Source organism: Pongo pygmaeus, chromosome 12, assembly GCF_028885625.2.
Source record: "Pongo pygmaeus isolate AG05252 chromosome 12, NHGRI_mPonPyg2-v2.0_pri, whole genome shotgun sequence".
In the NCBI taxonomy this organism is placed as follows: domain Eukaryota; kingdom Metazoa; phylum Chordata; class Mammalia; order Primates; family Hominidae; genus Pongo; species Pongo pygmaeus.
In genome coordinates, this window is record NC_072385.2 from 102,082,621 (window position 1) to 102,154,709 (window position 72,089).

Consider the following 72,089-nt stretch of genomic DNA (forward strand, 5'->3'; position numbering starts at 1 on the left):
ACCACACCTCCAGTTCCAGGTGCCTCAGCACAGAGAAACTCCATATGTTTGGGAGAAAATAGGGAAAAGAACAAGAGTCTCTGCTTGGTAATCCAGATAATTCTTTTGGGTCTTATCTAAGACACCAAGGCAGTACTTCTACAAGTCTGCAAAAACCACAGCATTATTGGGTTTGAGGCCCAAGTCCCTTGGAATACCTGGAAAACCTTCCCAAAATGGGACAGGCACAAACAAGCCCAGACTGTGACGACTACAATAAATACCTAACTCTTCAATGCCCAGACACTGAAGAACATCTACAAGCACCAGCGCTTTCCAAGAAAACATGACCTCACCAAATTAACTAAATAAGACACCACAGCCCAATCCTGGAGAAACAGATATGTGACCTTTCAGACAGAGAATTCAAAATAGCTGTTTTGAGGAAGCACAATGAAATTCAAGAGAAAACAGAAAATGAATCCAGAATTCTATTAGTTAAATTTAATAAAGAGATTGAAGCAAAAAGAAGCAGAAATTCTAGAGTTGAAAAATGCAACTGACATGCTGAAGAAGCCATCAGAGTCTCAATAGTAGAACTGAGAATTCGCTTGAAAAGAGGTGATCTGAGTCAGAAGAGACAGAAAAAAGAATAAGAAACAATGAAGCATGCCTACAAGATCTAGAAAGTAGCCTCAAAAGGGATACTCTAAGAGATATTGGCCTTAAAGAGGTGGTAGAGAAGGAGAAAGGAGTAGGAAGTTTATTCAAAGGGATAATATCAGAGAACTTCCCAAACCTAGAAAAGATATCAACATTCAAGTATAAGAAGGTTATAGAACAGCAAGCAGATATAACCCAAAGAAGACTACCTCAGGCATGAAATAATCAGACTCCCAAAGGTCAAGGATAAAGAAAGGATCCTAAAATCAGCAAGAGAAAGGAAACAAATAACATACAATTGAGCTCCAATACATCTGGCAGCAGACTTTTCAATGGAAACCTTACAGGTCAGGAGAGAATGGTATGACACTTTTAAAGTGCTAAAGGAAAAAACCTTTTACCCTAGAATAGTATACCTGGTGAAAATATTCTTCAAACATGAAGGAGAAATAAACACTTTCCCAGAGAAACAAAAGCTGAGGGATTTCATCAACACCAGACCTGTTCTACAAGAAATGCTAAAAAGAGCTCTTCAATTTGAAAAAAAAAAAGTTAATGAGCAAGAAGAAATCATCAGAAGCTACAAAACTCACTGGTAATAGTAAACACACAGAAAAACACAGAATAGTATGAATAGCGTAACACTGTAATTGTAGTGTATAAAGTACTCTTTTTTTTCTTTTGGGACAGAGTCTTGCTCTGTCACCCAGGCTGGAGTACAGTGGTGCAATCTCGGCTCACTGCAAGCTCTGCCTCCTGGGTTCACGCCATTCTCCTGCCTCAACCTCCCGAGTAGCTGGGACTACAGGTGCCTGCCACCATGCCCAGCTAATTTTTTGTATTTTTTAGTAGAGACAGGGTGTCACCATGTTAGCCAGGATGGTCTTGATCTCCTGACCTTGTGATCTGCCTGCCTCAGCCTCCCAAAGTGCTGGGATTACAGGCATGAGCCACCGCGCCTGGCCATAAAGTACTCTTAGGTAGAAATGCTAAATGATGAACCAGTCAAAAATAATAACTACAGCTTTTCAAGACACAGACAGTACAATAAGATATAATGAAAAGCAACAGAAAGTTAAAAAGCTGGGGGATGAAGTGAAAAGTGTAGAATTTTTATTAGTTTTCTTTTTGCATGTTTATGCAATTAGTGTTGTCTTCAGTTTAAAATAATGGGTTATAAGATAGTATTTGCAAGCCTCATGGTAACCTCAAATCAAAAAACACACAATGGATACATAAAAAATAAAAAGCAAGAAATTAAATCATAGCACCAGAGAAAATCACCTTCACTAAAAAAGGACAAGAAGGAAGGAAAAAGGGAAGAGAAGACCACAAAACAAACAGAAAACAGCAAAATGGCCAGAGTAAGTCCTTACTTATCTATAATAACATTGTAAATGAACTAAACTCTCCAGTCAAAAGACAGAGAGTGGCTGAATGGATCAGAAAATAAGAACGAATTATCTGTTGCCTATAAGAAACACACTTCACCTATAAAGATACACATAGACTGAAAATCAAGGATGGGAAAAGATATTCCATGCAAATTGAAGCCAAAAAAGACCAGGAGTAGCTACATTTATACCAGACAAAACTGATTTCAAGACAAAAACTATAAAAAGACATGAAGTCCTTGCCCATGCCTATGTCCTGAATGGTATTGCCTAGGTTTTCTTCTAGGGTTTTTAATGGTTTTAGGTCTAACATTTATGTCTTTAGTCCATCTTGAATTAATTTTTGTATAAGGTGTAAGGAAGGGATCCAGTTTCAGCTTTCTACATATGGCTAGCCAGTTTTCCCAGCACCATTTATTAAATAGGGAATCCTTTCCCCATTGCTTGTTTTTCTCAGGTTTGTCAAAGATCAGATAGTTGTAGATATGTGGCATTATTTCTGAGGGCTCTGTTCTGTTCCATTGGTGTATATCTCTGTTTTGGTACCAGTACCATGCTGTTTTGGTTACTGTAGCCTTGTAGTATAGTTTGAAGTCAGGTAGCATGATGCCTCCAGCTTTGTTCTTTTGGCTTAGGATTGACTTGGCAATGAGGGCTCTTTTTTGGTTCCATGTGAACTTAAAGTAGTTTTTTCCAATTCTGTGAAGAAAGTCATTGGTAGCTTGATGGGGATGGCATTGAATCTATAAATTACCTTGGGCAGTATGGCCATTTCACCATATTGATTCTTCCTACCCGTGATCATGGAATGTTCTTCCATTTGTTTGTATCCTCTTTCATTTCACTGAGCAGTGGTTTGTAGTTCTCCTTGAAGAGGTCCTTCACATCCTTTGTAAGTTGGATTCCTAGGTATTTTATTCTCTTTGAAGCAATTGTGAATGGGAATTCACTCATGATTTGGCTCTCTGTTTGTCTGTTACTGGTGTATAAGAATGCTTGTCATTTTTGCACGTTGATTTTGTATACTGAGACTTTGCTGAAGTTGCTTATCAGCTTAAGGAGATTTTTGGCTGAGACAATGGGGTTTTCTAGATATACAATCATGTCATCTGCAAACAGAGACAATTTGATCAAAAGCAATGGCAACAAAAGCCAAAATTGACAAATGGGATCTAATTAAACTAAAGAGCTTCTGCACAGCAAAATAAACTACCATCAGAGTGAACAGGCAACCTACAGAATCGGAGAAAATTTTTGCAATCTACTCATCTGACAGAGCTAATATCCAGAATTTACAATGAACTAAAACAAATTTACAAGAAAAAAACAACCCCATCAAAAAGTGGGCAAAGGATATAAACAGACGCTTCTCAAAAGAAGACATTTATGCAGCCAAAAGACACTTGAAAAAATGCTCATCATCACTGGCCATCAGAGAAATGCAAATCAAAACCACAATGAGATACCATCTCACACCAGTTAGAATGGCAATCACTAAAAAGTCAGGAAACAACAGGTGCTGGAGAGGATGTGGAGAAACAGGAACACTTTTACACTGTTGGTGGGACTGTAAACTAGTTCAACCCTTGTGGAAGTCAGTGTGGCGATTCCTCAGGGATCTAGAACTAGAAATACCATTTGACCCAGCCATCCTATTACTGGGTATATACCCAAAGGATTATAAATCATGCTGCTATAAAGACACATGCACACGTATGTTTATTGCAGCACTATTCACAATAGCAAAGACTTGGAACCAACCCAAATGTCCAACAATGATAGACTGGATTAAGAAAATGTGGCACATATACACCATGGAATACTATGCAGCCATAAAAAATGATGAGTTCATGTCCTTTGTAGGGATATGGATGAAGCTGGAAACCATCATTCTCAGCAAACTATCGCAAGGACAGAAAACCAAACACTGCATGTTCTCACTCATAGGTGGGAATTGAACAATGAGAACACATGGACACAGGAAGGGAAACATCACACACTGGGGCCTATTGTGAGGTGGGGGGAGGAGGGAGGGATAGCATTAGTAGATATACCTAATGTTAAATGACGAGTTAATGGGTGCAGCACACCAACATGGCATATGTATACACATGTAACAAACCTGCATGTTGTACACATGTACCCTCAAACAAAATATAATTAAAAAAAAGAAGAGACAAAGAAGGTCATTATATGATGATAAAGGGGTCAATTCAGCAAGAGGGTATAATGATTATAAATCTATATGCATTCAATAGTAGAGCACCCAAATATATAAAGCAAATATTAATTAATAGAGCTAAAGAGGGAGATTGACCTCAATACAATAATATCTAGAGACTTCAGCACCTCACTTTCAGCATTGGACAGATCTCCCAGATGGAAAATTAACAAAGAAACTTTGGACTTAATCTACACTATGGAACAAATGGATCTAATAGATATTTACAGAACATTTCATCCAATGGCTGCAGAATACACATTCTTCTCCTCAGCACATAAATCATTCTGAAGGACAGGCGATATGTTAGGTTACAAAACAAATCTTAAAACATTTTAAAAAATTGAAATAATATCAAGAATCTTCTCTGACCACAATGAAATAAAACTAAGAATAATGAGAGGAACTTTGTAAAACTATACAATGACTTCGGCGGACATGGCTCCCAGCGTGCCAGTGGCAGAACCCAAGTACCCTAAAGGCATCCAGGCCGTGCTGCTGGGGCCTCCTGGGGACGGTAAAGGCACCCAGGCACCCAGATTGGCTGAAAACTTCTGTGTCTGCCATTCGGCTACTGGGGACATGCTGAGGGCCATGGTGGCTTCTGGCTCAGAGCTAGGAAAAAAGCTGAAGGCAACCATGGATGCTGGGAAACTGGTGAGTGATGAAATGGTAGTGGAGCTCATTGAGAGGAATTTGGAGACCCCCTTGTGCAAAAATGGTTTTCTTCTGGATGGCTTCCCTCGGACTGTGAGGCAGGCAGAAATGCTCGATGACCTCATGGAGAAGAGGAAAGAGAAGCTTGATTCTGTGATTGAATTCAGCATCCCAGACTCTGCTGATCCGAAGAATCACAGGAAGGCTGATTCACCCCAAGAGTGGCGGTTCCTACCACGAGGAGTTCAATCCTCCAAAAGAGCCCATGAAAGATGACATCACCAGGGTACCCTTGATTCGTCGATCAGATGATAATGAAAAGGCCTTGAAAATCCACCTGCAAGCCTACCACACTCAAACTACCCCACTCATAGAGTACTACAGGAAACGGGGGATCCACTCTGCCATTGATGCATCCCAGACCCCTGATGTCGTGTTCGCAAGCATCCTAGCAGCCTTCTCCAAAGCCACATCCTAGCATCAGAAGGCTAGGTGAGACTGCACCACTGCTCATCACCCCGTGGCGTGATCCCTGCTCTTAGGTGCTGGGCAGAAGGGAAGGGAGGTCAGGGTGAGGATGGTGAGGGAGGGCTGGTGAGGGGCTCAGAGGAATACTTGGAACAACAGCAGTGTTATTGTAGGTGGCAGTTTCTTTTATACATAAGCGGGAGTTTTTAAAGTAAGGGAAAAATTAATTTTTTAAAAAACACCATGCTTGGAGGGTGGGGGTAGAAATAGAGAGATACAATATTATTTCTAAGGAATTGGGTTTTCATTTACTCTGGACTGGTGAAAATATTTTTTTAAAGCCAGTGCTCCGAGACCTCAGCTTTTATCTCAGAACCCCATGGGTTCCAGACCAAGAGTACAGGAAATCAAATTGTTGTCCTGTCTGTCTATAGCTTGGAACAGGGAGGCTTTGATTACTGACCCTGGTTCCACATACTGTAAGATCAAAAAACCATCTCCACATTTGAAAGAGATGTAAGGTGTATTCATAGGGATGGTGGCTCAACAAATCGAGCAAACTGGAATCAAGGGGAGGGGGAAGGGAATGAAATGGAAAGGGAGGCTGAATCCCTTCCCTTGACTTACCACTAATTTACTAGGCTACCTACTCTTGTGAGTAACCTCTCACAGCTACCCAGCACATGCCACAATCCTATGCTCTTGCCTTCTTTTATCTGCAGTGTGTGAAGGGACTCTTTTAAGTAAATGAGCAAGTGTCCTAAGCTATGTCATCCAAAGATTGTCCTTTCCATTCTCAAATCCTGTAACTGGGATCACTCAACAGCACTGTGATGTATTATTTTCAATGAGGTGCCTTTCTTAACTGACCAAATGCTGCCTTGTTGGGCCCCTCAATCAATAAAATACATTAAAATTTGAAAACAAAACAAAACAAAACTATACAAAGACATGGAAATTCAGCAATATGCTCCCGAATGACCAGTGGGTCAATGAAGAAATTAAGAAGGAAATTGAAAAATTTCTTGGAATAAATGATAATGGAAGCATACCAAAACCTCTGGGATACAGTGAAAGCAGTATGAAGAAGGAAATTTATAGCTATAAGTGACCACATCAAAAAAGAAGAAAGACTTCAGATAAATAATCTAATGATTCATTTTAAGGAATAGAAAAGCAAGAGCAAACAAAATCAAAATTAGTAGAAGAAAACAAATAACAAAAGTTGAAGCAGGTTGTTGGCAAAGCCCGAGTCCTGTCCTCTTGCTCTCTTCCCCAGACAGCATGAGCTTCATCACTCGCTCCACCTTCTCCACCAACTACCGGTCCCTAGGCTCTGTTCTGGCGCCCAGCTACGGCGCCTGGCAGGTCAGCAGCGCGGCCAGAGTCTATGCACGTGCCGGGGGCTCTCGTTCCCGGATCTCTATGTCCCGCTCCACCAGCTTCCGGGGCGGCATGGTGTTCCAGGGGCCTGGGCACGGGGATGGCCAGGGGTCTGGCAGGAATGGGAGGCATCCAGAACGAGAAGGAGACCATGCAAAGCCTGAACGACCGCCTGCCCTCCTACCTGGACAGAGTGAGGAGCCTGGAGAATGAGAACTGGAGGCTGGAGAGCAAAATCCGGGAGCACCTGGAGAAGAAGGGATCCCCGGTCAGAGACTGGAGCCATTACTTCAAGACTATGGAGGACCTGAGGACTCAGATCTTCGCAAATACTGTGGATAATGCCCACATCGTTCTGCAGATTGACAATGCCCATCTTGCTGCTGATGATTTTAGAGTCAACTATGAGACAGAGCTGGCCATGTGCCAGTCTGTAGAGAATGACATCCATGGGCTCTGCGAGGTCATTGATGACACCAATGTCACTCAGTTGCAGCTGGAGACAGAGATCCAGGCTTTCAAGGAGGAGCTGCTCTTCATGAAGAAGAACCACAAAGAGGAAGTAAAACGCCTACAAGCCCAGATTGCCAGCTCTGGGTTGACTGTGGAGGTAAATGCCCCCACATCTCAGGACTTCGCCAAGATCATCGCAAACATCCGGGTCCAATATGTCGAGCTGGCTCAGAAGAACAGAGAGGAGCTGGACAAGCACTGGTCTCAGCAGATTGAGGAGAGCACCACAGTGATCACCACGCAGTCCGCCAAGGTTGGAGCTGCTAAGACGACGCTCACAGAGCTGAGACATACAGTCCAGTTCTTGGAGATCGACCTGGACTCCATGAGAAATCTGAAGGCCAGTTTGGAGAACAGCCTGAGGGAGGTAGTGGCCCGCTATGCCCTGCAGATGGAGCAGCTCAATGGGATCCTGCTGCACCTGGAGTCAGAGCTGGCACAGACCCGGGCAGACGGACAGTGCCAGGCCCAGGAGTACGAGGCCCTGCTGAACATCAAGGTCAAGCTGGAGGCTGAGATCGCCACCTACCGCCGCCTGCTGGAAGATGGCAAGGACTTCAATCTTGGTGATACCCTGGACTGCAGCAACTCCATGCAAACCATCCAAAAGACCACCACCCGCCAGATAGACCTGTGGAGAGTGGATGGCAAAGTGGTGTCTGAGACCAATGACACCAAAATTCTGAGGCATTAAGCCAGCAGAAGCAGGGCACCCTTTGGGGAACCCGAAGCCAATAAAAAGTTCAGAGGTTAAAAAATAAAATAAAAAAATGTTGAAGCAGAAATAAATGAACTTGAAATGAGGAAAACAATGCAAAAGACCAATGAAACAAAAAGTTGGTTTTTTTCAAAAGATAAACAAAATTGACAAACATTTAGCCAGAGTAAGAGAAAAATGGAGAGGACTCAAATACATAAAAACAGAGATGAAAAAGGAGACATTACAACTGATACCACAGAAATTCAAAGGATTATTAGTGGCTAATATGAGCAACTACATGGCCATATATTGGAAAGTCTAGAGGAAATGGATAAATTCCTCAACACAGACAACCTACCAAAATTGAACCATGAAGAAATCTAAAATCTGAACAGACCAATAACAAGTAACAAGATTAAAGCTGTAATAAAATGTCTCCCAGCAAAGAAAAGCCTGGAATCCAATGGCTTCACTGCTGAATTTTAGCAAACATTTGAAAAAGAACTAATATCAATCCTACTCAAACTATTTTGAAAAATAGAGGAGGAGGGAATACTTCCAAACTCATTCTATGAGGCAAGAATACACCAGGCAATACTATGCAGCCATAAAAAGGAATAAGATTATGTTATTTGCAGAACATGTATGGAGTTGAAAGACATTATCCTCATCAAACTAATGCAGGAACAAAAAACCAAACATCGCGTGTTCTCAGTTATAAGTGGGAGCTGAATGATGAGACCACATGGACACATAAGGGAAAACAACACATACTGGGGCCTGTTGGTTGGGGGGTGGGCATTGTGGGGAGGGAGAATCTGGAAGAATAGCTAATGGCCGCTGGGCTTACTACCTAGGTGATGGAATGATCTGTGCAGCAAACCACCGTGGCACACATTTACCTGTGTAACAAACCTGCACATGTACCTTTAAAATAAAAGTTGAAGAAAAAAAAATTCTCCTAGCAAAGAAAAGCATGGGCCCAATGACTTTAACTCTGAATTCTACCAAACATTTAAAGAAGAACTAATACCAGTTCTACTCAAACTGTTCCAAAAGACAGAAAAAAGGGATTACTCTCAAACTCATTCTATGAGGCCAGTATTATCCTGCTACCAAAACCAGACAAAGACACATCAAAAAAGGAAAACTACAGGCCAAGTTATCTGATGAATACTGATGCAAAAATCCTCAACAAAATACTAGCAAACTGAATTCAACAATACATTAAAAAGACCAATCATCATGACCAAGTGGGATTTATCCCAGGGATGAAAGTATGGTTCAACACAAGCAAATTAATCAATGTGATACATCATATCCACAGAATGAAGGACAAAAACCATATGATCATTTCAATTGATGCTGAAAAAGCATTACAATCCAACATCCCTTCATGATAAAAACTCTCAAAAAACTGGGTATAGAAGGAATATACCTCAACATAATAAATAAATAAGACCATGGCCAGCATCATACTGAATGGGGAAACATGGAAAGCCTTTCCTCTTAGATGTGGAACATGACAAGTTTGCCCACTTTCATCCCTAGTCTTCAACATAGTACTGGAAATCTTAGCCAGAGCAATTAGACAAGAGAAAGAAATAAAGGGTATCCAAATTGGAATGGAAGAAGCCAAATTATCCTTGTTTGCAGATGATATAATCTTATATTTGGAAAAACTTAAATACTCCACAAAAAAACCCTATTAGAACTGATAAACAAATTCAGTAAAGTTGCAGGATACAAAATTAACATACAGCATAAATTTATACAAAATTCAGTAGCACTTCTATATGCCAATAGCAAACAATCTGAAAAAGAAATCAAGAAAGTAATCCCATTTACAATAGCTATGAATAAAATTAAATACTTAGGAATGAACTTAACCAAATAAGGGAAAGATCTCTACAGTTAAAACTATATAACACTCGCCAGGCATGGTGGCTCATTCCTGTAATCGCAGCACTTTGGGATGTTGAGACAGGTGGATCACCTGAAGTCAGGAGTTCGAGACCACCCTGGCTAACATGGTGAAACCCTGTCTCTACTAAAAATACAAAAATTAGCCAGACGTGGTGGTGCCTGCCTGTAGTCCCAGCTACTGGGGAGGTTGAGGCAGGAGAATTGCTTGAACCTGGGAGGTGGAAGTTGCAGTGAGCCAAGATTGTACCACTGCACTCCAGCCTGGGTGACAGAGTGAGACTCCATCTCAAAAAACAAAAACAAAAACTATATAACACTGATGAAATAAATTGAAGAGGACACAGAAAAAGGGAAAGATATTCCATGTTCATGGATTGGAAGAATCAATATTGTTAAAATGTCCATACTAGCCAAAGCAGTCTGCAGACTCAATGCACTCCCTATCAAAAGCCCAGTGACATTCTTCACAGAAATAGAATAAACAGTCCTAACCTTTACATGGAATTGCAGAAGTCCTAGAATAGCCAAAACTATCCTGAGCAAAATGAATGAAACTGGAGGAATCACATTACCTGACTTCAAATTATATTCTAAAACTACAGTCACAAAAACAACATGGTACTGGCATAAAAATAGACACATAAACCAATGGAACAGAATAGACAACCCAGAAACTAATTCATACACCTACAATGAACTCATTTTTGACACAGTTGTCAAGAACATAGATTAGGGAAAAGACAGTGATATAGTTTGGATATGTGTCCCAGCCCAAATGTCATGTTGAATTGTAGTCTGTAGTATTGGAGGTAGGACCTGGTGGGATTGATTGGATCATGGGTTGGATTTCTTATGAATGATTTAGCACCATCCTCTTGGTGCTTTCCTCACAATAGTGAATTCTCATGAGATCTGGCTGTTTGAAAGTGTATGGCACCTTGCTCTCCTCTTGCTCCAGCTCTGCCCATGTCATGTGCATGCTGTTCCCTACATTCTGCCACAGACTGTAAGTTTCATAAGACCTTCCTAGAAGTTGAGCAGATGCCAGCATCATGCTTCCTGTACGGCATGCAGAACCATAAGCTAATAAAACCTTTTTGCTTTATACATTACTCAGTCTCAGGTATTTCTTTACAGCAATGTGAAAATGGACTAATACAGAAAATTTGTACCTAGGAGTGGGTCATTGCTCTAAAGATACCTGAAAATGTGGAAGCAGCTTTGGAATTGGGTAACAGGCAGAAGTTGCAAGGCAGGCTGTGGAGCAACCACTTGCTAGAAAGATTTGCATAACTAAAGAGAAGTCAAGTGCTGATAGCCAAGACAATGGGGAAAAGGCCTCAAAAGCATTTCAGAGACCTTTGAGGCAGCCCCTCCCATCACAGTCCCTGAGGCCTAGGAGTAAAGAATGTTTTTGTGGGCCAGGCCAAAGCCCCAGTACTCTGTGCAGCCTCGGGACACTGCTCCCCCACATCCCAGCCACTTCTGCTCCATCCATGGCTCAAAGGGGCTCAGGTACAGCTTGAGCTGCTGCTTCAGAGGATACAAGCCATAAGCCTTGGTGGCTTCTATGTAGTGTTAAGCCTACAGGTGCACAGAGTGCAACAGTTGAGGCTTAGGAGCCTCCACCTAGATTTCAGAGGATGTATGGAAAAGCCTGTGTGTCTAGGCAGAAGCCTACCGCAGGGATGGAGCCCTCATGGAGAACCTCTACTAGGGCAGTGTGGAGGTGAATTGTGGGGGTTGGAGACCCCCCACAGAGTCCCCACTGGGGACTGCTTAGTGGAGCAATGAGAAGAGGGCTGCTGTCCCACAGACCTCATAGTGGTAGATCCCCTGACAGTGTGCCTGGAAAAGCCCACAGACACTTAGTGCCAGCTCATGAGAGTAGCTGTGGGGGTTGAACCCTCCAAAGCCACAGGGGCAGAGCTGCCTAAGGCCTTGGGAACTCACTCCCTGAACCACCGTGACCTGGATGTGGGACATGGAGTCAAAGGAGATTATTTGGGAGCTTTAAGATTCAGTGACTGTCCTGCTGGGTTTTGAACTTGTGTGACGCCTGTAGTATCTTTCTTTTGGTTGATTTCTCCCTTTTGGAGCAGGAATGTTTACCTAATGCCTATACTCTCATTGTACCTTGGGATTTGATTTTACAGGCTCATAGGTGGAAGGAGATGAATATTAGATGAGACTTGGGACTTGAACTTCAGAGTTAATGCTGGAATGAGCTAAGACTTTGGGAGGACTATTGGGAAAGCATGATTGTGTTTTGAAATGTGAGAAAGAGATGAGATTTGAGAGGGGTCAAGGGTGGAATGATACAGTCTAGATCTGTGTCCTTGTCCAAATTTCTTGTTGAATTGTAATCCCCCGTATTGAAGGTGGGGCCTAGTGAGAGTAATTGGATCATGCGGGCCGATTTCTCATGAATGGTTTAGCACCATCCTCCAGGTGCCATTCTGGTGATAGTGAGTGACTTTCTGTGAAATCTGGCTGTTTAAAAGTGTGTGGCACCTTGCCATATGTATCTTGCTCCTGCTCTGGCCATGTGATGTGCCTGCTCCCTATTCATCTTCTGCCATGATTGTAAGATTCCTGAGGTCTCCCCCATAGCCAAGCAGATTCCAGCATCATGCTTGCTTCCTGTACAGCCTGCTGATCATGACCAGAGTTTTTCTTTATAAGTTGCCCAGTCTGAGGTGTGTCTTTTTTTTTTTTTTTTTTTTTTTTTTTTGAGATGGAGTCTTGCTCTGTCACCCAGGCTGGAGTGCAGTGGCGTGATCTTGGCTTACTGCAAGCTCTGCCTCCCAGGTTCACACCATTCTCCTGCTTCAGCCTCCCAAGTAGCTGGGACTACAGACACATGCCACCACACCCAGTGAATTTTTTGTATTTTTAGTAGAGACGGGGTTTTACCATGTTAGCCAGGATGGTCTCGATCTCCTGACCTCATGATGCACCTGCCTTGGCCTCCCAAAGTGCTGGGATTACAGGCATGAGCCATCGCGCCTGGCCTTTCTTTCTTTCTTTTTTTTTCTTTTGAGACTGAGTCTTGCTCTGTCACCAGGCTGGAGTGCGGTGATGTGATCTTGGCTCACTGCAACCTCTGCTTCCTGGGTTCAAGTGATTCTCCTGCATCAGCCTCCCAAGTAGCTGGGACTACAGGCGCATACCACCATGCCCAGCTAATTTTTGTATTTTTAGTAGAGACGGGGTTTCACCATGTTGGCCAGGATGGTCTTGATCTCCTGACCTCATGATCCACCCGCCTCAGCCTCCCGAAATGCTGGGATTACAGGCATGAGCCACTGCGCCTGGCCTCAGATGTGTCTTTATAGCAATGCAAGAATGGGCTAATACAGACAGTCTCTTCAATAAACGGTGCTGGGAAAACTGGACATAGATATGCAGAAGAATAAAACTTGACTCCTATCTCTTGCCTTATAAAAAAATCAAATCAAAATGGATTGAAGACAAAAATCTAAGTCTTTAAAGTATGAAACTACTACAAGAAAATATTGGGGAAACTCTCCAGGACATTGGTCTGGGCAAAAATTGCTTGATTAGTACCCCACAAATACAGGCCACCAAAGCAAAAATGAAGAAATGGGATCACATCAAGTTAAAAAGCTTCTGCACAGCAAAGGAGACAATCAACAAAGTGAAGAGATAACCCACAGAATGGGAGAAAATATCTGCAAACCACGCATCTGACAAAGGATTAATAAACAGAATATATAAGGAACTCAAACAACTATACAAAAAATCTAATAATTTGATTTAAAAAATGGACAAAATATTTAAATAGACCCATCTCAAAAGAAGACATACAAATGGCAAGAGGCATGTGAAAAGGTGCTCAATGTCATTGATCACCAGAGATTTGCAAATCAAAACTGCCATGAGATATCATCTTGCCCCAGTTAATACTATTTTCCCCAATAGTCAGGCAATAACAAATGCTGGCAAGGATGTGGAGAAAAGGGAACTTTTGGTTCATGTTTATGTTCAACATACACTGTTGGTGGGAATGTAAATTAGTATAACCACTATGTAGATCAGTTTGGAGGTTCCACAAATAACCAGAAATAGAGCTACCATGTGATCCAACAATTCCACTGCTGGTTCTATACCCAAAAGAATGGGAGTCAGTCTATCAAAGAGATAGCTGCACACCCATGTTTGTTGCAGCACTGTTCACAATAGCCAAGATTTGGAAGTAACCTAAGTGTCCATCAAGAGATGAATTTCAGTAAAGAAAATGTGGTACTTATGCCCAATGGAATATTATTCAGTGATAAAAAATAAGTTTCTCATTTGCAACAACATGGATGGAACTTGAGGTCATTATGTTAAGTGAAACAAACCAAACACAGAAAGACAAATATCACATGTTCTCACTTATTTGTGGGATTTAAAAATTGAAACTATTGAACTTGTGGAGATAGAGAATAGAAGGATAGTTACCAGAGGCTAGGAGGGAAGCAAGTGGGCAAGGAGGGAGGTGGGGATGGTTAATGGGTATGAAAAAAATAAAAAGAATGAATAAGACCTACTATCTAATAGTCCTCCAATATATTTATTTACCCAATAGAAAAAGAAATATATGTTCACATATAGATTTGTACACTAATGTTCATATAGCTTCATTTGCAATAGTCCCAAACTATAAGCAACCCAAATTTCTATCAACAGGTGGGTGGGTAAACAAATTGTGGTGTACCATGCACGGCATATAATGCATGGTATACAATGCAATACTACTCAACAACAAAGAAGAATGCACCGTGGATACATTCAACAACAAGGACAAATCTAATTATGCTTTATGAGTTAAAGAAGCTAATCTAAAAAGAGTATATACTGTATGATTTCATTCATGTGAAACTATAAAATGTAAACAAATCTATATTGACAAAAATTAAATCAATTTCTTTGGGTATGGGAGGGTCAACTAAGGGAGGGTCTGTGGTGAAGAGTGAGAAAGGAAGGGATTATGAAAAAGCATGAGGAAATTTTGGGCAGTGAGCATATATTTACTATCTTCATCATGATGATTTCATGGGTGTATACATATGTCAAAATGTATCAAACTGTACATTTAAATATATGCAGTTAATTTTATATCAAACATAGCTCAATAAAACATTATTTTAAAGATGTGGTTTCAACATCTTTTGAGTAAGATGTTATTCAACTGGAAATGTTCACCTTGAGGTTGGAAAAGTGGGTCTGGAACTTGGGGGAGAAGCTGGCAGAAAATGTTTTAGGAGTAAGCTGTCCCTCCCTTTCCCTCTCTCTCTGTCTGTCTTGCTCATTCTCTTTGCTTTTTTCCTTCCTTCATTTCTCTACCACAACAATCTGTTCTGGTGATACTATTTACATAGAGTTGATAATGGAAGGCGTGTGAAGGGCTGATTGCATTAAATAGGTATAAAGAACAGTTATTGAGGAAAGAAATGTGGAAACATTTAGGGGATTTGAAGAATAAGAGAAACGAGAAGTAATCAGAAGAATGGTCAGCACATAGGAAAATAATTAGTAGAAGGGAATGTCATGGAATCCAAGGAAGAAGGAAGTTTTAAAAATAGTGGGTGATTATTAGTGTCACATGTTATAGGGTTTCATTTAGCTTCTTTAATGAACTTAACTATAAAATCCAATTATTTAGAGCACTCCATTCCCACCCACCATTGTAGTTAACTGAGGTGTTATAACATAACCGTACATATGTGTTTAAGCCTCTTCACAGAAATAATTCCCTCTGCTAATAGGCTTATTCACTGGCAAAGATATCAAAGTACAAAGAAAAATAATTTAGGGTTTTAAAATAAGCTTTGATTATATATATATATATACATATATTCTTTTTTAGATGGAGTTTCACTCTTCTTGCCCAGGCTGGAGTGCAATGGTGTGATCTTGGCTCACTGCAACCTCCACCTCCTGGATTCAAGCGATTCTCCTGCCTCAGCCTCCCAAGTAGCTGGGAATACAGGCATGAACCACCACGCCCTGCTAATTTTGTATTTTTAGTACAGATGGGGTTTCTCCACGTTGGTCAGCCTGGTCTTGAACTCCCAACCTCAGGTTATCCACCCACCTCGGCCTCCCAAACTGCTGGGATTACAGACAGAAGCCACCATGCCTGGCCTGATTGTTCATATGTTTTTACACACAGATAGCAAATCACAGACACTTCTAGAGGTATTTAGCAGAATCCTACCATGGATTCAAGTCAATATGCTTAGGTCAGCTTTGCTTTTCTAAAACCGAATTAATCTTAGCAAAACTTTTATGTTGAGTGCTGAGTTGCTTGCATGTAGCTTATGTCCTAATTATTAGATCAAACATTTTTGTTGCGAGCATATCAGCATACCACCTCAGTTCTAGGGCTTTCTGACTTGTAAATTGTTTGTTTGCTTTTTCTTTCAACTACTTATATGTTTGTTTTAATGGGGGAAAACATTGGGCAACTCTGTTTTGCAAAAATATAGAGTCAGTCATCAAAAATTTTAGAACGATTGGCTGCCAATTAAAATAAAGTTGGTTACCGTTGCCAGGAATAATACAACAAACAATAGGAAACTATCTAGATGATGAATTTCAAATTCTAAGAAGATTAATTAACATGTTGATCTATCTAACTCATAGTATTTTGAAAGCACTTGTTGATTACTAAAAGATGAGGATGGATGGACAGCAATGTGTTTTTGCTCAGTGCTGTCTATTTCTGTGAATGATGATCTGTCTTTTCAGGGCTTAAGAACATCTCCAGTGGGTGGCTGAGATTATTGCAAAAAACCTTTGGCAGTTAGTAAAACTAGAACACAACTAGGAATATTTTTAGGGTGTGTGTGTGTGATCTGGGTATAATCTCACAAATTAATGGAACTTCAATGATTATAAACTGAAATTAAGTAATTAACATGTATATGCTGTGTTGGGGGGCACTAAGGGAAAACAGATACTTGTCCTAGAAAAACATTTCTTAGAATAAATTTCCTGTGAGGTAAGTGTGTCTCGGGTTTAAATTTTGAAGCATAAAGTTCTTTTTAATTGGAAAAAAAAAAAAGAGAACATCTCCAGTGACATAGGAATAAACCAACCAACCACAGGAACTAAGCTAGTTAATGTGCTTGTTTCTGGTGGAGCAATATGTTGTTAAAAAAAATTAAAACCTTAGCTGAGCACAGTGGCTCATGCCTGTAATCCCAGCACTTTTGGAGGCCAAGGCACGTGGATCACGAAGTCAAGAGATCGAGACCATCCTGGCCAACATGGTGAAACCTTGTCTCTACTAAAAATACAAAAATTAGCTGGGCGTGGTGGTGCGTGCCTGTACTCCCAAGCTACTCAGAAGGCTGAGGCAGAAGAATTGCCTGAATCCAGGAGGCAGAGGTTGCAGTGAGCTGAGATTGCGCCATTGTACTCCAGCTTGGGTGACAGAGTGAGACTCCGTCTAAAAAAAAAAAAAGTAAATAAAATAAATAAAAAGCTCAAAACTAAACCTCCATTAAAGTAATACCCTTAGCAAATAGGATTCCTTTTACATGTAATAATTCAGTTCACTCAACAAGGCAAATGCTATTGGCTTGAAACCTGCATCTTCTGTTTTCGTAACTCAGACTGCATGAAATTCTGAGAACCTTTAAAGATGTGTAGTAATTCATCCCCTGCTGTTTGGCATAAAGTGGGTGAAAAATTGGAAATAATTTTTGTGGTGAAAAATAATGGAACAAAGATAGAAATAATAAATTATATAGAAGCATATATTACCTCTTTAAATGGGTGTCCTGGCTGCAGACCCTTTGAGATTCTTTCAGCCTTTCCTGCTGCCTACCTGAGAAGGCCTAATGATCATTTCTAAGGACTGCTCAGTTTTTGGATTCATATATGGATGCAGCAAGGAGAAATTAGTTCATTATTTCAGATAAGCACCAGGCACTTGTGGGAAAAGCCCAATAGGGTTAGAATTTCCACTTTCTTGAATTATTTACATTACTTGTGGTAATAAAGAAATGATTATTGAAATCTAAAGACTTCAGAAAAGATTTACATTAAGGCTAATTAAAGTGTTGATATGGACAGGAGGCAGGGAAATACTGGGTAGAAGAAGGTGGGGTCCCTGGAGAGGGCTTCATCCTCAGGCCTGGACCCATGGCCCTAAATGAGAACATGCATTCCTGTTTTCCTGACCAAATGTTGCCTTTTCCAAAATGACCCTGGCCCACCAAGCCCCCCATCCTGTACTCATAAAAGGCCCAAGCTCCACTGGCAGAGGAGCAGAGTGGCATGGCAGAGAAGGAGAGAAGAGAAGAAGCATCTGAACGTTGAGAGGAGTTCAGTTGGAGATGGTTGGGAGGCACTGACCCTGGCTCCTGTGCCTGCTCACCTGTGTGCTCCCCCTCCCGCAAGGGAACGGGAAGACTATCTTCTTACTCCATCCACTTTCTAGCTCCCCATCCTGCTGAGAGCCACTTCCATTGCTCAATAAAATCTTCTGCATACACCATCCTTTGATCCGTTCGTATGACCTGATTATTCCTGGATGCCAGACAAGAATTCGGGATGCATTGGGTGTGGGAACCCAAAAAGGCTGTCACACTGATTCTTCACTGAACTGTTTAGCACTTAAGCCATCCATGGATGGGAAAGCTAAAAGAGCATTGTTTGTAACACATGCTTTCTGGGGCTCCAGAAGTTGCGGGCAACTCCTAGATGCTGCTGTGGGCTGGCTGGTGGCCAAAGGCACTTGCCCTGGCTCCTGCACCTGCTCACCTGTGTGACCCCTTTTCCACAAGGGGTTTGAGGGTGGTAGCTGAGTAAATGAGCCACACCACTGTTGCAAGTCCCAGGAAGGGGTCAAGGGATCTCTCCCATCTCAGCGTTTCATCCAAAGTCTTTAAAAAGAAGTGGGTTGTTAGGTAGCGTGATGCCTCCAGCTTTGTTCTTTTGGCTTAGGATTGACTTAGTGATGCGGGCTCTTTTTTGGTTCCATATGAACTTTAAAGTAGTTTTTTCCAATTCTGTGAAGAAAGTCATTGGTAGCTTGATGGGGATGGCATTGAATCTATAAATTACCTTGGGCAGTATGGCCATTTTCATGATATTGATTCTTCCTAGCCATGAGCATGGAATGTTCTTCCATTTGTTTGTATCCTCTTTTATTTCATTGAGCAGTGGTTTGTAGTTCTCCTTGAAGAGGTCCTTCACGTCCCTTGTAAGTTGGATTCCTAGGTATTTTATTCTCTTTGAAGCAATTGTGAATGAGAGTTCACTCATGATTTGGCTCTCTGTTTGTCTGTTATTGGTGTATAAGAATGCTTGTGATTTTTGTACATTGATTTTGTCTCCTGAGACTTTGCTGAAGTTGCCTATCAGCTTAAGGAGATTTTTGGCTGAGACAATGGGGTTTTCTAGATATACAATCATGTCATCTGCAAAGAGGGACAATTTGACTTCCTCTTTTCCTAATTGAATACCCTTTATTTCCTTCTCCTGCCTAATTGCCCTGGGCAGAACTTCCAACTCTATGTTGAATAGGAGTGGTGAGAGAGGGCATCCCTGTCTTGTGCCAGTTTTCAAAGGGAATGCTTCCAGTTTTTGCCCATTCAGTAAGATATTGGCTGTGGGTTTGTCATAAATAGCTCTTATTATTTTGAGATACGTCCCATCAATACCTAATTTATTGAGAGTTTTTAGCATGAAGGGTTGTTGAATTTTGTCAAAGGCCTTTTCTGCATCTCTTGAGATAATCATGTGGTTTTTGTCTTTGGTTCTGTTTATATGCTGGATTACATTTACTGATTTGCATATATTGAACCAGGCTTGCATCCCAGGGATGAAGCCCACTTGATCATGGTGGATAAGCTTTTTGATGTGCTGCTGGATTCTGTTTGCCAGTATTTTATTGAGGATTTTTGCATCAATGTTCATCAAGGATATTGGTCTAAAATTCTCTTTTTTGGTTGTGTCTCTGCCCAGCTTTGGTATCAGGATGATTCTGGCCTCATAAAATGAGTTAGGGAGGATTCCCTCTTTTTCTATTGATTGGAATAGTTTCACAAGGAATGGTACCAGTTCCTCCTTGTACCTCTGGTAGAATTCGGCTGTGAATCCGTCTGGTCCTGGACTCTTTTTGGTTGTAAGCTATTGATTATTGCCACAATTTCAGAGCCTGTTATTGGTCTATTCAGAGAGTCAACTTCTTCCTGGTTTAGTCTTGGGAGGGTGTATGTGTCAAGGAATTTATCTATTTCTTGTAGATTTTCTAGTTTATTTGCATAGAGGTGTTTGTAGTATTCTCTGATGGTAGTTTGTATTTCTGTGGGATCGATGGTGATATCCCCTTTATCATTTTTTTATTGCGTCTATTTGATTCTTCTCTCTTTTCTTCTTCATTAGTCTTGCTAGCGGTCTATCAATTTTGTTGATCCTTTCAAAAACCCAGCTCCTGGATTCATTAATTTTTTGAAGGGTTTTTTGTGTCTCTATTTCCTTCAGTTCTGCTCTGATTTTAGTTATTTCTTGCCTTCTGCTAGCTTTTGAATGTGTTTGCTCTTGCTTTTCTAGTTCTTTTAATTGTGATGTTAGGGTGTCAATTTTGGATCTTTCCTGCTTTCTCTTGTGGGCATTTAGTGCTATAAATTTCCCTCTACACACTGCTTTGAATATGTCCCAGAGATTCTGGTATGTTGTGTCTTTGTTGTCGTTGGTTTCAAAGAACATCTTTATTTCTGCCTTCATTTCGTTATGTACCCAGTAGTCATTCAGGAGCAGGTTGTTCAGTTTCCATGTAGTTGAGTGGTTTTGAGTGAGTTTCTTAATCCTGAGTTCTAGTTTGATTGCACTGTGGTCTGAGAGACATTTTGTTATAATTTCTGTTCTTTTACATTTGCTGAAGAGAGCTTTACTTCCAACTATGTGGTCAATTTTGGAATAGGTGTGGTGTGGTGCTGAAAAAAATGTATATTGTGTTGATTTGGGGTGGAGAGTTCTGTAGATGTCTGTTAGGTCTGCTTGGTGCAGAGCTGAGTTCAATTCCTGGGTATCCTTGTTAATTTTCTGTCATCGCCAAGTCAATCCTAAGCCAAAAGAACAAAGCTGGAGGCATCACACTACCTGACTTCAAACTATACTACAAGGCTACAGTAACCAAAACAGCATGGTACTGGTACCAAAACAGAGATATAGATCAATGGAACAGAACAGAGCCCTCAGAAATAATGCCACATATCTACAACTATCTGATCTTTGACAAATCTGAGAAAAACAAGCAATGGAGAAGGGATTCCCTATTTAATAAATGGTGCTGGCAAAACTGGCTAGCCATATGTAGAAAGCTGAAACTGGATCCCTTCTTTACACCTTATACAAAAATTAATTCAAGATGGATTAAAGACTTAAACATTAGATCTAAAACCATAAAAACCCTAGAAGAAAACCTAGGCATTACCATTCAGGACATAGGCATGGGCAAGGACTTCATGTCTAAAACACCAAAAGCAATGGGAACAAAAGCCAAAATTGACAAATGGGATATAACTAAACTAAAGAGCTTCTGCACAGCAAAAGAAACTATCATCAGAGTGAACAGGCAACCTACAAAATGGGAGAAAATTTTCTCAACCTACTCATCTGACAAAGGGCTAATATCCAGAATCTACAATGAACTCCAACAAATTTACAAGAAAAAAACAAACAACCCCATCAAAAAGTGGGCGAGGGACATGAACAGACACTTCTCAAAAGAAGACATTTATGCAGCCAAAAAACACATGAAAAAATGTTCACCATCACTGGCCATCAGAGAAATGCACATCAAAACCACAATGAGATACCATCTCACACCAGTTAGAATGGCAATCATTAAAAAGTCAGGAAACAACAGGTGCTGGAGAGGATGTGGAGAAGTAGGAACACTTTTACACTGTTGGTGGGACTGTAAACTAGTTCAACCATTGTGGAAGTCAGTGTGGCGATTCCTCAAGGATCTAGAACTAGAAATACCATTTGACCCAGCCATCCCATTACTGGGTATATACCCAAAGGACTATAAATCATGCTGCTATAAAGACACATGCACATGTATGTTTATTGGGGCACTATTCACAATAGCAAAGACTTGGAACCAACCCAAATGTCCAACAATGATAGACTGGATTAAGAAAATGTGGCACATATACACCATGGAATACTATGCAGCTATAAAAAATGATGAGTTCATGTCCTTTGTAGGGACATGGATGAAATTGGAAATCATCATTCTCAGTAAACTATCGCAAGGACAAAAAACCGAACACCGCATGTTCTCACTCATAGGTGGGAATTGAACAATGAGAACACATGGACACAGGAAAGGGAACATCACACTCTGGGACTGTTGTGGGGTGGGGGGAGTGGAGAGGGATAGCTTTAGGAGATATACCTAATGCTAAATGATGAGTGAATGGGTGCAGCACACCAGCATGGCACATGTATACATATGTAACTAACCTGCACATTGTGCACATGTACCCTAAAACTTAAGGTATAATAAAAAAAAGTGGGTTGGATTTTATATCTATGACTTAATAGTATTTAGGGGAGAATAAGAACCCGCTGAATATAACTGACCAAACAAAACCCCAAACTCACAAAAATGAAAACACTCTATATACCAAATACAGAATTCTATGTTAACTGGTTTTGTAAGATGTCAGAAAGACCTGAACACAGGTTCTGACATCAGAATTTCTGTTCTGATTCAGTTGTTTAACTTTGGATAGCTTGATAGCCTCTCAGAGCCTCTGCTCCTCACTAAAAGAGGAAGTATAATATTTTACCAATAGAGATGTGGTGAAGAGTGAGAGAAGTGATCTCTGGGAGAGTGCCTGGGCCAGATGATTCATAAATGATTATTTAGGGCCCTCTCCTTTACCTTGAAGAATAGCCAGGGTTGACAGTTTAGGATGCAGACACATAATTTGTTTCAGTGCTTAAGCCAAGTCCCATCTCCCCTTTGCTCCTTCTGCTCCTGTACCCTCTCCTGCAGTGTGAATGAGAGAAGTTCTCTTCTTTTGATATACAGGTTTGGATAGAGGTAGCCAGGAGAGTGACCTGTCTGTCTTCTTTCTTGCTGTCCTGTGTCCTTGGTCTTGTTTACAGAAGGCTGTAGCTTCAGTGCTCTGGCCAAGCCAGGCTCTAGTGTTGAGTCATCATGACTGAGATAACATGGGGTGAGTTGACAAGCTATGTGGGGTGCCCAGAGCTGGTGTTTTCAAATTCTTTTGAACTGCTTTAGAGAGGGCACCAGCCTTGGTTTAGGCAAACTTCCTCCCCATGACAGTCAGACTTCTCCTCTAACCTTCTAGATGTGCTACGCTCTGTCAGGGCAAGGAGTGTGGTCTGGATGTCTGATTCTAAGAGGAAGTGCTTCTGTTCTTGCTTTCAGTTCTGATTCTGTCTTTAAACTTCAGGTTTTCTTTTTCCAGGGGGATTTAAATTATGTTACAAGCTTGCTGTAGGCCAAATGCTTTATATCCATTAACCCGCTTAATTCTTACAATGGCCCTGCAAGATCTCATTTTACGGATGAGAAGATTGAGACTTTAATAGCTATTAGGACTCGTGCAAAGCAACATAGTGACAGTACTATTGAAGCCCAGATACGTTTTACTTGAAAGCTATTAAATATTTTCTCTCTCAACTGTGTTTACCTTCTTCCCCCTTAATGCCACAGCCTTGCAGGAGAGGTATCCTGGCCTGGGGCAAGTACTAATTTAAAGGATTAATTTGCCCAGTAAATCCCAAGATGGGTTCTCTTTCTCTAATGGCCTCATGCCTAAGATGTCATTATAAAAACTTTGCCAGCTGGGAAAAGATGCAAAGGACTCCATAGCATCAATGAGTACAGCATGCACTCATAAAACTGGTGCTTTAAAAACAGCTACATTTTACTGAGAGAATTAAATAACCAAAAATCAAGGCTAAGTCTTGCAATTAAACAAATGGAGCTGCATTAATTATCTATGAACCGTATTCTGACGAGGTCTTCGGTTCTAAGATTTTGAAGGAAGCAAGAAGAGTACAGTATTCAGTGTTCTATGAGACAGATGATCCAGTCTTCTCAAGTTAGAAGGTCTTTTTGGGAAAAGTTATGATAACTGAATTATTTTATGGTTTTGCTATTTAAAAAACTCTTTTAAGCCTACAGAGCAGAACAAGCTGGCTCATCTCTGAGCACCAGGGCTAGATCAAAAGTGCATCAACTTTTTTGAAACCAAAACAAAAACAAACATAAATGATATTTCTTCTAAAACTGAAAAATAAAAATTAATGGGGAATAGTCTGGAAGATGGAGTAAAAAGAAGGACAATTGGATTTTTTTTTTTTTTTTTTTGAAACAGAGTTTCACTTTGTTGCCCAGGCTGGAGTGCAGTGGCACGATCTCAGCTCACTGCAACCTCTGCCTCCTGGATTCAAGCAATTCTCATGCCTCAGGCTCCTGGTTAGCTGGGATTACAGGCGCCTGCCACCATGCCTGGCTGTTTTTTTTTTGTTTGTTTTTTTGTTTTTTTGCATTTTAGTAGAGATGGGGTTTCACCATGTTGGCCAGGTTGGTCTTGAACTCCTGAGCTCAGGCAATCTGCCCATCTCGGCCTCCCAAAGTGCTAGGATTACAGGTGTGAGCCACTGCACCCAGCCAGTTTTTTTAAGAATTGAACTTTCATTCAGAATTTGAACTCAGTGTTAATTGAATCTGTTTGAATTTTCATTCAAATGTAAAGGTCTGGTCCCAGGACTAGAAGAGTTACTGTAACATTCTATGAAAGACTCTCTTCTGTTATTCACACTTAAGTTTAGCAATTGGTGCAACAGTATTCTCTTGATAGTCTGAATGGATGTAGAAGCGTGCATGGACAGACAGTGAGTATAAACTGTTAGCCTCACCCAGAAATAAGCTTAGAACTCACTGCAACAAATACAAATCTTATCTAACAAAGCATCTGGGGCTTAAGGTGGCTTTTTAATTTCAAGGAGTATTCAACATGGCATACTTCTATTGTCTTAGAATTTATTTATTCTTTTAGCTGTTTAAAACATTGAACAGATGAGAACACTGAGGCCCAATATGACAACACAAACTCCTCTAGTTGGCTAACTTTAGCTGTGGGTTTAATCTGTGACTGTCAAGTAACTTGATTCTGTAGCAGCTGCAGAACAACCAACATAGGCTTTGGAGTCAGGTTCTATTTATATTTGTGGCCTTTGGAAATGCATTCATAATTCTTAAAATTTATTGTACATACAAATAACATGGGGATCTTGTTGAATGCAGATTCTAATTCAGGAGGTCCAGGATGAGGCCTGAGATTCTGTATTTCTAACAAGTTCTCAGATAATGCTGATGCTGGGGGCATCTAGGACCACACTTTGAGTATCAGAAAATTATCCAAACCTTAATTTTCTCATCTGTAAAACAGGGACAGTGATGACTACCTGGGAAGATTATTGGCAGCATTAAATGAGTCTATGAGGTGAAGCATCTGACATATAGGAGGATTGCCACAAATATAAATGTGCCTACTCTTCCCTTTCACCTATTTTGTTTCTACTTAGCTCAACAGTTTGTTCAACTCTTTATGAAAGTTTTCTCAGCCCATTTTCACTGGGGTCATTTCCATATTTGTGTGGCATAATCAGGTTCATGGCAGAAAGGCATGTATGGTTCACTAAGAGCTCATCTTTGTCCTCTTTCCTGAAATCAGTGTTTTATGTTAAATCCAATGTTATATGGAAAATCTAAGCCAAATGTGAATGTTCAAAATTGAGTTGATGTGCAAGTTGCTCAAAATAGCTTTAAACCTTTACTTAACCATTAACAAAAAATTATTATTTGGGATCACAAAACAAAACCCAATTGTATTCTTATAAGAAACACTTTTATTTATTTATTTATTTATTATTTTTTGAGACAGTCTTGCTCTGTCGTCCAGGCTGGAGTACAGTGGCGCAGTCTTGGCTCACTGCAACCTTACCTCCTGGGATCAGGTGATTCTCCTGCCTCAGCCTCCTGAGTTGCTGGGATTACAGGCACGTGCCACCAGGCCCAGTACAACACACACAAAAAAATACAATAACTTTTGTATTTTTAGTAGAGATGGGGTTTTGCCATGTTGGCCAGGCTGGTCTTGAACTTCTGGGCTCTAGTGATCTGCCTGCCTGGGCCTCCCAAAATGTTGGGATTACAGGCGTGAGCCACCACGCCCAACCTAATTTTTGTATTATTAGTAGATATGGGGTTTTGCCTTGTTGGCCAGGCTGGTCTCAAACTCCTGGCCTCAAGTAATCTGCCTATCTTGGCCTCTCAATGTACTGGGATTATGGGCATGAGCCACCACGCCCCGCCAAAAAACACTTTTAAAATAAATGGTTTCAAAATGGTTAGAAATAAAAGAATGTGCAAAAGCATACCAGGCAATTCAAACATAAGCCAAATGAGGATTCTAATCTTAATATCAGACCTGTTAGAAATCAATTCACAAACTGTTCCATAAAGTAAATGAGAAAGAAACACTTCCTAGCCCATCCTCTGAGGCCAGTATTATCCTGATACCCAAGCCAAAGATATCACAAGAGAAGAAAACTACAGGTCAGTATCCATTAGGAATGTAGATGCAAACATCACCCTCAACAAAATACTAGCAAACAAAAGAGAATTCTACACCATAATCAATAGGGATTTATCCCATGAATGCAAGATTGGCTTAACGTTTGAAAATCAATTAATGTCATATACCACATTAATAGAAAAAAAGGACAAAATCACATGATCATTTCAATAGATGCAGAAAGAGCATTCAATAAAATCCAGTACCTTTCAAGATAAAAATACTACAGATAGAAGGGAAATTCTTCCAACTTGTCAAAGGGCATCTATGAAAGACCTATAGTTAATGCTACATTTAATAGTGAAAGAGTGCTTACTTTCCCTCTAAGATCAGGAACAAAACAAAGATGTCCACTCTCATGACTTCTATTTAACTTTGTAGTAGAGGTTCTAGCCAAGGTTAATTAGGCAAAAAAAAAAAAAAAAAAAAAAGAAAAGAAAAGCATACCAGCACGGCACATGTATACATATGTAACTAACCTGCACATTGTGCACATGTACCCTAAAACTTAAAGTATAATAATAATAATAATAAAAAGAAAAGAAATAAAATACATCTGGACTGGAAAGGAAGGAGTAAAACTATCTCTAGTTTTACTTTACAAAAGTAATGACATTGCAAATGTCATGATCATGTCTATAGAAAATCTAAAATAATCCACTAAAGACCTATTAGGACCAATAAATAATTTCAGCAACATTGCAGGATGCAAGATCAATATAATAAATCAATTGCATTTCAATACATTAGCAACAAACAATCTGAAAATGAAATTCAAGAACAATTTCTTTTATATGGCATCAAAAAGGATAAAATACTTAGGAATAATTTTAACAAGAAGTGTAAGACTTGTTTACTAAAAACTACAAAACATTGTTGAAAGAAATGAAAGATCTGAATAAATGGAAAGACATTCTATGTTCATGGATTGGGAGACAATATATTAAAATATCAGTACTCCCTAAGTTGATCTATGAATTAAATGCAACCTCTATCAAAATCCCAGAAATTGACAAGCTTATCTTTAAATTCATGTGGAAATGCAAGGAACGTAGAATAGCCAAAACAATCTTGAGAAGAATGATACAATTGGAGTACTCACACTTGCAATTTCAAAACTTACTACAAAGCTGTAGTAATTAAGACAGTACTGCCATAAAAATAGACATGAAGATCAATGAAATAGAATTTAGAATTGACCATAACTTTTTTTTAACTTATGTGACACTGAGAATTTTGTTAGCAATGAATGTGACACTGAGAATTTTGTTAGTAATGGCATTTTTGTATTTGACACTAGAAAACTTAAAGACAATAATATGCCCCATCCCACCCCTATATATATCAGGCTTTTTGGTGTGAAGTTAACACATATTTTTTTATTATTATTATTATTATTTTACTTTAAGTTCTAGGGTACATGTGCACAACGTGCAGGTTTGTTATATATATATACATCTGCCATGTTGGTGTGCTGCACCCGTTAACTCATCATTTACATTAGGTATATCTCCTAATGCTATCCCTCCCTGCTCCACCCACCCCCTGGCAGGCCCCAGTGTGTGATGTTCCCCACCCTGTGTCCAGGTGTTCTCATTGTTCAATTCCCACCTATGAGTGAGAACATGTGGTGTTTGGTTTTCTGTCCTTGCGATAGTTTGCTGAGAATGATGGTTTCCAGCTTCATCTATGTCCCTATAAAGGACATGAACTCATCCTTTTTTATGGCTGCATAGTATTCCATGGTGTATATGTGCCACATTTTCTTAATCCTATCACTGATGGACATTTGGGTTGGTTCCAAGTCTTTGCTATTGTGAATAGTGCCTCAATAAACATACATGTGCATGTGTCTTTATAACAGAATGATTTATAATCCTTTGGGTAGATGCCTAGTAATGGGATGGCTGGGTAGAATTGGCCCTAACTTTTATGCTCAATTGACCTTTGAAAAAGAGACCAAGACAATTCAACTGGGGGAAATAATAGTTCTTCAACTAATGGTGTTGGGGAAACTGGATATCCACAGGCAAAAGATTTAGATGCTAAAAAAAATAAAGCCAGTAAATGCTAAAATAAAAAGTTGAGGAAAGTCCTTTGTAACTTTGGAGTGGAGAATGACTTTTTATTATGACTAGAAACCTAGAAGCCATAAAAGATTGATAAATTCAATTATTTTTGAAAATGCAAGCAAATCCCACCACAAGTAAGGCTTAGAGACAAATGATACTTGGGAAAAATTGTTGCAAGTCATATCAGAAAGGATTAATTTTCCTAAATATATAAAGAGCTCCTGAAAATTTCACTTCTAATAAACACTTAATACAAGTTTACTTGTACCCACGTGAAATGGCATAGGAACAAAGGATTGGAAATAAATTATCAAATGGAATGTATTTTGGCAGCTACAAAAAAGAATAGCAAGACTCTACATGGATATGGAAATGTCACTAAGTTACATTGTTAATTGAGAAAAAGAGTGCATAAATAACATTTGTCTATTTGTATAAAATGGAAGAAAAATAAGATTGTATATTTGCATTTGCTTTTTTATGCAGAAGGATACACAGGAAATTAATAATAGTGGCTTACCTGTAACGGTGAGGACTGTATGGTACAAGTGGATAGATGGGAAATGGGGTAGAAGAAGGAGAATTTATTATTTATTATTTTTTGAGATGAAAGTGTTATGTATTTAAATATTACATTGAATTTTTAAAAAGAGCTCCAAACTACTTTGTATTCTACTTTTAAATTTTTCAGACTTAAACAAATAGTGCTTTTTCAGTCAAGCAGCAGGGCTCATGGCTGCCCCTGCATCTCCACTCCCTGACTGCATCTCTGCTGGCTCGTCTCCTCACTCTCAGGCTGGTGCAACCCCGATCCCCACCTTGACCTGCTTTTCTGGTCTCATTTCTTCTGTTCCTCCCTGCTCTTCAAAAGTGTATGCTGTAGCACCAACTCTACTAAAAACCTGTCCCAAACATACACACACACACACACACACACACACAGGCACATGCACACACACGTGCATGCACACACACACAGGCACACGCACACACACACATGCACAGGCACATGCACACACACACAGGCAAATGCACACACACGTGCATGCACACACACAGGCACATGCACACACACGCACACACACAGGCACATGCACACACACACGTACACACACAGGCACATGCATACACACAGGCACACGTGCACACACACACACACACTCATTCCTCTCACTCCCTTCCACTATGCCAAGCTCTTTTGTGCTTTTGAGTCTTTGCTCACACAGAAAAAGCCAGTGTGGAAGATCTCAAAGGTCAGTGTATCAATAACCCATTTCTTAAAAAAAAAGTTTTTATTTTTCCCTTCGAGATAATTCAAGCTTGCCCAAAGGCCTAGCTGTCATCTCTAGCAAGCCCCAGCTAGATGGCCCTGGTACTTTCTCCCACTCTCTTTTTCCTCTGTGTTAGTATCCTAGGGCTGCCATGACAAGTACTACAAAATGAGTGGCTTAAAACAATAGAAATCTATTTTTTCATAGTCTAGAAGTCTGAAACCCAGGTGCCAACAAGTTTGGTTCCTTCTGGAGGCTCTGAGGGAGAAACCATTCCGTGTCCGGGATGGCAATAGTAGCCTTAAAATGCTGACCTCTGTAGACATCCTTGAAGCAAGTGATGGCCATGTGTCCCAGGTCTGGCAATGAAAAAATATAGACAGAAGTTTGCTGAGTGCAAGACCTAGGAAATCTGTTATTTTCCTAAAAACAAAGGATAGGCTCAACTAACATAAGTTTGCCCTTCACTCTTCCTACTCCCTCTTGATTGCACTGTGGATGTGATGTTTGTAAATATAGCAGTTATCTTGTGGGCATGTTGCAGAGAACAAGCCACGGGTGGCTGAACAAAGACGGGTAGAAGAAGTCTCGTTCTTTGATGGGTTAAAGGAGCTACCATGCCAACCCTGGCAGTCCACAACTGACTTGGTTTGTCTTTCTTTTTTTTTTTTTTTTTTTTTTGAGAGGGAGTCTTGCTCTGTCTTCCAGACATTGTGTCCGGAATTGGTGGGTTCTTGGTCTCACTGACTTCAAGAATGAAGCCATGGACCCTCACGGTGAGTGTTACAGCTCTTAAGGTGGCGCGTCTGGAGTTTGTTCCTTCTGATGTTCGGAGTTTCTTCCTTCTGGTGGGTTCGTGGTCTCGCTGGCTCAGGAGTGAAGCTGCAGACCTTCGCAGTGAGTGTTACAGCTCTTAAGGCGGCCCGTCTGGAGTTGTTCCTTCCTCCCTGTGGCCTCGTGGTCTCGCTGGCTTCAGGAGTGAAGCTGCAGACCTTCGTGGCGAGTGTTATAGCTCATAAAAGCAGTGTGGACCCAAAGAGTGAGCAGTAGCAAGATTTATTGCAAAGAGCAAAAGAACAAACCCTCCACGGTGTGGAAGGGGACCCCAACGAGTTGCCACTGCTGGCTCGGGCAGCCTGCTTTTATTCTCTTATCTGGCCCCACCCACATCCTGCTGATTGGTAGAGCCCAGTGGTCTGTTTTGACAGGGCGCTGATGGGTGCGTTTACAATCCCTGAGCTAGACAGAAAGGTTCTCCACGTCCCCACTAGATTAGCTAGATACAGAGTGTGGACACAAAGGTTTTCCAAGGCCCCACCAGAGTAGCTAGATACAGAGTATTGATTGGTGCATTCACAAACCCTGAGCTAGACACAGGGTGCTGATTGGTGTGTTTACAAACCTTGAGCTAGATACAGAGTGCCAATTGGTGTATTTACAATCCCTGAGCTAGACATAAATGTTCTCCAAGGTCCCACCAAAGTAGCTAGATACAGCATGTCCATTGGTGCATTCACAAACCCTGAGCTAGACACAGGGTGCTGATTGGTGTATTTACAATCCCTGAGCTAGACATAAAGGTTCTCCACGTCCCCACCAGACTCAGGAGCCCAGCTGGCTTCACCCAGTGGGTCCTGCACCGGGGCTGCAGGTGGAGCTGCCTGCCAGTCCCGCGCCCTGCGCCCGCACTCCTCAGCCCTTGGGTGGTCCATGGGACTGGGCGCCCTGGAGCAGGGGGCGGCGCTCATCGCTCATCGGGGAGGCTCGGGCCTCACAGGAGCCCATGGAGGTGGTGGAAGGCTCAGCCATGACGGGCTGCAGGTCCCGAGCCCTGCCCAGCGGGAAGGCAGCTAAGGCCCGGTGAGAAATCGAGCGCAGCGCGGTCGGCCGGCACTGCTGGGGGACCCAGTACACCCTCCACAGCCGCTGGCCCAGGTGCTAAGCCCCTCATTGCCCGGGGCTGGCAGGGCCGGCAGGCTGCTCCGAGTGCGGGGCCCGCCAAGCCCACGCCCACCCGGAACTCCAGCTGGCCCGGAAGCGCCGCGCGCAGCCCGGGTTCCCGCTCGCGCCTCTCTCTCCACACCTCCCTGCAAGCTGAGGGAGCCGGCTCCGGCCTTGGCCAGCCCAGAAAGGGGCTCCCACAGTGCAGCGGTGGGCTGAAGGGCTCAAGTGCCGCCAAAGTGGGAGCCCAGGCAGAGGAGGCGCCCAGAGCGAGCGAGGGCTGTGAGGACTGCCAGCACGCTGTCACCTCTCAGCATAATCTTGGCTTACCGCAACCTTTGCCTCCCAGGTTCAAGCGATTCTCCCTCCTCAGCTGAGGCTACAGGCATGCGCCACTGTGCTCAGCTAATTTTTGTATTTTTAGTAGAGACAGGGTTTCACCATGTTGACCAGGCTGGTCTCGAACTCCTGACCTCAGGTGATCCACCTGCCTCGGCCTCCCAAAGTGCTGGGATTACAGGTGTGAGCCACTGCGCCTGGCCTTTTTTTTTTTTTTAATTGAGATGTAGTCTCACTCTGCCGCCCAGGCTGGAGTACAGTGGCGCCATCTTGGCTCACTGCCACCTCCGCCTCCCAGGTTCAACCAATTCTCCTGCCTCAGCCTCCCAAGTAGCTGGGATTATAGGCGCCCACCACCATGCCTGGATACTTTTTTTTTTTGTATTTTTAGTAGAGACGGGGTTTTGCCATATCGGCCAGGCTGGTCTCCACCTCCCGTGATCCGCCTGCCTCTGCCTCACAAAGTGCTGGGATTACAGACCTGAGGCACCGCGCCTGGCCTGAAGAATCTTTTCAAGTGCAACAGGGAGAGGGATGGTTGTATCAGAATGTTTTCAACTGTAAGTATTCAAGGTAGTTGGAAACAGTAAAGAAATGTCTTACCTCACAAGAAGTCCCAAGATAGAGTGGCTCCGGGGTCAGTTAATTCAGTGACTCAAAGATGTTATCAAGGGCCCAGTTTTTTTTCATCTTCCACTCTGCTATTTTCAGCATGTTGACTACTCTCTCTCTCTTTTTTTTTCTGTTTGCTCCCTTTGTGGTTGTAAGAGGCTACTGAAGATCCAGGCCTCAGTGAGATATGACAATATCCAGTGGAAACGGAGTGAATGTCACTTTTCTTGCATTTTTTTAAACCAGTAACTAAAACCTTTCACAAAAGCCATGTCACACTTCATGTCTTTTTGTCCTAATCCAAGCATTGGCAAGAAGAATTAATTCATTTGTTCACTCTTCATATATTTATTGAATGTCTATTATGTGTCGCTAGAGCTAGGAAACCTCAGATGGCAAAACAGGTAAAAATCATACAGCTTATATTCTAGTGGGAAGAGATAAAAAAGAACCAAATGGGTAAAGTGGTGATAAATATTATTGGGATAAAAGTGCAATGGGAAAGGGAGATAAGTCATGCTGGTTAGGTAGCAGTAGGGAAGATACCAGATAATTGGGTTTCACCAGTGGGAAAATATCGCCTAGGGCTGGAACTGAGGCTAAAGATCACCACACCTGAAGCAGATGGTCCCTTGGAAAAGGAAAGTGAATAAAAATGAGGTTCTCTTAGGAAGAATAAAGTGAGAGACAGTTGTTAGATAGGCAATTACCAGTAAGGGCAAGCTATGGAAGTTGTGGGACACAGTGCAAAATGAAAATGCAGAATTGTTATTCAAAAATTAGGAAAAAGTATCACTCTTGGACAAAAATATAACTGTCTTTTTACTTTCAGTCTTTTTGTTGACCTGTTATGATGGTTTTAATTTGCTATTTAATATCTTTATAGGTAAAGAAAAATTGAAAATTTAAATTATTAGCATGTATTTTATTACTCATTTTGATAGTGTATAATGCCTGTTTTATATGCAAACATAAGAACATTTAACTAATATGTGGAATCACCAAAACTATAGTTCCTATTTTTGTGGCTCCTACATGGATACACATTTTATTCTTACTAGAAAAGTGGAAATGATGCACAAAACAAACTCAATTGTCTTTTTTCATTTCCTTTTTTTTAAATTTTATTTTTGAGATGGAATCTGGCTCTGTTGCCCAGGCTGGAGTGCAGTGGCACAATCTCGCCTTGGCTCACTGTAGCCTCCACCTCCTGGGTTCAAGTGATTCTCCAGCCTCAGCCTCCTGAGCAGCTAAGATTACAGGTGCACGCAACTATACCCGGCTAATTTTTGTATTTTTACAGAGATGGAGTTTCACCATGTTGACCAGGCTGGTCTCAAACTCCTGACCTTGAGTGATCTGCCCACCTTGGCCTCCCAAAGAGCTGGGATTACAGGCATGAGCCACCGTGCCCGGCCTTATTTCTTTTCTTTCTTTCTTTCTAAAATTATACTTTAAGTTCTAGGGTACATGTGCACAACATGCACGTTTGTTACGTATGTATACATGTGCCATGTTGGTGTGCTGCACCCATTAACTCGTCATTTACACTAGGTATATCTCCTAATGCTATCCCTCCCCCCTCCCCCCATCCCATGACAGGCCCCAGTGTGTGATGTTCCCATTCCTGTGTCCAAGTGTTCTCACTGTTCAGTTCCCACCTATGAGTGAGAACATGCGGTGTTCGGTTTTTTGTCCTTGCGATAGTTTACTGAGAATGATGATTTCCAATTTCATCCATGTCCCTACAAAGGACGTGAACTCATCATTTTTTATGGCTGCATAGTATTCCATGGTGTATATGTGCCACATTTTCTTAATCCAGTCTATCATTGTTGGACATTTGGGTTGGTTCCAAGTCTTTGCTATTGTGAATAGTGCTGCAATAAACATACGTGTCCATGTGTCTTTATAGCAGCATGATTTATAGTCCTTTGGGTATATACCCAGTAATGGGATGGCTGGGTCAAATGGTATTTCTAGTTCTAGATCCCTGAGGAATCACCACACTGACTTCCACAATGGTTGAACTAGTTTACAGTCCCACCAACAGTGTAAAAGTGTTCCTATTTCTCCACATCCTCTCCAGCACCTGTTGTTTCCTGACTTTTTAATGATTGCCATTCTAACTGGTGTGAGATGGTATCTCATTGTGGTTTTGATTTGCATTTCTCTGATGACCAGTGATGATGAACATTTTTTCATGTGTCTTTTGGCTGCATAAATGTCTTCTTTTGAGAAGTGTCTGTTCATATCCTTTGCCCACTTTTTGATGGGGTTGCTTTTTTCTTGTAAAATTGTTTGAGTTCTTAGTAGATTCTGGATATTAGCCCTTTGTCAGATGAGTAGATTGCAAAAATTTTCTTCCATTCCATAGGTTGCCTGTTCACTCCAGTAGTAATTTCTTTTGCTGTGCAGAAGCTCTTTAGTTTAATTATATCCCATTTGTTAATTTTGGCTTTTGTTGCCATTGCTTTTGGTGTTTTAGACATGAAGTCCTTGCCCATGCCTATGTCCTGAATGGTAATGCCTAGGTTTTCTTCTAGGGTTTTTATGGTTTTAGGTCTAACATTTAAGTCTTTAATCCATCTTGAATTGATTTTTGTATAAGATGTAAGGAAGGGATCCAGTTTCAGCTTTCTACATATGGCTAGCCAGTTTTCCCAACACCATTTATTAAATAGGGAATCCTTTCCCCATTTCTTGTTTTTGTCACGTTTGTCAAAGATCAGATGGTTGTAGATGTGTGGTATTATTTCTGAGGGCTCTGTTCTGTTCCATTGGTCTATATCTCTGTTTTGCTACCAGTACCATGCTGTTTTGGTTACTGTAGCCTTGTAGTATAGTTTGAAGTCAGGTAGTGTGATGCCTCCAGCTTTGTTCCTTTTGCTTAGGATTGTCTTGGTAACGTGGGCTCTTTTCTGGTTCCATATGAACTTTAAAGTAGTTTTTTCCAATTCTGTGAAGAAAGTCATTGGTAGCTTGATGGGGATGGCATTGAATCTGTAAATTACCTTGGGCAGTATGGCCATTTTCATGATATTGATTCTTCCTATCCATGAGCATGGAATGTTCTTTCATTTGTTTGTGTCCTCTTTTGTTTCGTTGAGCAGTGGTTTGTGATCCTCCTTGAAGAGGTCCTTCACATCCCTTGTAAGTTGGATTCCTAGGTATTTTATTCTCTTGGAAGCAATTGTGAATGGGAGTTCACTCATGATTTGGCTCTCTCGTTTGTCTGTTGTTTGTGTATAAGAATGCTTGTGATTTTTGCACATTGATTTTGTATCCTGAGACTTTGCTGAAGTGGCTTATCAGCTTAAGGAGATTTTGGGTTGAGACGATGGGGTTTTCTAAATATACGATCATGTAATCTGCAAACAGGGACAATTTGACTTCCTCTTTTCTTAATTGAATACCTTTTATTTCTTTCTCTTGCCTGATTGCCCTGGGCAGAACTTCCAACTCTATGTTGAATAGGAGTAGTGAGAGATGGCATCCCTGTCTTGTGCCAGTTTTCAAAGGGAATGCTTCCAGTTTTTGCCCATTCAGTATGATATTGGCTGTGGGTTTGTCATAAATAGCTCTTATTATTTTGAGATATGTCCCATCAATACCGAATTTATTGAGAGTTTTTAGTATGAAGAGCTGTTGAATTTTGTTGAAGGCCTTCTCTGCATTTATTGAGATAATCCTGTGGTTTTTGTCTTCGGTTCTGTTTATATGCTGGATTATGTTTATTGATTTGGGTGTGTTGAACCAGCCTTGCATCCCAAGGATGAAGCCCACTTGATCATGGTGGATAAGCTTTTTGATGTGCTGCTGTATTCGGTTTGCCAGTATTTTATTGATGATTTTTGCATTGATATTCATCAGGGTTATTTGTCTAAAATTCTCTTTTTTTGTTGTGTCTCTGCCAGGCTTTTTTGATGCTGGCCTCATAAAATGAGTTAGGGAGCATTCCCTCTTTTTTCTATTGATTGGAATAGTTTCAGAAGGAATGGTACCAGCTCCTCCTTGTACCTCTGGTAGAATTCGGCTGTGAATCCATCTGGTCCTGGACTTTTTTTTTGGTTGGTAAGCTATTAATTATTGCCTCAATTTCAGAGCCTGTTATTGGTCTATTCAGGGATTCAACTTCTTCCTGGTTTAGTCTTGGGAGGGTGTATGTGTCCAAGAATTTATCCATTTCTTCTAGATTTTCTAGTTTATTTATGTAGAGATGTTTATAGTATTCTCTGATGGTAGTTTGTATTTCTGTGGGATCTGTGGTGATATCCCCTTTATCATTTCTTGTTGCGTCTATTTGGTTCTTCTCTCTTTTCTTCTTTGTTAGTCTTGCTAGCGGTCTATCAATTTTGTTGATCTTTTCAAAAAACCAGCTCCTGGATTCATTGATTTTTTGAAGGGATTTTTGTGTCTCTATCTCCTTCAGTTCTGCTCTGATTTTAGTTATTTCTTGCCTTCTGCTAGCTTTTGAATGTGTTTGCTCTTGCTTCTCTAGTTCTTTTAATGGTGATGTTAGGGTGTCAATTTTAGATCTTTCCTGCTTCCTCTTGTGGGCATTTAGTGCTATAAATTTCCCTCTACACACTGCTTTAAATGTGTCCCAGAGATTCTGGTATGTTGTGTCTTTGTTCGCATTGGTTTTAAAGAACATCTTTATTTCTGCCTTCATTTCGTTATGTACCCAGTAGTCATTCAGGAGCAGGTTGTTCAGTTTCCATGTAGCTGAGTGGTTTTGAGTGAGTTTCTTAATCCTGAGTTCTAGTTTGATTGCACTGTGGCCTGAGAGAGAGTTCGTTATAATTTCTGTTCTTTCACATTTGCTGAGGAGTGCTTTACTTCCAACTATGAGGGCAATTTTGGAATAAGTGCGATGTGGTGCTGAGAAGAATGTATATTCTGTTGATTTGGGGTGGAGAGTTCTGTAGATGTCTATTAGGTCCGCCTGGTGCAGAGCTGAGTTCAATTCCTGGATATCCTTGTTAACTTTCTGTCTCGTTCATCTGTCTAATGTTGACAGTGGGGTTTTAAAGTCTCCCATTAGTATTGTGTGGGAGTCTAAGTCTCTTTGTAGGTCTCTAAGGACTTGCTTTATGAATCTGGGTGCTCCTTTATTGGGTGCATATATATTTAGGGTAGTTAGCTCTTCTTGTTGAATTGATCCCTTTACCATTATGTAATGGCCTTCTTTGCCTCTTTTGATCTTTGTTGGTTTAAAGTCTGTTTTATCAGAGACTAGGATTGCAACCCTTGCCTTTTTTTGTTTTCCATTTGCTTGGTAGATCTTCCTCCATCCCTTTATTTTGAGCCTGTGTGTGTCTTTGCATGTGAGATGGGTCTCCTGAATAAAGCACACCAATGGTTCTTGACTCTTTATCCAATTTGCCAGTCTGTGTCTTTTAATTGGAGCATGTAGCCCATTTACATTTAAGGTTAATATTATTATATGTGAATTTGGTCCTGTCATTATGATGTTAGCTGGTTATTTTGCTCGTTAGTTGATGCAGTTTCTTCCTAGCATCGATGGTCTTTACAATTTGGCATGTTTTTGCAATGGGTGGTACCGGTTGTTCTTTTCCATGTTTAGTGCTTCCTTCATGAGCTGTTGTAGGGCAGGCCTGGTGGTGACAAAATCTCTCAGCATTTGGTTGTCTGTAAAGGATTTTATTTCTCCTTCACTTATGAAGCTCAGTTTGGCTGGATATGAAATTCTGGGTTGAAAATTCTTTTCTTTAAGAATGTTGAATATTGGCCCCCACTCTATTCTGGCTTGTAGAGTTTCTGCCGAGAGATCAGCTGTTAGTCTGATGGGCTTCCCTTTGTGGGTAACCCAACCTTTCTCTCTGGCTGCCCTTAACATTTTTTCCTTCATTTGAACTTTGGTGAATCTGACAATTATGTGTCGTGGAGTTGCTTTTCTTGAGGAGCATCTCTGTGGTGTTCTCTGTATTTTCTGAATTTGAATGTTGGCCTGCCTTGCTAGGTTGTGGAAGTTCTCCTGGATAATATCCTGCAGAGTGTTTTCCAACTTGGTTCCATTCTCCCTGTCACTTTCAGGTACACCAATCAGATGTAGATTTGGTCTTTTCACATAGTCCCATATTTCTTGGAGGCTTTGTTCATTTCTTTTTACTCTTTTTTCTTTAAACTTCTCTTCTTGCTTCATTTCATTCATTTGATCTTCAGTCACTGATACCCTTTCTTCCACTTGATTGAATCAGCTGCTGAAGCTTGTGCATTCATCACGTAGTTCTTGTGCCATGGTTTTCAGCTCCATCAGGTCATTTAAGGATTTCTGTACACTGGTTATTCTAGTTAGCCATTCATCTAATCTTTTTTCAAGGTTGTTAGCTCCTTTGCTTTGGGTTCACACTTCCTCCTTTAGCTCAGAGAAGTTTGATCATCTGAAGCCTTCTTCTCTCAACTTGTCAAAGTCATTCTCTGTCCAGCTTTGTTCCATGCTGGCGAGGAGCTGTGTTCCTTTGGAGGGGTAGAGGTGCTCTGATTTTTATAATTTTCAGCTTTTCTGCTCTGTTTTTTCCCCATCTTTTTGGTTTTATCTAGCTTTGGTGTTTGATAATGGTGATGTACAGATGGAGTTTTGGTGTGGATGTCCTTTCTGTTTGTTAGTTTTCCTTCTAACACTCAGGACCCTCAGCTGCACATCTGTTGGAGTTTGCAGGAGGTCTACTCCAGACCTGTTTGCCTGGGTATCAGCAGCAGAGGCTGCAGAACAGTGAATATTGCTGAACAGCAAATGTTGCTGCCTGATCATTCCTCTAGAAGCTTCATCTCAGAGGGGTACCTGGCCGTGTGAGGTGTCAGTCTGCCCCTACTGGGGGGTGCCTCCCAGTTAGGCTACTCAGGGATCAGGGACTCACTTGAGGAGGCAGTCTGTCCGTTCTCAGATCTCAAACTCCGTGCTGCGAGAACCACTACTCTCTTCAAAGCTGTCAGACAGGGACATTTAAGTCTGCAGAGGTTTCTGCTGCCTTTTGTTTGGCTATACCCTGCCCCCAGAGGTGGAGTCTACAGAGGCAGGCAGGCCTCCTTGAGCTGCAGTGCGTTCCACCCAGTTTGAGCTTCCCGGCTGCTTTGTTTACCTACTCAAGCCTCAGCAATGGCGGGCGCCCCACCCCCAGCCTCGCTGCTGCCTTGCAGTTCGATCTTAGACTGCTGTGCTAGCAAAGAGGGAGGCTCTGTGGGCATGGGACCCTCCGAGCCAGGCACGGGATATAATCTCCTGGTGTGCCGTTTGCTAAGACTGTTGGAAAAGCACAGTATTAGGGTGGGAGTGACTCGATTTTCCAGGTGCCATCTGTCACAGCTTCCCTTGGCTAGGAAAGGGAATTCTCTGACCCTTTGCACTTCCTGGGTGAGGCGATGCCTCGCCCTGCTTTGGCTTACACTTGGTGGGCTGCACCCACTGTCCTGCACCCACTGTCCGACAAGCCCCAGTGAGATGAACCCGGTACCTCAGTTGGAAATGCAGAAATCACCCGTCTTCTGCGTCACTCACGCTGGGAGCTGTAGACTGGAGCTGTTCCAATTTGGCCATCTTGCTTCTTTTTTTGAGACAGAGTCTTGCTTTGTTGCCCAGGCTGCAGCTCACTGCAACCTTCACCTCCTCGGTTTAAGTGATTCTCCTGCCTCAGGCCCCTGAGTAGCTGGGATAAGAGGTGCATACCACCATGCCTGGCTAATTTTTGCATTTTTAGTAGAGATGGAGTTTCACCATGTTGGTCAGGCTGGTCTCGAACTCCTGACCTCGTGATCCGCCCACCTCAGCCTCCCTAAGTGCTGGGATTACAGGCATGACCACCACGCCTGGCCTTATTTCATTTCTTAATAGGTGCATGTTCTTCCCATAGTTTCTACTTGTTATTTATTGATAAGTAAGGAAGTTACAGAAAGGAAAAGAAATTATGGCCTGTCCTATCTTTCCCTTTCTTTCTATGTTATTCATTTCCAGCATAAGTGGTTGGCTAATATAGGAAAGTAACATGAATAAGAAAGGAAATGGTAGGATTTCTTGATTGTGTTTCTTAGAATGTCTTTGTCTTCTTTCTGCATTTATAGCAGGATTTGGTTTGAATGTAAAGTTTGGGGGTTTCAGTGCTCCCGTTACTCAGTCATAGATGTAACACATTTACCTTGTACTTCGTATGAGTCTCCGTAAGCTCTTACATGCTGTGGGTCCAACTGAACCCTGTGCTCATGGGGCATTGCTTTTTCCAAATTTTAGATTTCTGAGCAAAATAAATGCTACATTTTTAAAGCTATGAAATTTTGTGGTGGTTTGTTATGTAGTGATAGTAACTGGAATATATACCAAAATAGGTCTGTACCTTTGAAAATGTAATCTCCTGTCATGACTCTCAATAACGAAAGTGATGTTACATTAGAATCAACTGGGTCACATTTTCAAAATATAGCAAAAGTCCATGACAGTATATTCTATGATAACATGAATTTGGATATAACAAAATTGACTTCTGTCCTCCACCCCACCTTGTTCTCAAAATCCCCATCATATTTAACTTGGAGAAGAAAACCACCACCTAGAGTGCCAAACTGCAACAGAGACCTAGACAGATTCAGATTGTGCCACTGGAGCCCTGGAATTACCAGTTGGATTGCTGGATAGACTCACTCTGTTAATTTATTTAATCTTGTATCAAGGTAATACTAAATTTTTTGTTATTGAATATTTTGTACCCAACTTATTATGTTACAGTGGGGTTTTATGTATGGCTGACCGAATCAATCTTTCCAAATTCATTTCCTCTTCCTAGATCCACAGGTAAACTACATTTTCCAGGGCCTTTGAGTCAGTGTGTGGCAGTATGACTAATTCTTGCCAATAGAATGTAAGCAGAAATGAGATGACATTTCCAGTTGAGACAGTTAAGAATGAATGTGCCTTCTCATTTTTTTTCTCCCCTTGTTGTCAACTGGATGGCACATTGTTGAAAATAGGGGATGCCCAGCATGGAAGAAGACTGAACCATCACTTAGAGGAGAGCTGCTTACCCCTCACTGGGTTGTGGCATGAACAATAAATATACTTTTAAGATACTGAAATTTGGGAGTTTTAATTTTCACTAGAGCATAGCCTAGTCTATATAAGGAATTTAAAGGGGATTGCTGCTGTAACCCTAAAATATGTTATTGGCTTAATAGTTGAATACTGGAGAGTGAGGAAACTGATATTCGGGGCTGCAGAGATGGCAGATCTATGGTATAGACTGGTAAAGTATTTGGTACAACTGTTTCCTGTAATATCTTTGGAAGTAGGCCATGGCCCTACTGAGCCAGCAGCTCTGGGGGATATGACTATAAAGAGCCAAAATGTTATTGCATGTTGGTTTCCATTTGCTGCATTTTGGGAAAGTATTACAAGAAAGAGATGAGGTTAGGAGATAATTGGCTGGTGTAACCAGAAATAAAAGAAATAAAGAGACTCTAAAAATTTGGGGCATTGAAAGTTTGGAAAAATCCAACAGCTTCTAGACTCCCAAATGTAGGTAATAAGACAGAGACAAAGTCCTTGAACGACAGGCAAAGATTAGGTTAAGAACATAGCTATTCCATTCAAGGTTGATATCCTCAAGGTAACCTGTTTTTATTTATTTCAGAGAAAGAGATATGATGAGGGAAGGAGAAAAAAGAAACACAGTTTTGAGAAAGAACTTTGGTTTCTTATTTATTTTATTTTATTTTATTATTATTATACTTTTAGGGTACATGTGCACAATGTGCAGGTTAGTTACATATGTATACATGTGCCATGCTGGTGTGCTGCACCCATTAACTCGTCATTTAGCATTAGGTATATCTCCTAATGCTATCCCTCCCACCTCCCCCCACCCCACAACAGGCCCCAGAGTGTGATGTTCCTCTTCCTGTGTCCATGTGTTCTCATTGTTCAATTCCCACCTGTGAGTGAGAACATGCGGTGTTTGGTTTTTTGTCCTTGCGATAGTTTACTGAGAATGATGATTTCCAATTTCATCCATGTCCCTACAAAGGACATGAACTCATCATTTTTTATGGCTGCATAGTATTCCATGGTGTATATGTGCCACATTTTCTTAATCCAGTCTATCATTGTTGGACATTTGGGTTGGTTCCAAGTCTTTGCTATTGTGAATAATGCCGCAATAAACATACGTGTGCATGTGTCTTTATAGCAGCATGATTTATAGTCCTTTGGGTATATACCCAGTAATGGGATGGCTGGGTCAAATGGTATTTCTAGTTCTAGATCCCTGAGGAATCGCCACACTGACTTCCACAAGGGTTGAACTAGTTTACAGTCTCACCAACAGTGTAAAAGTGTTCCTATTTCTCCACATTCTCTCCAGCACCTGTTGTTTCCTGACTTTTTAGTGATTGCCATTCTAACTGGTGTGAGATGGTATCTCATTGTGGTTTTGATTTGCATTTCTCTGATGGCAACACGCTACCTGACTTCAAACTATACTACAAGGCTACAGTAACCAAAACAGCATGGTACTGGTACCAAAACAGAGATATAGATCAATGGAACAGAACAGAGCCCTCAGAAATAATGCCTCATATCTACAGCTATCTGATCTTTGACAAACCTGAGAAAAACAAGAAATGGGGAAAGGATTCCCTATTTAATAAATGGTGCTGGGAAAACTGGCTAGCCATATGTAGAAAGCTGAAACTGGATCCCTTCCTTACACCTTATACAAAAATTAATTCAAGATGGATTAAAGACTTAAACGTTAGACCTAAAACCATAAAAACCCTAGAAGAAAACCTAGGCAATACCATTCAGGACATAGGCATGGGCAAGGACTTCATGTCTAAAACACCAAAAGCAATGGCAACAAAAGCCAAAATTGACAAATGGGATATAATTAAACTAAAGAGCTTCTGCAGAGCAAAAGAAACTACCATCAGAGTGAACAGGCAACCTACAAAATGGGAGAAAATTTTCACAACCTACTCATCTGACAAAGGGCTAATATCCAGAATCTACAATGAACTCAAACAAATTTACAAGAAAAAAACAACCCCATCAAAAAGTGGGTGAAGGACATGAACAGACACTTCTCAAAAGAAGACATTTATGCAGCCAAAAAACACATGAAAAAATGCTCACCATCACTGGGTTCTCATTAATGTAAGGCATGGGTTCATTGCAAACATATCATTCTTTGAGAAAATTATATTGCCACATAATCCAAACTTGGAGTGTTTCAGACTTAAAACAACCTTTAGGCTCCTAAAGGTCCACATGCAGGAGAAGTAGGCTATAAAATTTGTCCAGTCCCCAAGAAGGATAGGACATACACCTTCAGATGCGGGAAACAAGGAGAATAGGTTAGTTGGGCGTAGTGGTGCACACCTGTGGTCCTAGCTATCAGGAGTCTGAGGTGGGAGGATTGCTTGAGCCCAGGAGGTTGAGGCTGCAGGGAGCCATGTTCATGCCATTGCACTCCAGCCTGGGTGACACAGCGAGAGACCCTGTCTCAGACAACAACAATAGCAACAACAATAACAACAACAAGCCAGGAGAATAGAAAAGATAGAATCTCTCACAGCGCTGATCCAGGGACAAGAGAAAATGAGGAAATCCTTCCCAGGGAGCGAAAAACAGGGGCTTAATAGAATTTCTTCCACAGGGCAGAGATAGGTATCTACCCAGAGGATTCCACAACTGCTATGAACTAGTGATTGTTGTGTATCTTTCATTTTTTTCCTTTTTCAAATGGAGTTTTAAAAATTGGCAAAAATTTTATACACTGTGGAATGGCAAAATCAAGCTAATTAGCATATTCATTACCTCACATACTTTTATTTTTTGGTAATTGGAACACTGAACATCTACTCTCAGCAATTTTCAAGTGCCTAACACATTGCTATTAACTGTAGTTCCCCATGTTGTGTAACAGAGCTCTTGAACTTTTTCATCCTAACTGATACCTCCCCAATCCCTTTCTTCTCAGTCTCTGGTAATCCCCATTGACTTTCTGCTTCTGAGTTTGACTTTTTAGAAATGTATGTATGTAGATATTTATTTTTATACAGTTTTAAAAGTAACCTTATAATGTTGTTCTCCTCATTTTCAAAGGAACACTTGAAAATTTTGTTTTTAATATTTAATGTTTATGGGTACATAGTATATAAATATGGCATATGTGAGCTATTTGGATGCAGGCATACAATGTGTAATAATTACTAGGGTAAATGGGATATCTATCACCTCAAGCATTTATTCTTTGTGTTACAAATAATTCAATTATACTCTTTTTTTTCTTTTTGTTTGAGACAAGATCTCACTCTGTCACCCAGGGTAGAGTGCAATGGAATGATCTCGGCTCACTGCAACCTCCACTTCCCAGGTTCAGGCAATTCTTCCACCTCAGCCTCCCAAGTAGCTGAGACTACAGGTGTGTGACACTGTGCCCAGCTAATTTTTTATTTTTTAGTAGAGACAGGTTTTCACCATGTTGGCCAGGCTGGTCTCGAACTCCTGACCTCAAGTGATCTACCCACTTTGGGCTCCCAAAGTGCTGGGATTACAGGCACGAGCCACCATGACTGGCCTCAATTATACTCTTTTAGTGATTTTAAAATGTACAATTAAATTATTGACTATAGCAACTTTGTTGTGCTTTCAAATACTAGATCTTATTCATTCTTTCTATTTTTGTTTGTACCTGTTAAACATCCCCCCATCCCCCAACCTCCCCCACTACTCTTTCCAGTCTCTGGTAACCTTCATTCTATTCTCAATCTCCATGAGTTCAATTGTTTTGATTTTTAGCTCCCACAAATGAGTGAAAACAAAGTTTGTCTTTCTGTGCATGGCTTATTTCACTTAATATAATGACCTCCACAGCTCTATTCACAAATGACAGGATCTCATTCTTTTTTATGGCTGAATAGTACTCCATTGTGTATATGCAGCACATTTTCTTTTTCCATTCATCTATTGATGGACACAGGTTGTTTCCAAATCTTGACTGTTGTGAATCGTGCTACAATAAACATGGGAGTGCAGATATCTCTTTGATATACTGATTTCCTTTCTTTTGAGTATATACCTAGCAGTGGAATTGCTGGATCATATAGTTCTATTTTTAGCTTTTTGAGGAACCTCCAAACTGTTCTCCATAGTGGTTGTACTAATTTACTTTCCCATCAACAGTGTACAAGGATCCCCTTTTCTTCACATTCTTGCTAGCATTTGTTATTGCCTGACTTTTGGATAAAAACAATTTTAACTGAGGTGAGATGAGATCTCATTGCAATTTTTTTAAAAAATAGAGATGGGGTCTTGCCATGTTGTCCAGGTTTTTCACAAACTCCTGGGCTCAAGAAATCCACCTGCTTTGGCCTCCCAATCTTGTCTGGGATTACAGACGTGAACCACTGTGCTGGCCCATTGCAGTTTTGATCTGAATTTCTCTGATGATCAGTTATGCTGAGCACCTTTTCATATACTTGTTTGCTATTTATATGTATTCTTCTGAGAAATGTTTCATCAAATATTTTGCCCATTTTAAATTGGATTATTAGATTTTTTCTTATAGAGTTGTTTGAACTCCTTGCATATTCTGGTTATTAATCCCTCGTCAGATGGTTAGTTGCAAATATTTTCTCCCCCTGTGCATTGTTTCTTCACTCTACTGATTATTTTCTTTGCTGTGCAGAGGCTTTTTAACTTGATACAACCCCATTTGTCCATTTTTGCTTTGATTGCCTGTGCTTGTAGGATATTACTCAAGAAATTATTTGCCCACTACAATGTCCTGGAGAGTTTCTCTAATGTTTTCTTACAGAGGTTTCATAGTTTGAAGTCTTAGATTGAAGTCTTTAATCCATTTTGATTTGATTTTTTTGTTTGCTTGTTTTGAGACAGTCTTGTTCTGTCACCCAGGCTGGAGTGCAGTGGTGCATTCTTGGCTTACTGCAACCTCCACTTCCTGGGTTCAAATAATTCAGGTGCCTCAGCCTCTCAAGTAGCTGGAATTATAGGTGCCTGCCACCATGCCCAGCTAATTTTTGTATTTTTAGTGTGGACAGGGTTTTGCCATGTTGGCCAGGCTGGTCTTGAACTCCTGATCTCAAGTGATCCACCCACCTTGGCCTTGCAAAGTGCTAGGATTACAGGCTTGAGCCACCATGCCCAGCTGATTTTATTTTATTTTTTTAATAGCAAGTGATAGGAGTCTAGTTTCATTCTCCTGCATATGGATATCCAGTTTTCGCAGCAACATTTATTGAAGAGACTGTCCTTTTCCCAGTGTATGTTCTTGACACCTTTGTTGAAAATGAGTTCACTGTAGATGTATGAATTTGTTTCTGGGTTCTCTATTGTGTTCTATTGCTCTGTGTGTCTATTTTTATGCCAGTACCATACTGTTTTGGTTACTATAGCTGTGTAGTCTAGTGTGAAGTAAGGTAATGTGATTCCTCCAGTTTTGTTAGTTTTGCTCAGGGTGACTTTGGCTCTTCCGTGTCTTTTGTGGTTCCATATAAATTTTAGGATTTTTTTTTATTTCTGTGAAGAATGCCATTGGTATTTTGATAGGAATTGTATTGAATCTGTTGATTACTTTGGGTAGTATGTATGGACATTTTAACGATATTGATTCTTCCAATCCATTAACATGGAATATCCTTCCATTTTTTTTGTGTCCTCTTCAATTTTTTTCATCAGTGTTTTATAGATTTCATTGTAGAGAACTTTCACTTCTTTGGTTAAGTTAATTCCCAAGTATTTAATTTTATTTGTAGCTATAGTAAATGGGGTTATTTTCTTGATTTCCTTTTCAGACTGTTTGCTGTTGGCATATAGAAATGCTAATGATTTCCGTATGTTGATTTTGTATCCTGCAACTTTACTGAATTTGTTTATCAGTTCTAATAGTTTTTTGGTAGATGACTTCTTAACAATTTTACATATAAGTGAGATTGTGTAGTATTTGTTTTTCTGTACCATGTTTATTTCACTTAAGTGAAATAAACGTAATATATTAAGTAAAATAAACATAATGAAGTGTCTTCATTATGTTAGGTTCATTCACATTGTCACAAATGACTGGATTTTCTTTAAGGCTGAGTACTATTCCGTTGTGTATATATATCACATTTTCTTTATCCATTCATCCATTGATGAACACTTAGGTTGATTTTATATTTGGCTATTGTGAGTAATGCTGCAAAGAATATGGGAGTTTAGACATCTTTCATGATTTCATATCCTTTGGCTATATGCCCAATAGTGGGATTGCTGGATCATGTGGTAGTTCTAGTTTTAATTTTTCGAGTGATCTCTATGCTGTTTTCCATAATGGCTGCACTAATTTACATTCCCAGAAATAGTGTGCAAGCATTCATTTTTCTTTATATTTTTGTCAACATTTGTTATCTTTTGTCTTTTTGGTAACAACCATGTTAACAGGTGTGAGGTAATATCCCATTGTGGTTTAATTTGCATTTCTGTGATGATTAATGATATTGAGCATTTTTTTCAAATACTTTTTGGCCATTTGTATGTCATCTTTTGGGAAATGTCTATTTGTATCCTTTGTCCATTTTAAAATTGATTTATTATCTTACTGTTGTGCTCTTTGAGTTCCTTATAGGTTTTGTATAGTAACCCCCTTATTAGATGTATGATTTGCAAATATTTTTTCCCATTCTATACAGTGTCTCTTTACTCTATTGATTGTTTCCTTTGTTACATGGAAGGTTTTTAGTTTGATGAAATTTCATCAAATGGAATTTTAAAAAAGTTTTTCTTTTAAGATAATTTTAGATTTATAGAAGAGTTGTAAAGATGGCACAGACAAGATGTATTTCTTTTATATAGCTTTTCTTAGTAATGAACATTTTACATAACCATGGTGTATTTATCAAGACTAATAAATTAATATTGGTACAACACTATTAACTATAGACTTTATTCAGATCTCATTAGGTTTTCACTAATGTCTTTTTTTTTTTGGTGTCAGGATCCAATGCAGGATGGCATGTTGCAATGTAGTCAACATGTCTCCTTAGTGTACTTCAATCTGTGTCAAGTTCTTGGTCTTTCCTTGTTTTTTATGACTTTGACTATTGAAATTAATGGTTAGATTTTAGTAGAATGTTCCTCAATTTGGAGTTGTCTGATGTTTTCTCATGGTTATCTTGGAATTATGGAGTTTCAGAAAGAATAACACAGAGGTAAAGAGCCCTTCTCTTAACATCATACCAGAAGGTACACGATGGGTGATTTTATTGCAGTTATCCTGTCCCTGTACCACCATTATAAATTGGGTGTGGTGGGAGAGAAGATAATTTGTGTTTTTAGATTTTAATTTGTGAGATCATGAGGATCTTCCTCCAGATTTGATGGAAAAGCTAGCATACCACTGGATGCTGGATCTTGAGCTGGATGCAATGACTGGATGTCACTTTAGAACGTTTCTCTTGACAAGGGAGTGAGAATGTTCTATGTAAGAATGGAAGTGTGAAACAGCTTCTGGTTACCAGAAGGGCAGACCATGGCAGAAATGGACTAGGTTTTCACCATATATATTTCCTCTTCTTGGACACATGGTGAAACAACGTTTCTCAGCTTTCTTGTATCTATGTGGGGCCATAAGAACAGTTCTTTTCAATAGAATATGATTTGGAATGATTTGTCACTTCTGGTTTCAGATAATTAAGAGGGAGTGCCTTCTATGCCCTCTCCCTCTCACCCTCTCGCCCTCTCATGCCAAATGGATGCTGAGGGCTTCCTTGAAACTATGAGTTGAAGGTGGTAGAGCCAGAGACTGCAAAGAGGCCTGTACTTTGAGGACAACTTGGCGAACAGTCCACGCCTATGATATGAGAAAGAAGTAAGCCTTTATTGTGTTAAGACACTGAGATTTGAGGTTTATTTATTTTAACAGCATAGCTCAACCTGTCCTGACTAATACAATATACATACCTATCCTGCAGTATTATATGCCTTAGGTGGTATAGGAACATATGTATTTTTAAAATCTAATCACGTGATTCTTCTTCTCTTTCATCCCTTATTCCCATCAACCCCCTTATTTCTACACATTGGTTCAGTTTAAGAAACATAATACATCAGATCTATTTCAAAGGTCAACTTAGAAGGGAAATGTTTCAATTGAGAGGAAGATGTTAGCTGAGAATGAAAGGCTGTTTTAGATGGCAAGTTCAAAGAAAGGAGACTACTATGAAAAGGTAAAACATCCTCCCTCCCTCCCTCCCTCCCTCCCTCCCTCCCTTCCTTCCTTCCTTCCTCTTACTTTGGATTTAATTTTCTCTTCTTTTTCCTGTTTCCTAACTTGGAAGCTTAGATTGTGGATTTTAGGTCTTTCTTCTTTTCTAATGTATGAATTCAATGCTATACATTTCCCTCTAGGCACTGTTTTCACTGCACCTCACAAATTTTGATATGTTGTATCTTTATTTAGTTTAAAATATTTTAAAAATTCTCTTGAGATATCTTCTGTCACCCATGTATTAGTTGGAATTGTGTTGTTTAGTCTTCAAGTAACTTGGGATTCTCCAGCTATCTTTTTGTTATTGATTTCTAGACTATTCCATCGTGGTCTAAGAGAAGACATTGTATGATTTCTATTCTTTTAAACTTGTTAAAATATTTTTTGTGGCTCAGAATGGGATCTGTCTTGGTGAATGTCCCATGTGAGCTTGAAAAGAATGTGTAATCCACTGTTGTTGGATGAACTAGTCTATAGAAGTTAATTATATCCAGTTGATTGATAGGGCTGTTGAATTCAACTACACACTTAATGATTTTCTGCCTGCTGCATCTGCCCATTCTGATAGAGGGGTGTTAAAGTCAACTATAATAGTGGATTCACCTATTTTTCCTAGCAGTTCTATCAGTTTTTTCCTCCACATATGTTGATGTTCTAATTTGTGAACAAATTAAGGATTGTTAAGCCTTCTTGGAGAATTGACCCCCTTCTCATTATGTAATGTCCCTTTTAATCCCTGATAACTTTCCTTGCTCTGAAGTCTGCTCTGTCTGAAATTAATATAGCTGTTGCCACTTTGTTTTGATTAGTGTTAGCATGGTATTTCTTTCTCTATTACTTTACTTTTAATCTGTATGTATCTTTATATTTAAAGAGAGTTTCATGTAGGCAACATATAACTGCATCTTGTTTTTTGATCCACTTTAACAATTTCTTTTTAAAAATTGGTGTAAACAGACCACTGATGTTTAAGGTGATTATTGATATAGTTGGATTAATATCTACCATATTTGTGACTGTTTTCTACTTGTCACATGTGTTCTCTGTTCCTATATTGTCTTCCACACTTTTTTTTGCCTTAGTGGTTTTAATTGAGCATTTTATATGGTTCATTTTTTTCTCCTTTTTTTAGCATGTCAATTATAGTTCTTTTTAAACTTTTAAAAGTGGTTGCCCTAGAGTTTGCAATATACATTTACAATTAATCCAAATCTGCTTTTAAATAACATGATACTGCTTCATGCATAGTGCAAATACCTTATAGCAATAAAATATTTCTGATTCTTTCCTCCTATCCCTTGTATCATTGCTGTCATTCATTCACTTATACATACATACTTATATGTTCCTTGACTTATGACAGGGTTATGTCCTGATAAACCCATCATAGGTCGTAAATATTGTGAGTAAAAAATACATTTAATACACCTAACCTACCAAACATCACAGTTTAGCCTAGCCTAAGTGGTTTTCTTTAGGAAACAGTGCTGCTAAAACACAACGTGGGAACAGAAGCAATTTAAAATGTTCAAGACATTAAATGCAGGACTATGACTCTATGTTGCCATTTAATATGCTTTGTATTGTAGGATATAAAAACTAACCCCCATCTATGGAATGTTAAGCTGATACCCAAGACAGTCAAAGACACTCATAATTCAATATCCCACACTATTTTCTGGTTGTACCAAAAAATAAACAACCCAGCAAATGATTTCACCTCTTAAAAAAAAGCATTTATACTAATATTCACTGTGAAGACCTGTGGAACTCTTCTACATTAAACTCACAATTGTGTGTATGTGTGGGTTTATTTTGTGAAGACACCAAATATATATTGTCTTATCCAACAATACTTCTTCAGTTCTCTGATTCTCCAACACCAACTAGATGTCTGATGATTCAACTCAGTTCTGACACTGACTTCCCAGATTTAGCATCAGACTCTCCTGGTTTAAGGAGTTGGTGCCACAATATTTCCCTTGCTTCAGATGTTAGTCACAAGCATTGAGTCACCTGTATTTCTGACTTACTGGCTATAAATTGGGCATTTCCACACTTGCCTCCTCAATGTTAATTATTTGCTAGAATGGCTCACAGAACTCAGAAAACTACATTACTTGGCCATTGCTGATTAACTCAATCTCCAGTTCCTCTCTCCTTCTTGGAGGCTGGGCAAGGCTTAATCTTTCTGGTGATCAGCCCCCATCCTGAAGCTATGTAGGGACTACCAAGAGTTGTCTCATTAAAACAAAAGATGCTCCTATAACCCTTATTACTCAGGAAATTTTAAGGGTTTTGGGACTTCTGTGCCAGAAACTGGTGACAAAGACCAATTTTTTTTTTTTGGTTATACCATAGCCCCCTATGACTGGGTCCTTCTGGAGTTTTAAAACAACTTTTATTTTAGGTTCAGGGGTGCATGTGAAAGTTTGTTGTATAGGTAAACTCATGTCATCATGTCATGGGGGCTTGATGTACAGATTATTTTATCACCCAGGTACTAAGCCGAGTACTCAATAGTTTTCTGCTCCTCTCCCTCCTACCACTCTCCACCCTCTGGTAGGCCCCAGTATTTGTTGTTCTGCTCTTTTTGTCCATGTGTTTTCATCATTTAGCTCCCACTTCCAAGTGAGAACATGCAGTATTTGGTTTTCTGTTCCTGCATTAATCTCCTAAGGATAATGCCTCCAGCTCCATTCATGTTCCTGCAAAGAACACGATATTCTTTTTTATGGCTGCATAGAATTCCATGGTGTATATGTACCATATTTTCTTTATCCAGTGTACCATTGATGGGAATTTAGGTTGATTGTATGTCTTTGTTATTGTGAATAATAACAAAGTGAATAATAGTGCTGCAGTGAACATATGCGTGCATGTGCCTTTAGGATAAAGTGATTTATATTCCTTTGGGAACATATCCTGTAATGGGATTGCTTGGTTGAATGGTAGTTCTGTTTTCAGCTGTTTGAGGAATTGCCACGTTGCTTTCCACAATGGTTGAACCAATTTACATGCCTATCAACAGTGTAAAAGTGTTCCCCTTTTCTCTGCAACCTTGCCAACATCTGCTATTCTTTGACTTTTTATTAATAGCCATTCTGACTGGTGTGAGGAGGTATCTTGCTGGGGTTTTGATTTGCATTTTTCTAGTGATCAGTGATATTGAGCTTTTTTTTCATATGCTTATGGGCTGCATATATGTCTTCCTTTGAAAAGTTTCTGTTCACATCCTTTGCCCATTTATTTTTATTTTTATTTTTTTAAAGACAGGGTCTGGCTCTGTTGCCCAGGTTGGAGTGCTGTAGTGTTATCTCAGCTCACTGCAATATCTGCTTCCTGAGCTCAGGTGATCCTCCTGCCTCGGCCTCTTGAGTAGCTGGGACTACAGTCACGTACCACCATGCCTGGTTAATTTTTGTGTTTTTAAAAGAGATGGGGTTTTGCCATGTTGCCCAGGCTGGTCTCGAATGCCCTGAGCTCAAGTGATCTGCCTGCCTTGGTCTTCCAAAGTGCTAGGATTACAGGCATGAGCTACCACTCCCAGCCTCTTTGCCCACCTTTTAATGGGGTTGTTTTTTTCCTTGTAAATTTGTTTAAGTTTCTTATATGTGCTGAATATTAGCCCTTTGTCAGATGCATGGTTTGCAAATATTTTCTCCTATTCTGTAGGTTGTCTGTTTACTCTCTTGATAGTTTCTTTTTTTAAAATTATTATTATTATACTTTAGGTTTTATGGTACATGTGCGCAATGTGCAGGTTAGTTACATATGTATACATGTGCCATGCTGGTGCGCTGCACCCACTAACTCGTCATCTAGCATTAGGTATATCTCCCAATGCTATCCCTCCACCCTCCCCCCCACCCCACAACAGTCCCCGAAGTGTGATGTTCCCCTTCCTGTGTCCATGTGTTCTCATTGTTCAATTCCCACCTATGAGTGAGAATATGTGGTGTTTGGTTTTTTGTTCTTGCGATAGTTTACTGAGAATGATGATTTCCAATTTCATCCATGTCCCTACAAAGGACATGAACTCATCATTTTTTATGGCTGCATAGTATTCCATGGTGTATATGTGCCACATTTTCTTAATCCAGTCTATCATTGTTGGACATTTGGGTTGGTTCCAAGTCTTTGCTTTTGTGAATAATGCCGCAATAAACATACGTGTGCATGTGTCTTTATAGCAGCATGATTTATAGTCCTTTGGATATATACCCAGTAATGGGATGGCTGGGACAAATGGTATTTCTAGTTCTAGATCCCTGAGGAATCGCCACACTGACTTCCACAAGGGTTGAACTAGTTTACAGTCCCACGAACAGTGTAAAAGTGTTCCTATTTCTCCATATCCTCTCCAGCACCTGTTGTTTCCTGACTTTTTAATGATCGCCATTCTAACTGGTATGAGATGGTATCCCATTGTGGTTTTGATTTGCATTTCTCTGATGGCCAGTGATGGTGAGCATTTTTTCATGTGTTTTTTGGCTGCATAAATGTCTTCTTTTGAGAAGTGTCTGTTCATGTCCTTCACCCACTTTTTGATGGGATTGTTTGTTTTTCTCTTGTAAATTTGTTTGAGTTCATTGTAGATTCTGGATATTAGCCCTTTGTCAGATGAGTAGGTTGCGAAAATTTTCTCCCATTTTGTAGGTTGCCTGTTCACTCTGATGGTAGTTTCTTTTGCTCTGCAGAAGCTCTTTAGTTTAATTATATCCCATTTGTCAATTTTGGCTTTTGTTGCCATTGCTTTTGGTGTTTTAGACATGAAGTCCTTGCCCATGCCTATGTCCTGAATGGTAATGCCTAGGTTTTCTTCTAGGGTTTTTATGGTTTTAGGTCTAACGTTTAAGTCTTTAATCCATCTTGAATTGATTTTTGTATAAGGTGTAAGGAAGGGATCCAGTTTCAGCTTTCCACATATGGCTAGCCAGTTTTCCCAGCACCATTTATTAAATAGGGAATCCTTTCCCCATTTCTTGTTTTTCTCAGGTTTGTCAAAGATCAGATAGTTGTAGATATGTGGCATTATTTCTGAGGGCTCTGTTCTGTTCCATTGGTCTATATCTCTGTTTTGGTACCAGTACCATGCTGTTTTGGTTACTGTAGCCTTGTAGTATAGTTTGAAGTCAGGTAGTGTGATGCCTCCAGCTTTGTTCCTTTTGGCTTAGGATTGACTTGGCAATACGGGCTCTTTTTTGGTTCCATATGCACTTTAAAGTAGTTTTTTCCAATTCTGTGAAGAAAGTCATTGGTAGCTTGATGGGGATGGCATTGAATCTGTAAATTACCTTGGGCAGTATGGCCATTTTCATGATATTGATTCTTCCTACCCATGAGCATGGAATGTTCGTCCATTTGTTTGTATCCTCTTTTATTTCCTTGAGCAGTGGTTTGTAGTTCTCCTTGAAGAGGTCCTTCACATCCCTTGTAAGTTGGATTCCTAGGTATTTTATTCTATTTGAAGCAATTGTGAATGGGAGTTCACTCATGATTTGGCTCTCTATTTGTCTGTTATTGGTGTATAAGAATGCTTGTGATTTTTGTACATTGATTTTGTATCCTGAGACTTTGCTGAAGTTGCTTATCAGCTTAAGGAGATTTTGGGCTGAGACAATGGGGTTTTCTAGATATACAATCATGTCGTCTGCAAACAGGGACAATTTGACTTCCTCTTTTCTTAATTGAATACCCTTTATTTCCTTCTCCTGCCTAATTGCCCTCGCCAGAACTTCCAACACTGTGTTGAATAGAAGTGGTGAGAGAGGGCATCCCTGTCTTGTGCCAGTTTTCAAAGGGAATGCTTCCAGTTTTTGCCCATTCAGTATGATATTGGCTGTGGGTTTGTCATAGATAGCTGTTATTATTTTGAGATATGTCCCATCAATACCTAATTTATTGAGAGTTTTTAGCATGAAGGGCTGTTGAATTTTGTCAAAGGACTTTTCTGCATCTATTGAGATAATCATGTGGTTTTTGTCTTTGGTTCTGTTTATATGCTGGATTACATTTATTGATTTGTGTATATTGAACCAGCCTTGCATTCCAGGGATGAAGCCCACTTGATCATGGTGGATAAGCTTTTTGATGTGCTGCTGTATTCGGTTTGCCAGTATTTTATTGAGGATTTTTGCATCAATGTTCATCAAGGATATTGGTCTAAAATTCTCTTTTTAGGTTGTGTCTCTGCCTGGCTTTGGTATCAGGATGATGCTGGCCTCATAAAATGAGTTAGGGAGGATTCCCTCTTTTTCTATTGATTGGAATAGTTTCAGAAGGAATGGTACCAGTTCTTCCTTGTACCTCTGGTAGAATTCGACTGTGAACCCATCTGGTCCTGGACTTTTTTTGGTTGGTAAGCTATTGATTATTGCCACAATTTCAGCTCCTGTTATTGGTCTATTCAGAGATTCAACTTCTTCCTAGTTTAGTCTTGGGAGGGTGTATTTGTTGAGGAATTTATCCATTTCTTCTAGATTTTCTAGTTTATTTGAGTAGAAGTGTTTGTAGTATTCTCTGATGGTAGTTTGTATTTCTGTGGGATCAGTGGTGATATCCCCTTTATCATTTCTTGTTGCGTCTATTTGGTTCTTCTCTCTTTTCTTCTTTATTAGTCTTGCTAGCGGTCTATCAATTTTGTTGATCTTTTCAAAAAACCAGCTACTGGATTCATTGATTTTTTGAAGGGTTTTTTGTGTCTCTATTTCCTTCAGTTCTGCTCTGATTTTAGTTATTTCTTGCCTTCTGCTAGCTTTTGAACGTGTTTGCTCTTGCTTTTCTAGTTCTTTTAATTGTGATGTTAGAGTGTCAATTTTGGATCTTACCTGCTTTCTCTTATGGGCATTTAGTGCTATAAATTTCCCTCTACACAGTGCTTTGAATATGTCCCAGAGATTCTGGTATGTTGTGTCTTTGTTGTCGTTGGTTTCAAAGAACATCTTTATTTCTGCCTTCATTTCGTTATGTACCCAGTAGTCATTCAGGAGCAGGTTGTTCAGTTTCCATGTAGTTGAGTGGTTTTGAGTGAGATTCTTAATCCTGAGTTCTAGCTTGATTGCACTGTGATCTGAGAGATAGTTTGTTATAACTTCTGTTCTTTTACATTTACTGAGGAGAGCTTTACTTCCAACTATGTGGTCAGTTTTGGAATAGGTGTGGTGTGGTGCTGAAAAAAATGTATATTCTGTTGATTTGGGGTGGAGAGTTCTGTAGATGTCTATTAGGACCACTTGGTGCAGAGCTGAGTTCAATTCGTGGGTATCCTTGTTGACTTTCTGTCTCGTTGATCTGTCTAATGTTGACAGTGGGGTGTTAAAGTCTCCCATTATTAATGTGTGGAAGTCTAAGTCTCTTTGTAGGTCACTCAGGACTTGCTTTATGAATCTGGGTGCTCCTTTATTGGGTGCATATATATTTAGGATAGTTAGCTCTTCTTGTTGAATTAATCCCTTTACCATTATGTAATGGCCTTCTTTGTCTCTTTTGATCTTTGTTGGTTTAAAGTCTGTTTTATCAGAGACTAGGATTGCAACCCCTGCCTTTTTTTGTTTTCCATTTGCTTGGTAGATCTTCCTCCATCCTTTTATTTTGAGCCTATGTGTGTCTCTGCACATGAGATGGGTTTCCTGAATGCAGCACACTGATGGGTCTTGAGTCTTTATCCAATTTGCCAGTCTGTGTCTTTTAATTGGAGCATTTAGTCCATTTACATTTAAAGTTAGTATTGTTATGTGTGAATTTGATCCTGTCATTATGATGTTAGCTGGTTATTTTGCTCGTTAGTTGATGCAGTCTCTTCCTAGTCTCGATGATCTTTACATTTTGGCATGATTTTGCAGTGGCTGGTACCAGTTGTGCCTTTCCATGTTTAGCGCTTCCTTCAGGAGCTCTTTCAGAGCAGGCCTGGTGGTGACAAAATCTCTCAGCATTTGCTTGTCTGTAAAGTATTTTATTTCTCCTTCATTTATGAAGCTTAGTTTGGCTGGATATGAAATTCTGTGTTGAAAATTCTTTTCTTTAAGAATGTTGAATATTGGCCCCCACTCCCTTCTGGTTTGTAGGGTTTCTGCCGAGAGATCCGCTGTTAGTCTGATGGGCTTCCCTTTGTGGGTAACCCGACCTTTCTCTCTGGCTGCTCTTAACATTTTTTCCTTCATTTCAACTTTGGTGAATCTGAGAATTATGTGTCTTGGAGTTGCTCTTCTCGAGGAGTATCTTTGTGGCGTTCTCTGTATTTCCTGAATCTGAATGTTGGCCTGCCTTGCTAGATTGTGGAAGTTCTCCTGGATAATATCCTGCAGAGTGTTTTCCAACTTGGTTCCATTCTCCCCGTCACTTTCAGGTACACCAATGAGATGTAGATTTGGTCTTTTCACATTGTCCCATATTTCTTGGAGGCTTTGCTCATTTCTTTTTATTCTTTTTTCTCTAAACTTCCCTTCTCACTTCATTTCATTCATTTCATCTTCCATGGCTGATACCCTTTCTTCCATTTGATCGCATCAGCTCCTGAGGCTTCTGCATTCTTCATGTAGTTCTCAAGCCTTGGTTTTCAGCTCCATCAGCTACTTTAAGCACTTCTCTGTATTGGTTATTCTAGTTATACATTCTTCTAAATTTTTTTCAAAGTTTTCAACTTCTTTGCTTTTGGTTTGAATATCCTCCCATAGCTCGGAGTAATTTGATCGTCTGAAGCCTTCTTCTCTCAGTTTGTCAAAGTCATTCTCTGTCCAGCTTTGTTCCGTTGCTGGTGAGGAACTGCGTTCCATTGGAGGAGGAGAGGCACTCTGCTTTTTAGAGTTTCCAGTTTTTCTGCTCTGTTTTTTCCCCATCTTTGTGGTTTTATCTACTTCTGGTCTTTGATGATGGTGATATACAGATGGGTTTTTGGTGTGGATGTCCTTTCTGTTTGTTAGTTTTCCTTCTAACAGACAGGACCCTCAGCTGCAGGTCTGTTGGAATACCCGGCCGGCTGTGTGAGGTGTCAGTCTGCCCCTGCTTGGGGGTGCCTCCCAGTTATGCTGCTCGGGGGTCAGGGGTCAGGGACCCACTTGGGGAGGCAGTCTGCCCATTCTCAGATCTCCAGCTGCGTGCTGGGAGAACCACTGCTCTCCTCAAAGCTGTCAGACAGGGACATTTAAGTCTGCAGAGGTTACTGCTGTCTTTGTTTGTCTGTGCCCTGCCCCCAGAGGTGGAGCCTACAGAGGCAGGTAGGCCTCCTTGAGCTGTGGTGGGCTCCACCCGGTTTAAGCTTCCAGGCTGCTTTGTTTACCTAAGCGAGCCTGGGCAATGGTGGGCGCCACTCCCCCAGCCACGCTGCTGCTGTGCTGTTTGATCTCAGACTGCTTGACTCCGTGGGCATAGGACCCTCTGAGCCAGGTGTGGGCTATAATCTCCTGGTGCACCGTTTCCTAAGCCCGTCGGAAAAGCACAGTATTCGGGTGGGAATTGCCCTATTTTCCAGGTGCCGTCTGTCACCCCTGGAAAGGGAACTCCCTGACCCCTTGCACTTCCCAAGTGAGGCAATGCCTCACCCCTGCTTCGGCTGGCACACGGTGTGCTCACCCACTGACCTGTGCCCACTGTCTGGCACTCCCTAGTGAGATGAACACGGTACCTCAGATGGAAATGCAGAAATCACCCGTCTTCTGTGTCGCTCACGCTGGGAGCTGTAGACTGGAGCTGTTCCTATTTGGCCATCCTCTTGATAGTTTCTTTTGCTGTGCAGAAGGTCTTAAGTTTAATTAGATCCCATTCGTCAATTTTTGCTTTTGTTGTGATTGCTTTTGGTGTCTTTGTCATGAAATCTTTGCCAGTTCCTATGTCCAGAATGGTATATCCTAGGTTAACTTCTAAGGTTTTTGTAGTTTTGGGTTTTACATTTCAATCTTCAACCCATCTTGTGTTGATTTTTGTATATGGTGTAAGGAAGGGGTCCAGTTTCAATCTTCTGCATTTGACTAGCCAGTTATTCCAGCACCATTTATTGAATAGGGAGTCCTTTCCCTGTTGCTTGTTTTTGTCAAGTTTATTAAATATCTATCAGGGGAACCAGCCCCCAATGTTTCAACATAGGTTGTTTTCTATTTTCCCTAAGTGTCAGCCAGTCTGAGAAATAAAGAGAAAGAGTACAAAGAGTAGAATTTTACAGCTGGGCTGCTGGGGGTGACATCACATATTGGCTGGTTCTGTGATGCCCACCTGAGCTGCAAAACCAGCAAGTTTTTATTGGGGATTCTAAAAGGGGAGGGGGTGTACAAACAGGGAGTAAGTCACAAAAACCACATGCTTCAAAGGGTAATAAAAGATCACAAGGCAAAGGCAAAATTAGAATTACTGATGAGGGTCTGTGTCCCGCTGTGCATGCATTGTCTTGATAAACATCTTAACAGGAAACAGGATTTGAGAGCAGACAACCGGTCTGACTAGAATTTACCAGGCTGGAATTTCCCAATCCTAGTAAGCCTGAGGGCACTGCAGGAGACCAGGGCATATTTCAGTCCTTATCTCAACTGCATAAGACAGACACTCCCAGAGCGGCTGTCTATAGACCTATACCCAGGAATGCATTCCTTCCCCAGGGCTATTCCTTGCTGGGAAAAGAATTCAGCGATATTTCTCCTACTCGCACATCCATCTATAGGTTTTCTGTGAGAAGAAAAATATGGCTGTATTCTGCCCGACCCCACAGGCAGTCAGACCTTATGTTATCTTTCCTTGTTTTCTGAAAATCGCTGTTATTCTGTTCTTTTTCAGGGTGCACTGATTTCATGTTGTTCAAACACACATATTTTACAATCAATTTGTACAGTTAACACAATCATCACAGGGTCCTGAGGTGAGGTACATGCTCAGCTTATGAAGATCATGTGATTAAGAAATTAAAGACAGGCATAAGAAATTATAAGAGTATTGATTGGGGAAGTGATAAATGTCCATGAAATCTTCACAATTTATGTTCAGAGATTGCAGTAAAGACAGGCATAAGACATTATAAAAGTATTAATTTTGGGAACTGATAAATGTCCATGAAATCTTCACAATGTATATTCTTTTGCTGCGGTTCTAGCTGGTCCCTCTATTTGGGGTTCCTGACTTCCCGACTTCCCGCAACAAATATCAGATGATTGTAGGTGTGTGCCCTGATTTCCGGGCTCTTTATTCTCTTCCATTGGTCTATGTATCTGTTTTTGTACCAGTACCATCTATTTTGTTTACTTTACCCATGTAGTATAGTTTGAAGTCAGGTAGTGTGATGCCTCCTGCTTTGTTCTTTTTGCTTAGGATTGCTTTGCCTATTCGGGCTCTGTTTTGGTTCCATATGAATTTTAAAATATTTTTTTCTAGTTTTGTAAAGAATGTCATTGGTAGTTTGATAGGAATAGCATTGAATGTTTAAATCACTTTGGGTAGTATGACCATTTTAACAATATTTATTCTTCCTATCCATGTGCATGGAATGTCTTCCGTTTGTTTGTGTCATCTCTGATTTCTTTGAGCGTGGTTTTGTAATTCTCATTGTAGCAATCTCTCACTGGTTAGCTGTATTCCTAGGTATTTTATTTTTGTGTGTGTGGCAATTGTGAATGGGATTGTGTTCCTGATTTGACTCTAGTCTTGACTGTTGTTGGTGTATAAGAGTGCTAGTGATTTTTGTACATTGATTTTGTATCCCACAGCTTTGCTGAAGTTGCTTATCAGCTCAAGGAGCTTTTGGGCAGAGACTATGGAGTTTTCTAGATGTAGAATCCTGTCATCTTCAAACAAGGATAGTTTGGCTTCTTCTCTTTCTATTTGGATGCCTTTATTTCTTTCTCTTGCCTTATTTATCTGGCCAGGACTTCCAATGCTATGTTGAATAGGAGTGGTGAGACAGGTCATCCTTGTCTTGTGCTGATTTTCAAGGGGAATGCTACCAGCTTTTGCCCATTTTGTATGATGTTGGCTGTGGGTGTTTGTCATAAATGGCTCTATGTTGAGGTATGTTTCTTCAATACCTAGTTTTTTGAGAGTTTTTAACGTGAAGGGATGTTAAATTTTATCAAAACCCTTTTGTGCATCTAGTGAGATAATAATGTGGTTTTTGTCTTTAGTTCTGTTTATGTGATGAATCACATTTATTGATTTGTGTATGTTGAACCAACCCTGCATCCCAGGGATAAAGCCTACCTGATCATGGTGGATTAGTTTTTTGATGTGTTGCTGGATTCTGTTTGTTAGTATTTTGTTGAGAATTTTGCATCAATGTTCATCAAGGATATTGGCCTGAAGTTTTTGTTGTTTTTGTGTCTCTGCCAGGTTCTGGTATCCGGATGATGCTGGCCTCAAAGAATGAATTAGGGAGAGGTTCCTCCTCATTAATTTTTTGGAATAGTTTCAGTAGGAATGGTACCAGCTCTTCTTTGTACATACGGTAGAATTTTGCTGTGAATCCATCAGGTCCTTGGCTTTTTTTGGTTAGTAAGCTATTTATTACTGATTCAATTTTGGAGCTTGTTTTTGGGCTGTTCAGGGAATCAACTTCTTCCAAGTTCAGTCTTGGGAGGCTGTATGTATCCAGTAATTTATCCATCACTTCTAGATTTTCTAGTTCGTGTGCGTAGAGGTTTTTGTGTTGCTCTCTGCTGGCTATTTGTATTTCTGCGGAGTCAGTGGTATTATTCCCTTTGTTGTTTCTAATTGCATTTATTTGGATCCTCTATCATTTCTTCTTATTCGTTTAGTTAGCAGTTTATCTGTCTTATTAATTTTTTTTTCTAAAAACCAACTCCTGGATTCATTGATCTTTTGAATGGTCTTTCACATCTCAATCTCCTTCAGTTCAGCTCTGATTTTGATTATTTCTTTTCTTCTGCTAGGTTTGATGTTGGTTTGCTCTTGCTTCTCTTGTTCTCTTAGTTGTGATGTTAGGTTGTTAACTTGAGGTCTTTCTAACTTTGTGATGTGAGCATTTAGTGCTACAAATTTCCCTCTTAACACTGCTTTAGCTGTGTTCCAAAGATTCTGTTATGTTGTATCTTTGTTCTCATTAGTTTCAGAACATGTCTTCATTTCTGCCTTAATTTCATTATTTACCCAATAGTCATTCAGGAGCAGGTTGTTTAATTTCCATGTAATTGTATGGTTTTGAGCAATTTTCTCAATCCTGATTTCCAATTTTATTGCACTGTGATCTGAAAGAGTGGTTGGTATTTTGATTCTTTTGTATTTGCTGAGTAGTGTTTTATGTTTGATTATGTGGTCAATTTTAGGTTATGTGCCATGTCACAATAGGAAGAACTTATATTTTGTTGTTTTTGGGTGGAGAGTTTCTGTAGATGTCTATCAGGTCCATTGGTATGGTATTAAGTTCAGGTCCTGAATATCTTTGCTAATTTTCTGCCTTGATAATCTTTCTAATAATGTCAGTGGAGTTTTGAGGCCTCCGACTATTATTGTGTGGGAGTCAAAGTCTCTTTGAAAGTCTCTAAGAACTTGCTTTATGAGTCTGGGTGCTCCTGTGTTAGGTGCATATATATTTAAGATAGTTAGGATTTTTTGTTGAATTGAACCCTTTGCCATTATATAATCCCCTTCTTTCCCTTTTTTTGATCTTTTTCGTTTAAACTCTACTTTGTCTGAATTTAGAATTGCAACCCTTGCTTTTTTCTGTTTTCCATTTGCTTGGTAGATTGTTCTCCATCTCTCTATTTTGAGCCTGTGAGTGTCATTGCTTGTGAGATAGATCCCTTAAAGACAACATGCCATTAAGTCTTTCTTCTTTATCCAGCTTGCCACTTTGTGCCTTTTAAATGGGGCATTTAGCCCATTTATATTCAAGGTTGGTATTGATATGTGTGGATTTGATCCTGTCATTGTGTTGTTAGCTGGTTATTATGCTGGCTTGTTTGTATGGTTGCTTTATAGTCTCACCGATTTGTATACTTCAGTGTGTTATTGTAGTGGCTGGTAATGGTTTTTCCTTTCCACAATGCTTCTTTCAGGAGCTCTTGTAAGGCAGGTCTGGTGGTAACGAATTCCCTCAGCATTAGCTTATTTGAGAAAGATCTTATTTCTCCTTCACTTACGAAGCTTAGTTTGGCCAGATGTAAAATTATTGGTTGGAATTTCTTTTATTTTTTCTTTTTTTTTTTTGAGATGGAATCTTGCCCTGTTGCCCAGGCTAGAGTGCAGTGGCACGATCTCAGCTCACTGCAACCTCTGCCCCCTGGGTTCAAGCCATTCTCCTGCCTCAGCCTCCCTAGTAGCTGGAACTACAGGTGCCCACCACCATGCATGGCAAATTTTTGTAATTTTAGTAGAGGTGGGGTTTCATCATGTTGGCCAGGCTGGTCTTGAACTCCTGACCTCAAATGATCCACCCAACTTGGCCTCCCAAAGTTCTGAGATTACAGGTGTGAGCCACTGTGCCTGGCTGGAATTTCTTTTCTTTAAGAATGTTGACTTTAAGAAAGTCTTCTGGCTTGTAGGGTTTCTGCTGAGAAGTCTGCTGTTAGTCTGATGGGCTTCCCTTTGTAGGTGACCATGCTTTTCTTTCTAGTTGCCTTTAACATTTTTTCTTTTATTTCGACCTTGGAGAATCTGATGATTATGCTTGGGGTTGATCTTCTTGTGAAATATTTTGTGTGGGTTCTCTGCATTTCCTGAATTTGAATATTGGCCTCTCTAGCTAGGTTAGGAAAGTTCTGATGCATGATATCCTGAAATTCTCCCCATCTCTTTCAGGGAGAACAGTGAGTCACTGATTCAGTCTCTTTACATAATTCCATATTTCCTTTCCCCATTGCTTGTTTTTGTCAGGTTTGTTGAAGATCAGATGGCTGTAGATGTGCAGTTATATTTCTGAGTTCTCTATTCTGTTCCATTGGTCTATGTGTCTGTTTTTGTACCAGTACTATCATGTTTTGGTTACTGTAGCCTTGTAGTATAGTTTGAAGTCCAGTAGTGTGATACCTCCACCTTTGTTCCTTTTGCTTAGGATTGTCTTGGCTATATGAGCTCTTTTTTGGTTCTATATGAATTTTAAAATAGTTTCTTCTAAGTCTTTTTTTTTCTTTTATCCTATTTGATGACCTTGGGGATTTGATTGTGGTATAAGGTGCATTCAGTTATCTGACTTCATTTCTAGAAGATTTTATGGAGTCAAGGCTCGGGACAGGACTCCTGGCCCACATGCTCTAACTCTGGGGGACTGATATGGAGCTCTCACTTTGTGCTCTGACTCCTCGAGTTTGGAACTTGCTGCTCTAGAAGGGCCAAGGGTGCTTCCAGACTGCTGGTCACAACACTTTGGTGGGTGTTGCCAGCCAATGTACTTCATAGGGCAGTGGCATCAGGATCCTTCCTAGTTCACACCTGCCAGTAGCAGCTGCAGCTGCAGTGTGGTGAGGTGTATGCTCCTTGGCCGCAGCAGGGTGCTAGTGTGTGCTGGGTTGTCAGCCTCCATGCAGGCAGTTGCAGCAGCCACTGGCGTTGACAGTATGGTGGCTTGTGGAGATTGCTGGGGCAAGGGTGGGGCCACCAGCAAAATGTGTGTGTTTGTTCATGCATGTGATAGTGTTAGCATGGGGGTGGGGTGCTAGCTGGCACAGGACTGTGTGACTCCTCTGTGTGTTCTCCTGTGGGCAGTGGTGGCCACTTAGGGTGGGGATGGATCAGTTTTTCTCTGTGCCTAGTTTGGTACCATGGCAGTTTTAAAGCAGGAGTGGGGTGCTGGTGGGGGTGGGCCTGGCGGGCTCTATGCCTGCCAACTCTCTGATGACGGTGGTGGTGTGGCGGGGGTGCTGGTGGGGACTGGGACGATGTGCACTCACACTGGCAGCAGTGGCATGGCAGGTTGCACATGCACACGCATGCTGGTTGGGGAGGAAAGGCCGGGCCTGCCTCTGCACACACATGCTGGCAAAGCGATGTAGGGGTGTGGCGTGGGCCAGTGTGTGCAGGCAAGCAGCACATGGGAGGTCACCAACTGGTGCGTATTCACTGGGACCTGCTCTGCTGGAGCACTCTGCTGGTCAGGGGCACTACACCATCCTCAGGAGCTATGATGTGAACCCCAGGAGGTACCTGGGAGCTGCATGGCAAGCAGGTGCAGCCAGATTGGGGCTTCAGGAGAGGCCAGCAGACCAGGGGTGCTCAGGTTGGACTGGCCCTGTCTCATGGGCAAGACCACCCAGCAGGGTTCAGGTCCAACAGTTCCCCTAGGGCTAAAGTCTCCTATGAGAGCGAGTCAAGCCTAGGGGGATAGGCAACCCTGGCAGTGCTCCACTATAGACACTTGTGCTCCAAACCCTCTGGGTTCCACTTTGTCTGGAGTTCTGCCCCTACCACTTCTCTGGGCAGCTCTCCCTGCCAATTGAAGTGTCTGTGGTGATCAAGGGGTCTCCCCCTGCTAGGATTCCAGAGCCCATGGTGAGAGTGGGTTGCCCTTTGCCTGTTCAACTCACCCCTTCCCCTGAAGTCACTGCGGGCCAGGAATGAGTCCAGTGCATGGTAGCCCCAAGCACGGTTCCCAGCTTCCTCCCCTTTCAGCCCAGCATCTGTCTCCTCTCCATCCTCTCTCAATGCCTTCCCTCTGAAGATCTGCTAGGAGTGCACCAGTCTTCCTGATGCCCTGGACCCTCCATGGGAGATGTTCTTCCTGACTGTCTAGTTGGCCATCTTGCCCCCTGAATCCCCCCCTGGCATTTTGAACTCTCAGAGCCTCCTGCAATTAATTCATGCTGAATCACAAGCAATTAGGCAATTACAGTTCAGGTTTTCCTACCCTGCCACTGGTTCCCTTGGAGGTTTCTGCTTATAGATTTCTGCTCTGGTAAGTTATGATTCTCTGTATCCACTTGTCTGTCTCTCCAATTTTTGGAGCAGTGGTTTGCCCTGTGGACTCACTTTTCTGATGGATCTATGAAGAATTGTTGATTTTTCAGTTTGTTCTAGTTTTTACTTGTTAGGGTTGAGTTACAACTTCTAAGATCCTTAACTGTCAGCCAAAATTTGGAAGTGTTGGGGAGATGTTTTAAAATGATGATTCTTAAACAGTTAATAAATACAATTTTTAATTGGTGGTTAATAAACCAATATCTTGCTCATAATATAAGTGAATGAATGAATCAATATTTTTGCATCAGTTGTGATAATTTGTTGCAGATTTCATGTTTTTCACTACATTGTAGTATCCAGAGTGCCATTGCCATGTTTTGATCAGCTTTATGTTCCAATGTATTTAGAATTGTGCCTGGCATTTCAGACCCCTAAAAAATATTGATTGAACAGATTGTGAGACTGAGAAAGGGGATTACAAAATAGTTGCAAAGTAAGAAGAGAACAGTTCATTCAAGAGATTTTTATTGAGTGCCTACTATGTGCCAAGCACTTGTCTAGATACTAGTGGTAGAGTAGTCACAAAACAAAGATTCATATCCCCATGGAGCAAATATTCCAATAGGAGAAGGGAAAATAATTAAACTTAAAAAATAGGTTAATTATACAGTATATTAGAAAGTGGTAAGTGCTAAGGTCAAAAGAAAAAGTACAGTGGGTAAAGGGAAATTGGAATGCTGGAGTTGGTAAGATTGGGGTTGCTTAGATTAGGCCTTATTGAGAAGGTTGTTGGTTATTCAAAGCCCAAGAAACAGCTTCTACAAAGGTCCTGAGGCAAGATCATGTCTCAAATGTTTGAGGAACAGCAAGGGGGCTCATGTGGCATTAGAAAGTTAATGAGAGGGAGATGAAGATGAGATTATGTAGATAATTGTAAGAATAGTATGTTCTTTCCTCCCATATATGTTGAGTTTGCTTTGTTAAAAGGTCTATTTCTGGACTTTATATACTGTTACATTCATCTACTTGTCTATCTTTATGCCAATACCATACTACCTTACTTATTGTGGCTTTTTATTGAGTCTTGAAATCAGGTAGTGTTAGTTCCCAAATTTGTTCTTCTTTTTCAGTTGTTTTGGCTATTCTAGGACCTTTGTATTTCCAATACGAATTTTAGAATCACCTTGTCAATTTCTACAAAAATGCCTGCTGGGAATTTATGAGAATTGTTATCTTAACAATATTGAGCTGTCTGACCCAGATATGAGTGTATTTCTCTGTTTATTTGGGTCTTCATTAATATCTCTCAGCAATGTTATTTAGTTTTTAGTGCCTAGTCTTTCCCATCTTTGGTCAGATTTATTCCTATGTATTTCATATTTTTTGATGGTATTGTTTTTTAAGTTTCAGTTTCCAATGGTTTTTTGCTAGTATATAGAAACAGTTGATTTTTGCATATTGCTGTTGAATACTACAACTTGTTTGTAGTTGTAAAATTCAAGCTTGCTAAATTCATCTATTGTATTAGCTTTTAAAAAATATATTGGGTTTTTTTACATAGACGATCACATCATCTACAAATAGACAGTTTTACCTCTTTCTTTGCAACCTGTATACCTTTAATTTTGTTTATCTTATCTGCTTGCACTGGCTAGAAACTTCAGTATTATGTTGAATAAGAGTGGAGAGAAGAGATGTCCTTATCTTGTTCCTGATCTTAGAGGGAAAGCACTCAATCTTTCACCATTAAGTATGATGTTAACTAAGTTTTTTGGTAGTACCCTTTATCAATTGAGGACACTTTCTTCTTATCCTATGTTGCTGAGAGTTTTTATCAGAAATGAAATTTGGTTTTTGTCAATAGCTTTTTCTGTTGAAGATGATCATGTGATTTTTCTATTTTAGGTAGCTAATTGTATCAGTCAGGGTTCTCTAGAGGGACAGAATTAATAGGATAGATGTGTATGTAAAGGGAAGTTTATCAAGGAGTACTGACTCACGCAATCACAAGGTGAAGTCCCACAATAGGCCATCTGCAAGCTGAGGAGCAAGGAAGCCAGTACGAATCCCAAAATCTCAAAAGTAGACGCCAGCAGTACAGTCGTCATTCTGTGGCTGAAGGCCCGAGAGCGTCTGGCAAACCACTGGTGTAAGTCCAAGAGTCCAAAGGTTGAAGAACGTGGAGTCCAGTGTTTGAGGGCAGGAAGCATCCAGCACATGAGAAAGATGAGAGCCGGAAGACTCAGCTAGTCTGCTCTTCCATCTTCTCCCGCCTGCTTTATTCTAGCCACACTGGCAGCTGGTTAAATGGGGCCCACCTAGAATGAGGTTGGGTCTGCCTTTCCCAGTCCACTGATTCAAATGTTAATTTCCTTTGGCAACACCCTCACAGACACACCGAGGAACAATACTTTGCATCCTTCAATTCAATCAAGTTGACACTCAGTATTAACCACAACACTAATATAGTGAATTATATTGATTGATTTTTGAATCACTTGCTTTCCTGGGAGAAACCCCACTTGGTCATAGTACATTACCCCTTTTATATATTATATATTGGAATTTTAAAATTTTGCTTAGAATGTTTGCATATATGTTTAAAAGAGGTTGATCTATAGTTTTCTTTTCTTGTAATTTCTGGTTTTAGTATTAGGGTAATGCTGGCTTCATAGAATGAGGTTAGAGAAGTATTTCTTCATTTACAATTTACTGGAAGAGTTTGTGTAGAATTGGTATTATTTCCACCTTAACTTTACTAGTGAAGATATGTGGGTATAGAGATTTTTTTGGTGGGAAGGTATTTAAATACCAATTACATTTCTTTGATAGATATCAGGTAATTTATCAAATCTACCAAAGTTCTTCTTGAGTGAACTGTGATAAATTGACAAACAAGGAATTTGTCCATTTGACCTATGTTGTCATTTTTTTGGACACAAACTTGTTCATTTTGTATTCCATTGTTATCCTTTCAATTCTAGAGCATTTGTGATGATGCCACATCTTTCATTTTTATAATTAGCAATTGGCGTGTTCTCTCTTTTTTCCTGATTAGTATAACTAGAGGTTTATTAATTTTATTGAACCTGTCAAAGAGCCAACTTTTGGTTTCATTAATTTTCTCTATTGGTTCTGTCTATTCCTTTGATTTCTGCTTTAATCTTTATTATTTCATTTCTTCTGATGACTTTCAGTTTAATTTGCTCTTCTTTCTCTAGTTTCATGTGATGGAAGCTGAGGTCATTGATTTGAGAACTTTACTTTTTTCCATTCCAGACATTTAATACTATAAAAATTTCCCTAAGTACTGTGTTAGCAGCATCTCACAAATTCTAATATGTTAAATTTTAATTTTCAAATTTGGTTCGAAATATCTTTGGTTTTCCGCTTTGATTTTTTGCTTTGACTAACGGATTATTTAGAAGTGTGTCTTTAGTGTTCAAATATTTAAGAATTTTCCAGATAACTTTTTTTTTTTTTTTTGAGATGGGGCCTCACTCTGTCACCCAGGCTAGAGTGCAGTGGTGTGATCACAGCTCACTGCAGCCTCAACTGCCTGGGCTCAAGTGATCCTCCTGCCTCAGCCCCACAAGTAGCTGGGACCACAGGTGCGTGCCACCATGCCTGGCTAATTATAAAAAATTATTTGTACAGACAAAGTCTTGTTATGTTGCCCAGGGTGGTCTCAAACTCCTGACCTCAAGTGATCCTCCCACCTCAGATTCCCAAAGTGCTGGGATTACAGGCATGAGCCACTATGCCTGGCCCAGATAACTTTCAGTTATTGATTTCTCATTTAATTCTTTGTTGTCACAGAATGCATTCTGTATGACTTGAATGCATTTAAATTTGGGTCTTGTTTCATGGCCTTTCTTGGTTTATGTGTATAATTAAAAATAATATGTATTTTGCTGCTGTTGGTTGGGGTGTTCTATGAATGTCAATAAGTTCAATCTGGTTGATAGTGTTGTTCAAATCTACTATATCTTTACTGATTTTCCTTTTACTTGTTTTATCAATTATTGAGAGATGGGTATTGAAATATCTGACCATAATTGTGTATTTGTATATTTCTCTTTGCAGCTTTATCATTTTTTGCTTAATGTGTTTTGAAGCTCTGCTATTAAGTATGCAAACATTTAGATTGCTATGCGTTCTTGATAAATTGACACTTTTATCATTATGAAATGTCCTTTTTTATTTATGACAATATTTTTGCTCTGAAATCTATTGTGTCTGATACTAGTATAGCCCTCCTAATTTGTTTTTCTGGTCTAGTGTTCTGTTTCCATTTGTGATGGCTAATTTTATGTGTCAATTTGGCTAGGCTATGGTGCCCAGTTATTTGATCAAACACTAGTCTAGATAGTACTGTAAAGGTACTTTTAAGATATGATTAACATATACATCAGTTGACTTTAAGTAAAGCAGATTACCCTCCATAATATAGGTGAGCTTCATCCAATCAGCTGAAGATGTTAAAAACAAAAACTGAAGTTTCCTAAAGAAGAAGAAATTCTGCCTCAAGACTGTATCGTAGAAATCTTTCCTGAATTTTCAGACTGCTGGCCTGCTCTATGGATTTTGAACTTGCCATCACCTACAATCATGTGAGCCAATTCCTTAATATCAATCTCTCTATGTATATATGTATACATACAAATGTATATATTATATATATAATCATTTATATCTCATTTTTTTGACACACCATCTTTTTACTTTTAAGCTGTTAGTCTCTTTATATTTCAGTTGCATTACTTGTAGGCAGAAATAGTTGGGTCTTGTTTTTTACTCCAATCTGAGAATCTCTGTCTTTTAATTGGGGCATTTAGAACATTTACATTTAATGTTCATATTGGTATGGTTGAATTTGTTTGTAATTTTGCTATTTTTCTATTTGTCCCATCTATTCTTTGTTTTTCTTTCCCTCTTTTCCTGCCTTCTTTTATATTAATTATTTTCTACAATTTCATTTGATATCTTTTTTGAATTTTTAGCTACAATGTTAATTTTGCTATTTTAATACTTGCTTTACTGATTATAGTATGATATGTTCCTTCTTAATATCTTATACTGGTAGTGAGTTTCTCAGGAGTTTTTAGCTGCCCAGTCTTGAAGTATAAGCCTCAGGATACTACGTATACTAACAAACTGGCAGAGTTTGTGAGTAAACAAGAGACATCAATGGA

The 72,089-nt window shown here is 40.2% G+C and overlaps 1 protein-coding gene, 1 long non-coding RNA gene and 1 pseudogene across 2 annotated transcripts; all 3 read left to right on the forward strand.

The window, feature by feature from the left end:
• Window positions 1-4,692: 4,692 nt before the first annotated feature.
• On the forward strand, window positions 4,693-5,549 carry LOC129030341 (adenylate kinase 2, mitochondrial-like; annotated as a pseudogene).
• A 1,117-nt stretch (window positions 5,550-6,666) lies between these two features.
• On the forward strand, window positions 6,667-7,972 carry LOC129030651 (keratin, type I cytoskeletal 18-like). Its single transcript, XM_054476210.1, is given in 2 exon segments — window positions 6,667-6,840; window positions 6,842-7,972. Coding segments are annotated over 2 exon segments (1,305 nt in total).
• Window positions 7,973-32,573: 24,601 nt separating this feature from the next.
• On the forward strand, window positions 32,574-41,882 carry LOC129026905 (uncharacterized). The gene is made up of 4 exons (XR_008498044.1): window positions 32,574-32,742; window positions 41,348-41,479; window positions 41,593-41,600; window positions 41,788-41,882. It is a non-coding gene; the product is annotated as an uncharacterized LOC129026905 (long non-coding RNA).
• Window positions 41,883-72,089: the final 30,207 nt, after the last annotated feature.